This window comes from Poromitra crassiceps (genome assembly GCF_964638095.1).
Source record: "Poromitra crassiceps genome assembly, chromosome: 5".
Lineage (NCBI taxonomy): Eukaryota > Metazoa > Chordata > Actinopteri > Beryciformes > Melamphaidae > Poromitra > Poromitra crassiceps.
In genome coordinates this window covers 5,575,435-5,647,523 of record NC_139642.1, presented here as the reverse complement: position 1 = coordinate 5,647,523, position 72,089 = coordinate 5,575,435, and the positions used below count along the sequence as shown (strand labels likewise).

The window sequence follows — 72,089 nt, the reverse complement described above, 5'->3', positions numbered from 1 at the left end:
CTTCCCCATGGTCTGGCCTCAGCTGCACCAGCAGGGCTATGAGCAGTCCGTAGCAAACAGGCGTTTGTTGGGGGAAAAAGATGGTCGCTATCTGATGACATCATCACCGGCCGTCACTGTATCTTTTTCATGCAAATAGCTACTAATAATGCTTGCACTCACATGAATTATCGGCATGTAATCTTGAAATAGTTTGTCCTTGAAAGGGCTGAAAAGTGTTGTGAAGCTATTCTGATAAGAATTCCGCATTGGGTGAATTCTGTCTGCCTTGCCACCTAGCGATCCTGTCCATGTGTCATATTGTTTATTTTCAGCTAATCAATCTCATCATGTGATGACTGCTAACCCATACAGCATTGCTGGTTAAGCCCAAAACCATCATTATTCCCATCACCAGTCATGGTTTGGCTAAGCTGGAAATCTTAAAAAGCTTCTGATTAAGCTGTATTCAGTTTGTTGATGTTGACTATGCCAAAATCAAGTCCTTGTGTTGTCTAAACTGAATCAAATTCATTGTGACCAATCAGCTGAATTCAAAGGCGTGGTTGATTATCCCCTGCATTCCTTTAAGCCATTGCTGGCTATGCTCATGCAGGTCATTGTGACCTTTTATCCAATACCGTCCAAAGCCCCGATTATGCAGGTCGTTGCTGATCTGGGTCAACTCAGTACTGACCTTAAATACAGGTCTTTGTTGACCTTCTATCCATTGCTGTCCAAAGCCCCAACAGCTGTTAAAAAAAAAAAAAAAAAAAAAAATGGACCGGGGGTCGTACCCGGGACCTTCTGTCATGAGGCGGCACGGCTCACCACTTATCCACTGTGCTATCCGTGTTGTGCATTTTATTTTTGCCTATTTGTTCAGGTATAGTTTTCTTGTTTTATGAAAGTTCATTGCATTGGATAGACTTGGCTGTCTCTCTTGCTAGTGATCCAGTCCAGGCATCATAACATTGTTGTTTCAGCTCATCAACTCATCTGATCAATGCGGTCACTCCGGACCCATACAGCATTGCTGGCTAAGCTCAATATCATTGCCATAGTCATGGTTGGTGGGCTAAGCTGGAAATCATCATATAGCCATTGTTGGTGGCTAAAGTGGGTATCAATTTATTTGTCACTGTTTAAGCTGAAATAAGTCATTGTTGTTGACTAATCCAATGTCCAGTATCCTCGTTCTAAGCTAAAAATCATCACACATTGCAATCAAGATGAATTAAAAACCACTGCTGGAATCATTGTTGGCTAAGCTGAATATCAATCTCAGTCATTGTCTGAGTTGGGGGAAGAAAAGCGCAGCTGGTTGGCGAGGTAAAATCGGTGAGTTAGTAAGTCGCTGATAAAAAGAAAAGAAAGGATCTATGTTCAATAGATCATCACCAATAATCATGAGGAATCTTCAATGGACATGCTTATTCTCAGCTATCGTCATTATGGACATTGTCAGTGATCTGCCTCTGAGAGGTGGTATCTGGGACAGAATCCTTCAGAAGCGTTGGATACAGTCCCTGGGACCCTCATTCCTATGGGCTATGTCTTTGTTTATTTTTGGTCATTTTTTTGTTTTGTTTTTTGTTTTTTGTTTTTTGTGTGTGATCATCCATTATAATTGCTCCATGTCTTAGATCTTATAGTAGGCGGCTTTACATTATGGCTCCCCTACCCAGGTTAGACCCGTGTGCCAGGTGCATTCATCTATACTATAATTATCATGGTCATTGCTTGAGGAATTGCCAACCCCGATGAAGAGGGTGTTTGGTGCAAATCGCACACCATGTGTCAATTTTAAAGTAATTGAGAGCACTGTCCTGATCTTTTTGTCTTAAGATCAAACTGATCCTGATCCTTCGCCCATTTATTGCAAGCCGATGCTGATGCCAACCATTGCTGGCTAAGCCCAAATATATCGGATTATTGCCATTAACTCATTCAGGGCCAAAGACGTCTTTGACGTGTTATCAGGAATAGCCCAGAGGGCCAATGACGTGTTTGACGTGTTTTTGTTTTTATTAGTACAGCGCGTAGTTCAAACACTTCCCCAGCCTGTGACATAGTATCAGGTCCATGGCATCTAAGGCAAGCCGACAACACGTGAACAAACACATACCGCAGCTGTTGTTTTGAAATTGAGAAGGAAGAAAAACAGAAAACGGATAAACGCTTCCTTGTGCAGACAGGAGAAACGCCATTGAAATGCCCCTCGGCGCGCTGCACGAGCTGGTCGCCTTCCTGTGTGCCAGCCGGGAGAAAACGGGAGAAAGTAATCCAGAGATGTGTTTGATCATCGGAGGAATGAGGAAATGATCGATCAGTTTGACGGGTAATCCAGAGGGCGGTGAGGACGTGTTGAATAGCCGAGGGGAAAACGGGAACGATCAAATAGCAGGGAGGATAGGACAGGGAGACATGGACGAGGACGGGTGGACCAGAACAAAACAAAATAAACACACGAACAGCTAACAAGGCAGAAGCGGCAGTCACAGCAGCCCGCTGTCCGTTTTCAAGAGCTATTCAGTTGGTTCATGAAATCGCTGGGCTGCGTGCCCTCCAGTGTTGCTCCTGGCCAATCCCGGCGCCACAGGGCGTGGTTATTGCTTATCCTATGTGGGGTTAGAAATCACGCAACGAAGATAAAAGGGGGATCGTGTGTGTGTGTGTGTCTGTCTGTCTGTCTGTCGGTGTGTCTGTCTGTCTGTCTGTCTGTCTGTCTGTGTGTCTGTCTGCACACTCACTCACACTGAGTAAACTGTATTGTTGAATGTAAAAAAAAGCACTTCATGTGTATATATATATATATATATATTTTTTTTTTTTGTCATTTGTGTCATAACGAATAATATTTACATGTCTGATGTCAATACAGTTCAAAATAAAAGAATTGAGAGCGAGTTCTGCCTGAGATTGTGTATTTTACACAAATGGCCTTTTCTCCTATTTGTCTTCTCAAGAGAGACCTTTTTGGTGAAAACAGGGTGTATATAAATGGCTATAAGTAGAGTACAGAACATGCTAAAAGCTCACTTTTTTTTCCTGGTGAACCCAGAGACGTACATCTTAATTTTAAGGTATTGCAAATCACTTTGGTGCTAATAGATAATTTACTGTGGGTCTTGAAAGATGACCAACAATTATGAAAATCTTTGGCCTGTGCTAAATATTGGCAGTCCTAAACTGGCCCTGAATGAGTTAACCATTGCTCACTAAAGCTCATAAATCATGTCGATTTATATACTCTGTATGTATTTTTATTTTTTCTTTGCCCTGCCTTCCAGCACCCTAGACATTGTCACGGTTTGTTTTGTTCAGTTTGAACGATTAACTATTATTCTGCTGGGTCATTATTATTATCATCATTTAATGTCATAATTTCTAGGAACTGTTTCAATTTCGTTATTTGTCTATATCATTTTATTTATTTTTATAATATTGTCTCTTCTCTCCTTTATGTAATTCTAGATTTCTTTGTTATATCATTGATGGCAGTATATATCTGCGTAAGTCTCAGGTTTCATGTTTTAAATTAATTTTTCTTTTGGGGGAGTGTATTTCTCTATCTGTATGGAATATCAGTTCATATCCCATATCTTACTGGCCTTCATCTACCAGTGTTATCTGAAACGATCAAGTGGCTTCACTATCGGCCCAATGTTCTCTCCATTCATGAAACCTATTAACTGTAATTGTCCCGCAGAGTCTGAGGTCCTCCAAAATGTTGTTTACCCCTTGACCGTGAATCGGTAAGTCAATGCATATATGATGGTGGTGGTTCTTAATCTCGATCCCGCATTACAAATTCATGTCCCACGTTTAAGTATTCACCTGGTTTCACCTGTTCACCATGTCTGTTGCTGGCTCGCTTTATGCCTTATTAATAGCCTGTCCATTCCTTCACCCGCATAGTTGGCCTACATCTCCCAGCATGCTTGCATAGCTGGCCTACATCTTCCAGCATGCATTTCGCCCCTCATGGTAAATAACCCGCATAACCAGCCTACATCTCCCGGCATTTGTAAATAAACCCGCATAGCTGGCCTACATCTTCCAGCACGCATAGCTGGCCTACATCTTCCAGCATGCATATCTGGCCTACATCTTCTAGCATGCATTTTGCCCCTTATAGTAAATAACCCGCATAGCTGGCCTACATCTTCCAGCATGCATAGCTGGCCTACATCTTCCAGCATGCATAGCTGGCCTACATCTTCCAGCATGCATTTTGCCCCTTATAGTAAATAACCCGCATAGCTGGCCTACATCTTCCAGCATGCATAGCTGGCCTACATCTTCCAGCATGCATTTTGCCCCTTATAGTAAATAACCCGCATAGCTGGCCTACATCTTCCAGCATGCATAGCCGGCCTACATCTCCCGGCATTTGTAAATAAACCCGCATAGCTGGCCTACATCTTCCAGCACGCATAGCCGGCCTACATCTCCCGGCATTTGTAAATAAACCCACATAGCTGGCCTACATCTTCCAGCATGCATATCTGGCCTACATCTTCCAGCATGCATTTTGCCCCTTATAGTAAATAACCCGCATAGCTGGCCTACATCTTCCAGCATGCATAGCTGGCCTACATCTTCCAGCATGCATTTTGCCCCTTATAGCTGGCCTACATCTTCCAGCATGCATAGCTGGCCTACATCCTCCACCATGCATTTTGCCCCTTATAGTAAATAACCCGCATAGCTGGCCTACATCTTCCAGCATGCATAGCTGGCCTACATCTTCCAGCATGTATTTTGCCCCTTATAGTAAATAACCCGCATAGCTGGCCTACATCTTCCAGCATGCATAACTGGACTACATCTTCCAGCACGCATTTTGCCCCTTATAGTAAATAACCCGCATAGCTGGCCTACATCTTCCAGCATGCATAGCTGGCCTACATCTCCCAGCATGCATTTTGTCCATAGTAAATTTCCCCCCATAGTAAATAACCCCGCATAGCTGGCCCATGTCCTAGCATGCATTTTGCCTCTCATAGTGAATAACCCGCATAGCTGGCCTTAATCTACCAGCATGCATTTTGCCCTCATAGTCTACATTTATTTATATGTTTGGTGAGCTCCATGATCCCCTTTATGCATTCCATTTATTCCAATTTAACTTTATTTTCTTTTGGGGGATTTCCTATCCTATTCTTCACTGACGACGCCCTCTCATCATCTCAGGAGAGCGTCATCATATCATGGAGTCATACGCCAAAATTAATTTGTTGTATCATTAAAGCTTGTTATACTTTCTATTAGTCTCTCATTATTGAAATGATGTCTTGGACTATTTTCAATAATGAAGACTACTTAACAGCCAATGCCCAGTTTGTCATATCACAGTGCACGCCCCCTTTCTTTGAGGATGTATAACCTATTCATTGTTAGGCTCGCCCCCTTTCTCTGATGCTGTCTCCTCACCCATTCACAGTTTACCACACATGTGGCAATAACCAATCAGCCCAAGGTATTCATCTCCAGCTGATCCCAATCACCTAATCAGCGTAGTATATCAGGGTCCATGTTTTACTCTGTTTGCTATGTGCTGTGTATGTGCCATGTCATTCTCAGTTGCTGATCATCATCGCTGAAGCAGTTGTTTTCGCCCCACCTCCTCCCCTGACCACCACCATCGGTCATGACTCCTGATTGAAGAATTCCCTATGGGGGATTTCCTATCCTATTCTTCACTGACGACGCCCTCTCATCATCTCAGGAGAGCGTCATCATATCATGGAGTCATACGCCAAAATTAATTTGTTGTATCATTAAAGCTTGTTATACTTTCTATTAGTCTCAAATTATTTAAATGGCTTAATGACTCCTGTCTCCACCTGAATGTGAAAAAAATTGTATGCATGTTTTTCACTAAAAGAACATCTGACCCAGATGTGTTTGTTGCAGGTGAGAGGTTCCAAGTGGTCTCTGAATTTAAGTATCTTGGAATCATTCTCGACTCAAACCTCACATTCAAAAAACAGGTAAAGAAAGTCACTCGAACAATCAAATACAACCTGGCTAACTTTAGATACACAAGAAGCTGTTTAAGCACCGAAGCAGCAAAATTATATTTAACGCAATGATCATGCCTCATTTCACCTACTGCCTCACCAGCTGGACACAGGCATGCAAAACTACACTAACTCCAATTCATTCAGTTTACAAGCAGGCACTCAATGTGCTTGACAAGAAACCCTTTCGTCATCAGCACTGCAATATTCTAGACAAGTATGGCCTGTTAAGCTGGGACAACATCACAAGGCTCCGTGATGCTTGTCTGGTATACAAGATCCTCCATGGTCTTGCTCCACCTCCACTTAATGACTTTTTCTCAGTGAGCAGCAGACACACTAGATCTGTTGCATTAGGCAACCTCACCATACCTCTCAGAAAAAAGTTCATTTGGCCAGTCAGCCTTCTCGGTGAGAGCTGTCCACCTCTGGAACTCCATACCATCACACATTCGCAATATCAACACATTCAAATCTTTCAAACACACCATGAAAACATGGTTAAAAGACAAATGGTTGTTTGGCCACATTGTCTGTCTGCTTGTGTGTCTGCCTGGCTGCATCGTCTGTCTGCCTGCATGTATGAAGCCTATGCTTGTACTTACGCTTGTGCTTACGCTAGATTGCTGTTTGTAGACTTCAGCTCTGCTTTTAACACTCTGCAGCCACACATCCTTCTCAGTAAACTCAGTCAGATGTCTGTTAACCCATATATCATCAGGTGGTATCACTCATTCTTAACCAACAGGACCCCGCAAGTCCGAGTGAACCAGGCACTGTCTGAGCCCAAGGTGATCAACACAGGTGTCCCCCAGGGATGCGTGAGTTCGCCCCCTCTTTTTACAGTGTACACAAACGATTGTAGAAGTATTCATTCAGGAATTTTCATTATTAAATTTTCAGACGATACTGCCATCTTGGGTCTTATAGACACAGACACAGACATTTCGAGTTATAGTCTGGAGGTCGAAAGGTTTGTACAGTGGTGTGAGGACCATCACCTCATTGTAAATACAAAAAAAACAGGAAATTATTTTTGATCCAGGGCACCTGGGGGATCATTCCCCAGTGTTAGTCCACAATGCCCAAATTGCCCAGGTCCATTCATACAAATACTTGGGTGTACATATTGACTGTAATCTGTCTTGGAATGTCCATGTAAATTCTGTGTGCTCTAGGATCCAGCAGCGACTGTACTTCCTGCGACGACTCAGGGTGTTTGGGGTCGGACAGAGGATTTTGTTATTATTTTATCATGCTGTTATAGAGAGCATTTTTCGTTACGGTATGTCTGCTTGGTTTGGCAACTTACCAGTTAAGCTGAAATCACAAATAAATAGACTGGCTCATACTGCAATGAAAGTGATGGGGGTGAGGGAGCACCCCTCCCTTCAAATACTCTTTGAGGAAACTGTAATCAGACAAGCTAGGAAGATCATTGCTGACCCCTCTCATGTCTTGTATTCAGAATACGAACTGCTTCCATCTGGCAGGCGTTACAGAGTCCCAATCAAGAACAAAAAAAGACACCTCAACAGATACAAATACTCTTTCATCCCCATATCAGTCAGTCTCCTAAACTCAGGTCATAGGTAATGTATTGTTGATTGTACTGTAAATTATTGATGTTTGCACTTTGGTTGTGTATTTGCACATGTCGGCACTGGTGTGCTATGCACTATTGTTTTTTTTGTTGTTGTTTTTGTTATGGCACTGTGTACCTATGTGGCAGCCTGTATGTCCAAGACAAATTTCCCTCGGGACAAATTAAAATAATCTTGAATCTTGAATCTAATGTGCCTGTGCTTTTACTATGTGCTGCTTATTATTAACTGCCTGTATTTACTGTCATCCACTTTTTTATCTGCTTGTTCGCCTGCATGCATGAAGCCTAACCTTGTGCTGTGCTGTGATGTGCTTTTATTATGTACTGCTTATTATTAATTGCTTGTCTTTTGTTGTGGTTGTTGTTTTGTTGTTGTTTTTTTACTGTTTTTATCCGGCAACCAACACCTTGCACAGGGGACTGCCGTTGAAAATTAGCTACCCAGCTAAAACTGGCACATTTGCAGCAATGTTGATTGATGTGCATTGTCCCTGTACAACTAAACTAATAAACTATTTGTCTATTGTCTTTTTTGTTTTTTTGTTGCTGATCCAAAAAATCTGTGATCCGTGGCTCAAAATCCGTCACGCGATCCGAACCCTGGGTTTTCTGATCCGTGCCAGCCCTAATTAAAATGATCTTGAATCTTGACCCTCTAACTTTTGTATCATCTTGGATCAAATCCGGCCACCCACCCTCAACATCCTGGGTTACAGGACGGAAAGCAAAGACACAAGACCCTAGGGCCCTCTGGTCGCTTCTGATTCAAGATAAAAATCAGAGAATTACTTGTTTGAGCTGTGTGTTTGTGAGCACTGGCCCTAGTCCTATTTAGTCTACTGTACTACCGGTGTATTTTTTTTAATGATTGTTAAGTCTGTTCCCTGATACGATGCAACTGATCTATTCTGTTTTTATCAGGTCGCCATTGTAAATAAGAATCTGTTCTTAATGACTTGCCTGGTTAAATAAATGGTCGGGACGGCATTAGCTCGGGAGGTAGAGCAGGTCGGCCAATGACTCAAGGGTTGGCGGTTCGAATCCCGCTCCCTCCCAGCTGTTGTCGTTGTGTCCTTGGGCAAGACACTTAACCCTCATTGCCTCGTATGAATGGGTATGAATGTCTATGAATGTTGGTGGTGGTCGGAGGGGCCGTAGGCGCGAAATGGCTGCCACGCTTCCGTCAGTCTTCCCCAGGGCAGCTGTGGCTACATCACCCGTAGCTTACCACCACTGGTACGAATGGTGTGAATGAATAATGATTCCTGTGAAGCGCTTTGGGTGTCTAGAAAAGCGCTATATAAATCCAATCATTATTATTATTATTATTATAAAGGTTAAATAAAAAATCAAATCAAATCAGAGTGAAGGTTGTTACACACCAAGAGCGATGGGAATATATGGCACAAAATTGGGATGCAAATTTTGACCCACCTGTCAATCACAGCAACAGATGTGTACACGTCGGACACGAATTTCTGAAAAATCGACAGTGGTCCAAAAAACTTAACACCGCATTGATGCTCAGTGAAGGTTCGCCGTTAGTAGGCACGGTTGCATTGACTTACATAATGTAGTAGCAGTTGTTTCAGCACCATGGACAGCGCTGTTTGTTCATGTAGGGGCCACGGCGACAGACAGACAAACAGCGACAGACTGACAGACAGTGTGAAGGTGCATGTCTACATGTCCGTGTTTTTGCACACGTCCCATTCATTATGTATTGGAGACAGTGGTGGGCTGTTATATTCTTCAAATTAGGGCTGGGCGATATGACAATATTAGATAGTTAACGATTAGAATGGCTCCACAATCTGCCTTTCCAGACAGATCGTTAGTATCGTGCTACATGCAGTGCACATTCTATCAGTTGCATTTCTATGTCTGAAAGACACCTCCAAAGTCCCCCCCTCCTTTCTAGTGATGGGAATTACGGCTCTTTGAAGGGAGCCGGATCTTATGGCTCCGTTCCTTTGTGAGAGCCGTTCAAAATAGCGGCTCCTCGTTCGTTTTTTTTAGGGGGGTGGGCACTAGACTACTGTTTATCGGCTAAATCACTAGGATAATGATATGGTACGATTTGGATCAGATTTTATCTTAGACCCACCATTATTTAATTTTGCATCTGTGGACTGCTGCAGCATTAAATTACTCATACAGTATTTCCAGACCTAATGTCAATGATCTGCATTGTAAACATTACACAAGGTGACACCATATCCATCTGCTTAGTCAGTGAATTTACTTCTTCTATGAAATGTGTTCACTTCACTGCCCAGAAAGTCGGCAGATGCAGAGTCCGCCCACCCAGGCCAGTTACAGCATGCACTGGTAGCAATTAACGAGTGCACCTATCCTCCCTGCTCAGCGGGCTAGCAGAGGGAGGGAGGGAGGTCTACCCTGTGTGTGTGGTGGGCAGCGGCATGCAGTGAAATTTAGCCACAACATTAAAATGAACGGCTCTCAAGTAGGACTCGGTTCCCTTCGTTCATAGCAAAGAGCCGTTCAATAGATTTGGATCGTTTGCGAACGTCACTCACTATTCACTTGGCAAAGTGCAAGCAGCATGTAGGACAACAACACAGAGGGGGAGTTGGTTTGACTTGTGATTGTGAACACACACACACAGGCTGGCACCTTCAAACGAGTGAAATAATAATAATAATTACCGCCATCAGCGGCCAACGTTGCGTTGCCTCCACAGTTCAGACTTAATTTTTCATTACAGCATTGGTTATCGCTGCCTGCTTGGTAGTCGACGAGAGCGAGACGTGCTGCGTTTGTCATGACCGTACGGACCCTGAAATTAGTTTGGATGCACTTGTAGTTGTACTGTTCAGTAACTTGCAAAATAGTCTTAAAAACCAATATGAAAAAGAATTGCGATAAGATCGTGGATCGTGATCCTGCCTAAAAAAAATTGTGATATGATATTTTTGCCATATCACCCACCCCTACTTCAAATAATGTAGTGGCTTTGATTTACTCGTCGTTGAGGCCAACATCACACTTGAAACGCACCTTTTTGTGTTTTTAATCCCACATAGGTCCTCCAGGTCTCTGCATCTCCCATTTGCCAGCTCACATCAACCCCAACATCGGCAGTACAAGGCTGCAAAGGTTGACAACAAACACATCATGTACAGGATAGGATATTATTGATCACATCTATATCTAACAGCTTTAAAGTTGCAAGACTTGTCTTTGATGTTAATGACATGGTTGCAAGTGAATAGTCAATGCTGTTTCATTGTATCTCCTTGCATGTCTCCATGTAGCCCTGCTCAATACAGTGCTACACAAAACAGCATGTCTCCACCAAATGCTCCTCCACACCACTCATCCTACAGCACTCTAGTGCCAATCACCCAACACCCAGACCTGGGGCCGGTTGCACCAACTGGTCTTAACTATGCCTGGTCGTAACTCCTACGTCGGTCTTAGTTAAGACCATGGACTTACGCCTGTTGCACCAACACAGCTTACGTCTGGTCTTAACTATGCTGGTCGTAGCAATGCGCGTCCATGTGAATTGCCAGGGAATGCACCCTGATTGGATGATGTTGCAAAAAATGTGCCTCGCGACCTGCTTGGAGCACTGTGCCACTACGCTCTCTCAGCCACTACTGTAAAACCCCCTCCCTCCTCTCACCCTCCCTCACTCCGGGGGAAAAATGGCGGCGATTGAGCCAGAAAGACAGTCTGAATGAAATTGAATGTAACGTTCCCAATTCTATGTATTACATTCTAAAAAATTAACGGCAACATTTTGGAAGGCTAAGCCACACAACTAGCTCGTGGTAATCTAACATCATGCTTCAAAAGATGGAGAACTGGCTGTGTTACGACGATGAGGGTAAGGACTCAAAACGGTCTCCGCTGATAAGACACAGAGATCTCTGTTACAGGCAGGCGCTACGCCTCCTCCTGACCAGGTGTAACTCTTACGCCTGGGCTTAGTGAAAAGAAGGCTTAAGCCGTCTTGGTGCAACCGGCGTAGCTGTTAGGTCGTAAAGTTACAACCAACTTAGCTTAAGACCAGTGTAAGACCAGTTGGTGCAACCGGCCCCTGGTCTACAGTCAGAGACACATGGTGGGTTGCTAGTCTTTAAATGACGCAGTGGCTTTCAAGTCTTTGAGGCCAACAACACACTTGTAACACGGGAATAACTCTGAGCTAGGGTTGACTCAGGTACGGTAGGTAGCTTTGCATTCCCCTCAGATGTCAGTTAGAACATGAATATTTGGAGCTTTTAGATGTTTACTGGGTTTTATTATTGGCAAATGGTTGGTATGGAGAAATAGAACATTATATTGCATTGCCTTTGTCATATTAAATTAACACCTTAACTGCCAGCGACGAGTGTACTCGTCAAACACAATCCAGCTGTTAACTGCCAGCGACGACTGTACTCGTCAAACTGTTTTTCCAGTGGTTTCCACTAGGTGAGGCCCTTGGGCAATAGGTGAATGTGGATCCGACCTCTCCCGCTGCCCCGGAAGTACTCTAACAAAGATTTCTATATAAGGAAGGCGGCATCCTTTGAACGGCGTGGGTTTGAAGTAGGTAAGTTGAGACAGAGAGATACAGCATTATATAGCGATTTATACATAGCGAATTTAGCAATTTAGAGTCAGATTTAGAGCGATTTTGTTAGCGTAGTTGATTTAGTTTGTTAGTTGTTAGTACAGTAGTAGTGTTTAGTATAGTCTTTATAAAGACTTTGTTTAGATAGATAGTTAGCGGTAGTTACAGTTAGTGTTCATTGTAGTTAGCTTAGCACATTTAGCCTTTAGCGTCAGTTCATTTTAGTATTTAGCCTTTATTCTAGTTCAGTTTATTCTAGTTCAGTTTGATCGAGTTGGTAGCCGGTAGATTAGCCTTATTTCAGTTCAGTTTGAGCTAGTCGTAGCAGTAGTTTTATTTCAGTTCAGTTTGAGCTAGTCGTAGCAGTAGTTTTATTTCAGTTTAGTTGGGAGCGGGTGGCGTGTTTGTGCCATGCCGGCCAAACGCAAGCGGTCTTCGGCGGCTGCACGCAAGCGATCGGCCGATCAGAGATCACTGCTTGATTTCTTTTCCGTCCGAAACGAGCTTGTGCCGGAGACCGATTCCGAGGTCTCGGATGATGAACGGGGTGAGCCTCTGGATGTCGCGGTTGCGGCTGCTGGACTGACTGAGTCCGAGTCTAGTGACATCACGTCTTCCCCAGACGTGGAGGACTCTGAAGATGAGTGGGCCCCATCCAGGAGCGAAGGTCCACAGAGCAGTGGTAAGACGATGTTTGAGATGACTTGTGTAACTTGTGTAAATGTAATTACTATGACTGTACAAAAGCCAGCAGTCAGTCAATTCATTTTACTGAATTTCAGACTCTGAAGATGAGCCTGGAGCCAGCTGTAGCGCTACAGCACCTGGTGCCACAGCCTCTAGTGCCAGGAAAATGGGTAAGAGCACACTCCAGAATCAGGTTTATTTTCACATCACAGGTTCCAGCCAGAATTCCAGAAATTCTAGAACTCCAGAATTCAGTACCACACATATAAAAAACACTATTTTATGGTAATTATGTATTTCTATAATTTGCAGATGGAGCTGGAAGTGGGACACGTCCTCGGCCTGCAGGTCCTGCTGAGTGGAGTGGTGCTGACTGGGAGCCAACCCACATCCCATTCAGAGCAGAACCGGGGCCTCATAGTGGTGGTGCTGCCTCACCAGTGGAGTTCTTCCAGCTCTTCCTGGACAATGAGCTGCTCCAGGCCATCGTAGCACAAACTAACTTGTATGCTCATCAGTGCATCAGTCAGGTGAGCGAGGCTCTGCCACATTCGAGGCTTGGGAGGTGGAAGGACACTGATGTGGCAGAACTCAAGAGCTTCTTGGGACTGTACTTCCTCACTGGGATCGTGCAGAAGCCTGAACTGTCCATGTACTGGACCACAGATGAAGTGACTGCTACCCCCCACTTCCCCAGAACCATGTCTCGCAACCGCTTTCAGCTCCTGACACGATTCCTCCATTTCTCTAACAATTTTGATGTTGATGGTGCAGACAGGTTGTACAAGGTCCGGCCAGTATTGAACGACCTGTTAGAAAAGTTCAGAGCCATGTTGACACCAAGTCAAAACATTAGTATTGATGAGGGGATGCTCCTGTGGCGTGGGCGGTTGGCCTTCAAGGTGTACAACCCCCAAAAACCCATAAAGTATGGGATCAAATCATATATCCTCTGTGACTCCCAGACAGGTTACTGCTATAGCATGAAGCCCTACTGTGGTGAGCGGTCCACCCTAGGCGAGACAGTGGAGTTCCTCCTCGGGGACTTGGCAGGGCAGGGGTACCACTTATACATGGACAACTATTACAACTCTGTTGGAATGTGTGCACAGCTGCTGGAGTGTCAGACACATGTCTGTGGCACTCTGAGGAGGAACAGGGGCGAGCCACCTGCTACAAAGGTTACCAACCACACCGTGAAGCTGGGGGAAACTGTCATGCGCCACAATGGTGGCACCATGGTTCTGGCCTGGCGAGACAAGCGCATCGTCAAAATGGTTTCCACGCTGCACGATGACACGATGGAGACGGTGCAGGTCAGGCAGAAAGGCAGCAGAGAGAGGGTCCCACATGCAAAACCCAAGTGCGTTGTCGACTACAACAAGTACATGAATGGGGTAGACAGATTGGACCAGAACATTGCCTACTATCCCTTTGCCAGGAAGACATCCAGGTGGCCATTCAAGTTTGTCATGTACATGTTTCAAATGTCTTTTTATAACGCCTTTGTGCTGTACAAAGCTAAACACCCAGCTAAACGCCAGAGAAAGTGTAAAACATTGATGGCTTTCATCCTGAGTGTTGTCACTGCATGGACCAGACCTGTGGTGGAGGAGGAGGTGGGGGCTGGGGTGGAGGAGGAGGAGGTGGGGGCTGGGGTGGAGGTGGGGGCTGGGGTGTGGGGTGGCGGGGAGGAGGTGGGGGGTGGGGGGGAGGGCAGTGACCAACCTGCAACCAGGCCGGGCCGGGCACCATACCTGGACCCTCCAAGCAGGCTGGATGTCGATCTAGCGGGCCATCACATGGCCATGTATCCAGCCACATGCAAAAAAGCTGGCCCAACGAGGAGGTGTAGAGTTTGTCTAGAGAGAGGTGTTCGAAGCGAGTCACGCTTCCGTTGTGTCATGTGTAATGTCCCATTACACAGGGCTGAGTGCTATGACGTGTACCACTCAGAGAGGAACCGTGCTCGGTGGCACAAGTAGGCATGGGTCATAAAAAAAAAAAAAAAACTGCCTGTTTTTGATGCTCTTTGTTTGATTGTTTGCTAGCTAGCAGGAATACATAAAAAGCACCTGCCGATTTTCATGTAACTTTGTGGATGGGTGTAACATGGGCCAAGGAAGTACCCATTACATTTTGGAGCAGTTCTGGATTCGGTGTACGAGCCCAAACCGGTTTGATCACGAACCGAAAAAACCAATAAAAAAAAAAAACATGTAAAAAAAAAAAAAAAGCTGAGTGACCTGTGGTCTGCTGTTGTTTTGTATTTATTTTGACATTTATTTATTTTATTATGGTATTATTCCTCCATTATTGAAAACAACTATTGTTCAGATGTCTGATGTCTCACTGATGGCAAAAATAAATGGTTAAAGTGACTTTTCTGCCTGTTTGATTGAATTTCACAAAACTGTGATTATCTCAGCTTCCTGCCTCAGACCCTGAAACCATGCTGTACTCAACGGCTAATATCTACATAACTACTAACTCTACAAACTAACTCTTTTAGACAGAGAAAGTACACATTGCCAGTTTAATCACAAGAACATCACTGACGTATCTACACTGCAACTAACAGCCTTGTGCACATATTTCAAAACAATCACAAAAATCAAATTTCTTTAGTTTTTCACACTTTTTCACATCAAAAGTGGGGTTCATGTGGTCTTTAATTAGCAAGTTAGCATGCTGTAGCAATGTTAGCTAATGAACTTGCCCCACCTGATAAAATGGGTCGATTGTAGACATGGACTATAACTAAGATATGACCTAACTTCACACACAATACGACATGTAGGTAGACTACAAGGCATGTAAAGGCACTAACGTGAATTTGGATAAACCACCTGCATGAATGAACTACAAATATACCTGCAGAGCTACTTTCCCTGCTGAAAAAACCCGCTTGCACCAGCATAGCTTTTTATGCTGGTGTACCAGCATCCCAGCATCGCATGCTGGGATGCTGGTACATTTGTTGTGTTTTGAAAACACAACAAGTTATGCTGGTGACCAGCATGGGAAGCATACACCAGTACACCTATGCTGGTGTAGATGCTGGTGTGACCAGCATACACCAGCTATGCTGGTCTTGCTGGTGTCAAAACAACATGCTGGTCTATGGTTGAATGCTTGTTAACCAGCACCCCATGCTGAGAGTAGTCAGACCTGATAAACATCACAAAAGTAATCTTTCTTGAACTAGTTAAATGAAGACTATTTCAGGTTTACATAACAATATAATTATTTATTAAATAAAAGCAACACAGAGAGGGAGTGGGAGAGAGAACCGCACATACAGCAGTGCACCTGAACAGTCAGCCTGTACCTGTCTTTATGTCAAAAGTATTAAAAGTCCTCTCTTACACTCAACCACTCAAACAGAGTGTGCGTTCTACACAGAACAAAGTCATTTCAGTAGTTCTGCTTTATATTTGCTCACAGAGGCAGAGGCGCTCCTGTCTTTGTGAGACGTAAGGATAACCCTCTGCTGGAGAAGAAGCCAATGATGAGGCCCATTTGGAGGAACACTGCCAGCGAGGCCCTGAGAAGGCGTCAAGACGAAGCCCACGTCTTGACTGCCGCCATCATCAGACGCTATGGCCCCACAGCCTTCCTCCTCCAAGACCAGGGACAGGACAGGACCTTCAGGGTGTCTCTGGGCGACCGGCACACCTGTACCTGTCCTGTGTTCCGCCGGGAGCTTGAGCTGTGCAAGCACATCTGCTGGGTTCTGATGTCGGAATTCCTAATCCCGACAGAAGACAGATATGCTTTTCAGCTGGGGCTTGTGGGAAGCCAAATGGCAGAGGTCATTAGGAGACGTGGCAACATGGCCCTGGCAGGTCGTGTTGCTCCTCCAGCGCAGCAAGGCCCCGCAGCACCAGCTCAGACACCACAGAGCCCAGACCGGCGACCACGGAGCCCGAGACCGCCTCTGGCACTCCCACTTGAGGAGGTGCGGAACGCCAGACTGGTCGCCCGTCAGCTGGTCCCCAGCCCCACAGCTGAGGCCCTTGCACTGGTGGCCCGTCAGCCTGCCCCCAGCCCCACAGCAGAGGCCCTTCTGGCAGTGGTCGCCCGTCGGCTGCCCCCCAGCCCCACAGCAGAGGCCCTCCCGGCACATGGTGCTGCAGGGGGACGAGAAGCTGCAGCCACGGTCTGGACAAACCGCCTGAGGCCTGGAGACCATCCCACCCCAACCAGGCAGTGACGACTGCAGTACTTTTAAGTTTGTTTTAACTTGTTTTAATAAAAGTTGTGTTTTTTGTATAAAAAAAAAAAAAAAAAGTATTAAAAGTAAAAGTGTGACTCAACTCAATTAACGTGCTGAAGGCAATTAAAGACTCATTACAATTAAACTCAATTAAATAATAAAACTACTGACTAATTAACAATAACACAACAAACAGGCAACATCACCCGACAAGAAAAGAGGTCACCCCAGGAACAGCTGGAGAAGAGGTGTGCAGGCAGAAATGTCTGGGAGCAGGCTCAACTGGGGAGATCAGGGAAGAACCGCCAACCACCGACATTTTGTCAATGGCCTATGCTCGCTTGAGGAGCAAAGGCCTTAAGTCAAATCAGAAGTAGAGAATTCCACTGAAAAACAATGCAGATTTATTTTGCACAAAATCTCACAATCCTAAAAACTTTCTGGAAAAAAACAAAATGTTTTGCAGGCATTCATTTACCGTAATTAATTAATTTCAGTTATTGAGAGTTGATTTGAGTTCAGTCGTGGACCAGTGATGTCATTCACAAATAACAACTTAAATCAACTCTCAATAACTGTCAAACTAAATGAATGCCTGCAAAACGGTTTACAGTTTTTGGATATGTGTGAGATTATGTGCAAAATAAATCAGCATTGTTTTTCGGTGGAGTGTCCCTTCAAGTGCTATTCTTTGCTTGTTTGTTTATGTCCATTATTTTCTCTGTGATGTTGCATCCAGGCTTCCCCACTCGAGCTTCCACATCTGCTTCACCCAGGTTTTGGTTCTGGAGCCACTCTTTGTATCAAACTGAAAAGCAAACAGAGATAAATTAGTGGCAGAGTAACACTGTTCTTTGGTCAATATTTCAACTGCCATTTGAAAAAGTGCTACACAAAAGTGACGCATGACGCATGAGCTACTTTAAAAATAATTTCACTGTACTGTCTACCCAGGGTCTAGCTGTACAAATACCTTTCTGGCTCACAGCCCGATTGGTGCCACTGACCTCCTCGTTCTCATCTCCTCCCGTATCGTCCTGCACTCGGCTCCCAGGAGCTTCCTGAGGTTGACGGCGTGGATGACAGCACCCACCTTCTTGTCCAGCATGGCCTCCTGGCCAATGCCATAGTAATGCTGGCAGTTCAGCGTTCCGTTATCATCTACAATGGGAGAGAGAACAATGAGAGAGAAAAATGGAGGGATAGAGAGGGGAGTGGAATGGTGTAGTGGTAGGAGACAGTATTAGTAGGAGAAAGATAGTGGATAAAGTCTTGTAGTTAACATACAGACATGCGGCAGTGGGTGAGGCCACAATCAGCTGCAGCTGGTTCTGTATAGAGAAGTTGATGTTGTAGCACTCTGTCCAATCTGCTTTAGGAGGCATCACCAGGCTTCTCATGCACATCCAAGATCTACAGAGCATTACAGGGAAACAGTTTAGTGAGTGTAATATTTGCACAATTGAAAAGTGAAAACCAACGAAAAAGGTCTGGAGTCAGTTTCTCTAGCTTTACTTTATACATCACAAATACCAGGTACCAGCTTTCCCCCTGTTTTCATATTTATACAGTAATTAAATCAGCTCCACCATTAAAGTCGAAGTGAACCGGAACGGAATGCACCAGCGTGAGCGTCAGACACTGAAAACGAATTGAGAGGCGGACCATATACGTGTCGATGATTTGATTTGACAATTCTGAGGACTGGCTTTGGCATTGGCCAATCCTGCCGTGTTCCACCCCCAAATCGAGTGGGATTCAGCCTGTTGTCATGCTACACGAGTGGGATCCGCAGAGTACCAGGGAGCCAGCTGCTTCGTGCGGAGCGAGCGGACAATCCGATCCATAGGTGCTGCCCGCCCGCCTGGAATCTCCGAGAGACGACCCCTGACAGTCAGGCTCGGAGGCGCGCGCCATTATCGTTATAAATGTAAATAATATTCCTGGAATGCGTGTTTTAACGAGCCAGTTACATTTCTTTGCATTCTTAGACAGTACCGTTTGATTTAGTTTGCATAATTGCTCAAGTTAGTAGTTAGTTTATGGGCTAGAAACTCTGCCAGATGACAGGCACTAGGTGCCATTTTCCCCTTCATTTGGAAGAGAAAATGATCCTGTAATGAAGATTTGATTGACAGCTGGATGTCGTGAAATGATTGGTTGAAATGGGGTAGAAATTTGATAGTAGCTACTAGGTGACGTCAGCAAACTGTAAATTACTGTTATCAATGAAATCTTGAAAAACGAACTTTTGATGTGAAAAAGTGTGAAAAACTAAAGAAATTAGATTGTTGTGATTTGTTTTGCATACATTATTAAATAGGTGCACTGCATACCCAGGTATTTGAACTAAGAAAAGAAAAGTCATTCTTGGGTTCAGCTCGACTTTAACTAGGGCTATATGTTTTAAATCAATATCATAAAGATAATCAAGGATTTTTCTCAATATCAATAGATATGGTCCATACATGCAAAATCATGTTAAATAATCACATTAATGTTCATCTGATTGAACTGAATGATAATAAACATTCCTACCATACCTCATTTGACATTTTATCAGTTTTAAAGTAAAATTAGCTTGGCATCAATTAGCAGAAATGTGCCACAGACTGTAGCACATTGAAGATATACTGTGGCCCACAGTATATCTTCATATCATCACGATATGATTCCACTGAAAAACAATAATATTGTAACGTGTCAGGATTACACTCAGGCACTTCTCTTCATTAAGTTCTTTAATGATATAGCACCGAACATTTACAGAGATTGCTGTCAGCCACACTCTACGCTAAATTATCCCCGAGACAAAACCCTTCTCCTTCACAATAGACCCTTCTCACGGGGGCCATTTTGGGTCGAAAAGGCAGGGTAAACACAGGTGCAAGCAAAACACTAATGAGGGTTTCCAACTTCCATGATTGGAATTTGGAAAGCCTCATTAGTGCCCTGCCTTTTCGACCCAAAATGGCCCCCGTGAGAAGGGTCTATTAACAGTCTTTCCTTCCTCTCCCCAGCTTCCTCAAAGCCCCCTTAAGTTCCCGCTTTTTCCCTCCCACTCGCCCGGTCTCAGCCAATCCCCCGGTTGAGCTATTCAAGATCTGTTCCCCCATTGGATCTTGCTTGACTGACAGGCTAGCTGGCCAACTTATGACTCGTTAAGTTACTGACTCCAGCGCTTCCTAAACACTAAACCTCGCGTCACCAGGCTCTTCTCGGCACCTAAACACATCAGCATGCCAGCCCAGAACGCCCACAAACCAAAATACTAGCCTGTTACAATATAGAATTATCACCCAGCCATAACGCCACCACAGGCACGCGCGCACACACACACACACACACACACACACACACACACACACACACACACACACACACACACACACACACACCTGAAGGTGAGAGCAGCGCTCTATCACGGTAAAAAAAAGTGTTCCCCCCTCAGTGGCCCCTCTCCTTCTTACAAGTAATTGACGTGAATAACCTCTTTCTGTCATAGTAAATAACACACAAGTTAAGCCTACTTCACTCACCTCCACAAATAATCTGCTTCAAGCCGCCGGTTCGTTGTTTCTGGAGTTTTATTTGAGAGCAGTGAGTGCTGAGTGGTGCAGACAGGTCCAGCCGCGCGAAAGTTTGGAGATGGTCTCGCGCAGCATATCAGAGGCGTAGTGATACTAGTTCCATAAAATAGTTCCAATTGAATGGAGGGTATGCAGCACGGACGTCACTTTCCCACTGGAACACACCCCCTCAATCGACTGGCAAAACCTAAAACCTATGGGCAAAACATTCAGCAGGTTCTCTGTTGTTTGGAGCAGCAGCAGGTGTCATTCATCTAGGCTGATTACTGCATTCTAAATCAGTCTTGCTGTCACTCAGTGGGCGTGACCATGCAGTGACTTCTGCCTGTGACATCAGGTGCATACCCTCTATATGGGAAAACTAGCCTCAGAAATGAGTCTGACCCACGGCCACCTAGAGTTTAATTAAAGCCTCTTTACAGTAGAAAACATAACATAGCTTGAAAGTAATAATAATAATAATGATAATAATAATAATAATGACAACAACAACAACAACAACAACAACAACAATAATGATAACAATAATAACAATAATAATAATAATACATTCATGTGTAATGTTATTTTAAAGGACTAGCTATGCTTGAGATAGAATTGCATTAGCCTCTTGTATTGTGTTATATTAGCCTGTTACCCTGTAAGGTGTTTTGTTGGCCATGGTTAAAACTATTTTCTTGTGTGTTGCGTTATTTGTTGCTTATGTTATAACTTGGCCCTGTACCATTTATTTTATCTGGCAAGCTGTCAATGGAGGCCATGAAGACGATACAAAATATAAAAAAGAAGGCATATAACCCTAGCCTGGGTAAACCCAGCCTCCACGTGACCTGCTCTCAGACCTGCTCTGCTCTCGTAGTGACTGAGAGCAGGTCTGAGAGCAGGTCACGTGGAGGCTGGGTTTACCCAGGCTAATATAACCCACCCTATAACCCATAGGGGATGGGTGATGGGCCAGATTGTTTCCCAAACTTTTTCACATCAAGGTCCCCTAAACTAGACAGATCCCCAATTTTGTGCCAGGGTCCCCCATCCAATAAAACTTTTGCTTTTAGATGTTTTCCTCATGGTTGCCATGGCGACCATTTTACTTTCCACTATAACCTAATTATTTTTGCATCAAATCTCCTGAACCAAACATGATGACAGAAAAGGTGATGTCTACCCCTTACTGTATGTTTTCATGGTATGATCCAGGGTAGGAAATTAGCCAGGGGCAAGGCCAAATATGCTCTAATAAATCTCAGAATGCACCAAAAAAACATGATCAAGGGGCAAAAATTGTCCCCAAGATTTTGATAGGCCTAATTATATTCTCATTACATTAATTACATTTTCATTTGCTTCTCTAACACACACTAACACAATTCACTTTTGTAAAACACCCCAAAAAGGGACCTGGGCTTGGCCTGGACACGAAAGTTAAAATTAAATCCATGCCATGGACCAGCAGGGTACAGAGGAGGTCATTTCCATTGTGGAGCACTTCACAATCTCCTCAAGCAATCCCCAGCACAACCATGTTGGTCCACCAGCTTCACCATGCTGGTCCAGCAACTTCACCAGCTTCACCATGCTGGTCCACCAGCTTCATCAGCATGACCATGCTGGTCCACCAGCTTCATCAGCATGACCATGCTGGTCCACCAGCTTCACCATGCTGGTCCACCCGCTTCACCATGCTGGTCCACCAGCTTCATCAGCATGACCATGCTGGTCCACCAGCTTCACCATGCAGGTCCACCAGCTTCACCCGCTTCACCATGCTGGTCCACCAGCTTCACCCGCTTCACCATGCTGGTCCACCAGCTTCACCAGCTTCACCATCCTGGTCCACCAGCTTCACCATGCTGGTCCACCAGCTTCACCATGCTGGTCCAGCAACTTTACCAGCAAGGCCATGGTAGTTTACCAGCTTCACCAGCAAGCGTTAGCTGGTGGACCAGCAAGGTAATGCTGGTCCACCAGCATCAGACCAGCACTAACCAGCATAGACCAGCATCAGACCAGCACTAACCAGCATAAAACAGCATAGACCAGCAAGAAATTCATGCTAGTCTATGCTGGTTTTTTCAGCAGGGTGTGTGTGTGTGTGTGTGTGTGTGTGTGTGTGTGTGTGCGTGTGTGTGTGTGTGAGAGTGAGTGTGTGCGCTGCAACATCAGTGATACAACAGTGATATTTTTGTCTCACCTCTTCTGAAGAATTCATCTTGACAGCGTTCCTCTCCTCCTCTGCCAGATGTCTCTTCTTCTCTGCCAATCAGCTCTGACATCATCAAACAGAGACAGAAGGTAAGACGGGGAACACCCACAAAAACAATCATACTAATAAGAATAATGTAGCTGAAGCAGTGATTGTAGGATCCAAATAGTTCTCTGAAGACTAAAACCTACTGAAGAAATATTATTCATTTCATTCATGTGATTTGAAATACACTAAAAGTGCTGCTGTCCAACAGACATCTCATATAATTCACTTTCTTAAAATCAGCAAACTCGAACACTCAGTTTCTAGGGTGGAGACTCTGGAGACGATGCGCCATGGGCACAGCATGTTATGGCATTTATTATTGAATTTATTTATTTGTGACAGATGTTAAAAAATACACAATGAATAGATCAAACTAGGGCTGTCAAAGTTAACGCGATAATAACGCGTTAACGCAAATTCCGTTTAACACCACTATTTTTTTAAACGCGCGATTAACGCATGCACTTTCTGTGATGTTTGAGCCTTGGTCCGACCCGTACTTTGGGAAATCAGGAAGCAGTAACGTTGATAGCAAGCAGAAAGAAATCTCCGTGAGCAGAAAAGGAGGAAGAAAATGGGTATAATGGCAAGTTCAGCTTAAAATTGAGAAAGTGTTCTGCATTTTGTCACCAGCTCAGTGGCCTTGTGGTTTGAGTATCCGCCCTGAGACTGGGAGGTTGTGAGTTCGATCCCCGGCCGAGTTATACAGAAGACTATAGATATGGGACCCATTTGCCTCCCTGCTTGGCACTCAGCATCAAAGGGTTGGAATTGGGGGGTTAGATCACCAAATGATTCCCGAGCGCGGCGCACGCCGCTGCTCACCGCTCCCCCAGGGGATATAGGTCAAATGCGGAGAACAAATTTCGCACACTCAGGTGTTTGACAATCACTTTACCTTATTTTGGGTGAGGGAGAGAAAGACAGAGCGCAACACACACACACACACACACACACACACACACAGAGCGGGGAGGGGGGGAGAGAGGCAGAGAAAGCGAGCGAGACAAACAGACAGTGAGAAAGACGGGAGGGCGATCAGACCAGAGTCAGAGAGAGACCAACGGAGAGCGGGAGAGAGAGACCGAGAGAGAAAGCGAGAGGGGGAGAGAGAGCTGGCACGCAGCTGCTCCTGGATAGCACGGTTAACTTACACAGCAGCCTGAGAAATGTGTATTCCCAGTAACTAGTAGCAATAATAACAATATACCAATGGCCAAATACTTACCCATACTAATGATAATAGCTACTACCCACACTGAAAAAACTGGGAATAGCAGGTACTTCAATTTACATAAATGAGTTGGTATATGCAGCACAATAAAATCATATTTCCTTTGTGAACATGTTTTAATCATGCAAACTGCAGTTGTATATGGATAATATGGTATGTGCTAGTTTCTCTCACTTAAATTGAAAGTTATGTAAATGCGATTTTAAATACAATTGAATCACGTTTGGTAATGTGGCATGTGCCAATGTTCCTCTCACTTCGATTGAAAGTGATTTAAATGTGATTTAAAATCAAATGTAATCAGGTTTGGGAATGTTTTATCTGCCATGTTTCTCTCACTTAGATTGAAAGTGATTTTAATGGAATTTTAAATCAAATGTAATCATGTTTGGGACTGTTTTATCTGCCATGTTTCTCTCACTTCGATTGAAAGTGATTTGAATGCGATTTTAAATCAAATGTAATCATGTTTGGGACTGTTTTATCTGACATGTTTCTCTCACTTCGATTGAAAGTGATTTGAATGCGATTTTAAATCAAATGTAATCACGTTAGGCAATGTGCAATTCTGTAGTGTTTCTCTCACTGTCATTGAAAGTGATTCATGCCACTTTAAATCCAATGTAATCACGTTTGTCACCACCTGTGGCGCCAACATATTGCGGGCTGCAGGAAGTGAGGTTTACACAGAAGAAGAAGTGAAGTCCTTTTTCCTTTTCCTGTCGGAGGTTGTTGTGGGAAAATCCGCCAGGTTACAACTACTAAACCTATAACTTACACCAAACAGTAAGTTGATTAACTTGGGTTTTGTCCGTACTTTTTGACTATGTGAGATTTTCTTTTGTTGCTATATGGAGTTTACCGCGCTAGCCAGGCGCTAGTTAGTAGCTCTCCTTAGCGTTAATGGTGTTAGCTTGGCGGGCATAGCAGCTACCATTTAGTACAGCTAACGTTTAGCTGATTTCTGTGGCTTTTTATGACTAGATTTTACACGTGGCGGGTTGCAAAATAACCGTGTAAAAGTAACTGTATACCGTAAGTGACGTTAGCGCACCCTCTATAACAACACGTGTTTGCGCAAGCTGCTAGACTATGCTTAGCATGTCGCTGCTACTTGTAAGCCTCAGCAGACAGGAGTCAAACGCAGACACACATGGGGCTTCACGTTTCACAAACACCGTAAACATAACATTAATATTATCGAAGGACGCACGTGAAACGTTGCGTTTAGGACACGTTATCAAGAGCATGGGCCACCTAGCTGTACTGTCAGCAGTCCGCAAACTAGTTTAGCAGGCTAACTAAATGCTAAACGCTCGCTGTGTGTGTGTGTGCAACACACTTGGTCATCTCACTTAAATATTTTCTTTCATAGGTTAGCAGAGCTGAAACAGCACATCAGGGCTAATACTGGTAAGTGATTTTGTGTGTGTGTGTGTGTGTGTGTGTGTAAGCCAGAAAATCAGTATCAGAAAGCATTATAAAAACACATTTAGGTGTCTATTGGTTGTCATTGCATTAAGGTCTGGGCAATATACAGTAGATATTGATATTGTGATGAGACTATGCAAGGTAAGTTTATTTGTATGGCACATTTCCTACACAGAGGCATCCCCCCACCAATGCCCAGAGGGGAAAACAGTTCAGGTGAGAACACTCAACCAGACAGGTGTACAACATAATTAAAAAAAATTGCTGAATCTTGCTTTACATATACAAATAATTCAATGGCGTAAGATAATGCAAAAACAACAATTTGAATAGTAATAGTATTGATTTGAGTTTCATACCTCTGTGTAGGAAATGTAAGGGGCGAAGCTGAAAAAAACAGTAAAAGTCAAACTGCTATTCACCCCAATGCAGTGTTCTGCCAATTACTTCCTATTGTGTTTAGACTTCCTGTGGCAGTACAGTACTTGTAAGTGCCTTTTAAACATGTTATCTGGATCATGTCCTGCTAGAGAGTAGCAGGCGCGGTAGCATGTATTAAAAACAAGAAATGTGATAGGAAACAGCTTTAGCGAATTTGTAACCAAACAAATCAAGTCATATCTGACTTGTTTTAAATTTATTTCTCCCCACAAAAGTTTGATAGCCTATCAGTCAGTCAGCTCCTATCCTCTCCACAGTGTGGATGCACAGTCTGTCTGCCTGACAAATCTGGAGACTTCAAAAAACATGTTTTAACGGAGTCCATTGACAACGAGGGGTGGCAATGTGCCAAAAATGCCTTTGTTAAGCTACATAAAGCCGCGCAGTCAAAATAGTGGTCGGACTGTCGTCAATCACTGTGGGTGATTTATTTTATGACATTCAAGTCATATCTGACTAGTTTGAAATGTATTTCTCCCCACAAAACTTTGATAGCCTATCAGTCAGAGTCAGTCAGCTCCTATCCACTCCGCAGTGTGGGCGCACAGTAGCGTCAGGGACGATGAAAATTAATTTGGGGATGGAGCCATACGATAGCCTAAACACGCTCTGCTCGTTATGAACAGCGTTAAAAATGACATGCCACACACACACGCACACTAAACAGACATGCGGGCACTGGCAGAGAGACAAACAGGCAGATAGAGCGGCACGCATTGCGCAAAAAGCACATTTGTGTGCACAGAGCCTGTAGGTATGAGTTCCGGTGTTAAAAAGTTTTGGCCTGAAGGTCCCCACCCAGCCAGCAAACCAGAGATCATCTCGCAAAGCTACACCTCATGTTAGCAGGCTGAGCACCAAAACAAATCAATTTAAATTTTACCTGACTATTTTGGCACTCGCCACGTGGTGGACTGGACAGCCCTCTGATCATCAACTCACCAGAACATGAAATCTAGTCGCATTTGGCAATTGGTGACTTAATTTCAGGTGCTGTGTGTGATATGTGAGGCTCACTTATTCTAAATGTTTTCTTTCATAGGTTTGCACAGCTGGGGGGCAGGCGCATCGGGGCTCTACAGTGGTAAGTGATGTAATATTTTTGCCTTTTGTGTTGCTTTAAATCTCCCTAAATCTGCAGTTTGCTTTAGTCTGACAAACATTGCCATTCTAAACAAGCCTAACAGCATCAGCCACCCAGAGCACAATCAATAGTAACACATCCACTCAGCATTGCACGTGCAGGACAACAGACAATAACCTGCCACCCTACGAGTTCCGGTATAATGCCTTGAAACGGGTCTCCCCCCAGAGGTTCCCAGATTGCTAGAACATACTCAACCCGAGGCTCTAGAGCAGGGATGGGCAACTTTGATGATAAAAAAAAATTCATTGCTACCAGAGGGCCATATTGTGACCATGCACTTCCACCAGTAGTCTACTGTAACCCCATCACTCACAATTATAGCTACTAATTTGCATTAAAAGGATGAAATATATACTGGTAATCAAAGTTTATTTTACCAACATTTATATTTTTCATGCGTTTAGTAATGCTTCCATTCATTGAATGAACTTCTAATTATGTCTTATCACTCTACCTTTAAAACTAAGCCTGCTACAGTAATTTCATGTGGTACAGCACCCAAATATGTCGTATAAATCACATTAGTGATGTTGCCTGTGCAATGTGCATCCTGGATATAGTTTGTTACAATAGTGTTAGCTCAAATGCTGCAGTATGTGGATGGAATATGCTAGCGCCATTAGCACCATGTTCTGGGATCTACAGTGAAAAAAAAAACAGATCTGGGTGGTCTGTCCTAGTTGGTTACCTAGTGGAATATTCAAGCTTTGCCCAAAAATGTACACCTTGTACATTTACACAGGGGGCGCTCAGCCTGCGGGCCACATGTTGCCCATGTCTGCTCTAGAGCAGGGATGGGCAACTATGTGGCCCATGAGTGGCCTGCACTGGAATTGCAAAACAAACAAACAAATGTACAAGTCGGACATTTTGGGGCGAGGCTTGAGTATTCCACTAAGAAACCAACTATGACAGACCACCCAAATCTGTGTTTTTATTTCACTCTAAATCCCAGAACATGGCGCTAATAGCGTTAGCATTGTCCATCCACATATTTTGTTTAACGTTAGCATTTGAGCCAACGCTATTGTAACAAACTATATCCAGGAGGCAACATCACTAATGTGATATGACATATTTGGGTGCTGTACCACATGAAATTACTGTAGAAGGCTTAATTTTAAAGCTGGAGTGAAGACAGACATCTGAATTAGAAGTTCATTCAATGAATGGACGCATTCCTAAATGCACGAAAAATATAAATGTTTGTATAATAAACTTTGATTACCAGTATATATTTCATCCTTTTAATAAATATTAGTAGCTATAATTGGGAGTGATGGGGTTACAGTAGGCTACTGATGGAAGTGCATGGTCTCAATCTGGCCCTCTGGTAGCGCTGACATTTTTTTGTGGCCCTCTCTATCATCAAAGTTGCCCATCCCTGCTCTTCAAAATAAAAGCGCAACACTTCAAAATAAAAGCACAGCTTGGAGCTTTAATGATGATCTTCATGTGTGTTACAGGTTAGGTGGTTGGAATGTGGAGTTGTAAGGGGTGCACTGAAACTGTGTCAAGTAGGTCCAAGCTTTTGCATCACTACAAGTTAAAGCATCCACATTTTGGACGCAGTTGTCGCTTTCACTGAATTTGAAATCACAAATGTATGGATGTCGGAGGTCTAATCATTGTTTGTCTGTGCAGAATAAACTGAAGATGGGGACTCCAGTCATACTCAAGATCATCTTAACTGATGGGAGCTCTCAGAGATTGACATTCTTAGGTGGACTGCCTGCATCTGTTGGTGCCTTTAAAGCTGCAGTCACAAACGAGTGTGGACTCCTGGGTGAATTCAAACTACAATTTATGGATTCCTTGTTTGGAGGTACCTTCAATAACCTCAACAATATGTCTGAAGTTGAACATCTTGGTACTCTTAAAGTCGTGGACAAGTCCAGGCCCACCACTATCCAGCATGATGATGAGAGGTCTACGGCTCCCTATCCAGCCCTACACCCCCTGGCATCCAGTTCCTTCATATATGATTCTCCGTCCCCGTCTGCTCAATCTGTGGATACAGATGTTCTATCAACAAGTGGGTCTCTGACCTCACGGTCATCAAGTGTGTCTGTGACCTCACTGTCAAGTGAGCCTCGAAGCCCACGGTCCCCTTGGCCTGATATTTTCCATGTGCCCATGTTCTCCTACGATGCTGAGTTGCAACTTGAGCAGGCAAATGCAGCATTTGTTCAAAATGGCACTGTAATTGAGCCAGGTCTCAAATTGAGGTCTGCAATCCTTAATGGCTTAATGCAGGAAATAGTCAAGTATAAAGTCTATGTCGATGATAAGGACATGGAACAGGTAGCTCGGAGCCTTATCAAGAAGCATCCTTGTTTAACTGAGAAGGGGTGCGAGAGTGGATGTGGCGGATGGAAGGGCAGCTTAAAAAACAAAGTATCCAACTACCGCACACATCTGAGAACACTGGGCTGCCCAGAGGTGACTGTGAATTCTATCCAAAACAAACCTGCAGGAAAGCGCAAGGCAGCTGCTGGTGTGAAAAAGCCAAGGAGAGGGGAGGTGGAATATTGCCCGCCATACCCAGCAGGAGAAACAGAGGAGAGTCTGGAGGCCATGCAGGAAGCTCTACTCCTGGATGTGAAGAAGAGAGACAACAGAGAGGTTGTGAAATTCAAGATGGCAAAGACTTTCGCACACAGAAGACTTGAAGTCGTTGGGGGTCGTGAACCAATGGTGGAGGCTTTCCTGGCCCGGTGGCCTGCTCTGTCTGAAGAAAGAGAGGTAAGGCTTACCTCATGTTTGGTTTTTATGCTCTGCCGGCGTTAGCCGAGCCGGAGGCATTTTGGTTTTGTGTTGTCCGTACAATGTTTTATCTTGAATGAATGAATGAATGGTTTTATTTCGAACAATCAACAATCGTCAAATTTCACTGAAATGTCCACTTGGAACTGATTAGATTTTGGTGGTCAGAGGTCAAAGTTCAAGGCCACGGTGAACTTACAAATGCCGTTTCCTAGCTCGTAGAATTGACGATATTTCGAAATGACATCGGCAGTATGTATGAATCAAGATCACAGTTTTATTCTATTAATCGTGCAGCCCTGCTGTATGTGTGATGGCTTTCTCCAAGTTTGTTTGAACCTCAATGCTTTGTGCTTTTTTCTCCTTTGTGTGTTTGCCGTTTTCAGATCAACGCTGAATTCAAGAGAATCACCACTGTCCCACTTCAGTCAAAGTTCCTGTCACAACTGGACCTCTACTCAGACAAACTCCTGAAGCTGTTCGACAAGAGAGGAGGACAGCTTGGGAGAAAGCTCCGTGCAATTAATGCACAAATGGCTAATGTAAGTGATACAGGGGATGCACATGAAACGCCTAGAAACGTTATTCTGACTGTTGCTAAAGGATGGCTTTACCGATAATCAACCCACTTTGTATATAATCTCAGTAATATAAGCACATGGGCTTAATTTGCTCTGTTTTACTCACAGAGAAAAATATTCCTGCAGAAACTCCGCCTCTGCCAGCTGCAAGTCATTAAGTCTTGTTAAGGCTCTCACGTATGGATTCTCCCGTGCATGTGGCATACTAAGAAAAAACAATAACCAATAATCTTGAGCAGAATTTACACAGCACTTGGGCAGAGGAGGAAATGGGAGATCTCCACAAAGAAAACAGATAGAGAAGGTAAACAAACACAGGCCATGTGCTTATATTACAGAGATTAGAATAGACAAAGATTATTTCTGAGACCATAACCCTTTAATTTTTAACCCGTTGGCAGACTTAGCCTTTGTGTTCCATAGTTTTAAATACAGATGGGTTTTAGTCATGTCCAAACCTTTTCCCCCTTCAAAAACTACTGAAAATGGCCATTTGTTAAAGCAACACATTCTCACTCCCAACTCGTCAGATGTCCGACGCTATGCCCAGAGCCCCTCTCGTCACTATCGGAAGAGACGGGGGGGCAACCGCGGCACATATTGACGACTGCGGCGGGCCTCCCGCCACCATAACTGCGGCGGGAGGCTGGGGAACCGTGCCATAACCATAACCCTAACCCTAACCGGTAAAAAAACGCAAAAAAGTATTTTTAGCGTTTTTTATATACATATATATATATATAGGTTAAGGTTAGGGTTATGGTTATGGTTATCGCTATGCCTTGCGTTAGGTCTAGAAACCCGGAAAATGAACTCGCTGGTCTGCACCGCATAATCCGCGGTCCGCCTCCCGCCGCAGTCGTCAATATGTGCCGCGGTTGCCCCCCCATCTCTTCTGATAGTGACGAGAGGGGCTCTGGGCATAGCGTCGGACATCTGACGAGTTGGGAGTGAGAATGTGTTGGTTAAAGGGACAGCGCACCCTAAAATTCAAAATACATATTTTCCTCTTACCTGTAGTGCTATTTAGCCATCTAGATGCATTCATTTTGCCTGGGTTTGGGAGGTATTGTCCATAGAGATTTTTACCTTCTCTCCAATACAATGGAACTGGATGACACTCGACTTGTGGTGCTCAAAGGTATTATTTAATGTGAGGAACTTCTGCCATACATAACTGATGACATCACAATTGCTCTTAATGACATCACTCATGACATCACTGAGGCCCAACCATTTAGCCATCACAACTTTCGGACATCACAGTTGAACAAAATCTTGACCGCCCTCCGTATATAACTCCCACCCACCCTCTACTTAGCCAAATTGCTCGAGTGACATCACTGAGGCCCACCCACTTAGCCATCACAACTCTGATGACATGACATAACTAAATCTTGACCGCCCTCCGTACATACCACCCACCCTCCACTGGATTTAATCAAACCGGAGGTGCACAAATCCTTTCCTATGAAGGGCCAAAATGTATCTGGATGGATGGCTGTGGGCTAAAAATAAATGTTGATGTTATGAGAATCTACATTAAAATTGACAAAAAGTGGAGGGTACCCTGTGTCATTTATTTTCATGAGGTTGATGGCATCAACCCTGTGAAAATAAATGCACATCTTAATGTAGATTCACATAACTTCAACATTTATTTTTGGCCGATGGCCATCCACCCAGATTAATTTTGGTCCTTCATAAGAAAGGATTTGTGCAACTCTGGTTTACATGACAGTTTACACCACTAGTTAAAGCACAATGGCTGAATTTAAACACTAATCAAGAATACTTCCTTTCAGTGTGATGATGTCGATCTGGGAAGAGAGTGCGTCCTCAAGGGAGTCTGCATTTACATGGGGGAAGATCCTGAAAAACTGGTGCGGGAATATGTGGTATGTTCATGTCCCTTATCTTCCACTCTTTTACTGTTCTCCTTCTTGATCACAATTGGGCTGAAATTATTAATAGAACATGTATTGATTGTAATTTTGACCATTTTTTCATTTGTTTCTTAATATTATGAAATCTACACAATGTTTCTCGGTTGCTGGTTAAAGTTGAATTTATATTTTCTTTAATCGTTAAACTAACTTGACTAATTTGAGACATGACTTGCTTGTTGTGGTGGGTATTTTTAATTTCTATATATTTTTAACCAAATCATTGATTATTGAGTGAAATCTGACTTTGAATATTCAAAACAAGCACAAGATTAATCATAGTTGCAGCCCTATCACCATTCTTTTGGTCTCTGTTCTGGTCACTGCTATTCTATTAAGATCCATAACTATTTGGACATTGAGACAATTTTCATAATGTTGGCTCTGTACCATGTATGTATGTAATCAACAAATTAATTCTGAAGAATTTGTCATCCTACTGCTGTTGTCTGTTGCTCATCTCTACTTTAAATTTGCCTGCCCCTCAAAAGTTCAACCTATCCAAATGTGGAGTGGGTCGGATTCCAAAGTCTCAAAGCTGACCGCCCTTGTTTGATAAACTGACATGACCCTGATACCTCTGCTTCTGGGGTGTTGAGTATCTCTTTAACAACATTTGCAGTGCTTTACCTTGCCATCAGAAAGCCCTATCCTTTGGCACTACATCTTCTCACCCATATAAGTTCCATATTCCTACGCATGCAACAAACTTGCATGCATAGAAATACGGAAGTTATGTGGTTGAGATGTCCCAAAGAAAAGGTCTGTTTGGCGGGAAGGTAAAGCGCTTAAAATGCTAAATCCTTCAAGACAGGTGCTAAATCTTATTTAACTCCTCCCATCTCTCTTATCACTGTAACGCAATAGAGTTGAGAAGTGTTCACACACTCAAGCCTCTCTTTTTAATTGCTGTCTGTAGGCTTCTGTAAAGCCTCATAGTTCTCTTTATGAAAATATAATATATTTTATATTATGCTGTGTTGGGTCCTCAAATTTGAGGGAATTCGGCCTGGAAAGTCATTGAATGTCATTTCTAAAAAATGGGTGGGACCCTGATTATCCTGTAGGTCTTATTTACCTACCTTTATTTAAAAATACTTTTTTTGTTTTGTGCAGGGCCTGGATGACGGCACCACCAACACAGCAATCGAGGCCACCACAGTTGGGATCTATGTCCTCAAAGACACTCCAGATACCCGACCAGAGGACATTGGCGTTGTGCTAGAAGGAAACAAAGTGCTGCAGGACCTGGACAGCGTTGGATTGGCTGTAGCCATGCTCTTTGGTCTTTTTTACGTGATGAATATCGACTACCCTTTAGACCTCAAATACACCTTTGAGGTCGTGCAGAGGGTTCTGATGGAGCTGGAAGGAGGCTTAATTTCAAGGAAGGTACTCGCTCTCAAAAACAGGCTGTTTCTGTGACCACCATCCCCAGCGCCCCCCCCCCCAACACGACCCATATCCCGCTAGCCACTGACTACCCTCACCCGTCTCCCTTCCATCCTAGATCAATCTTTCTCTCTTCTCTGCCTTCCATCCTACTTCTACCTTTCTCTCCTCTCTCCCCTTCATGTCACCAAGTTCCCATTCATGATGAAGAGACACGTCAAGTCCTCAAAGCTTCATCAAAGCCAAGCTGAGGACAACAGAGAGGCAGAGCCTCTAGCCAGGAGCTAAACTGAACAGATGAAAACAGAATCTGATTGAGAGGACTGGAGAATCACAAGCCATGAGTTAGATCCAGTGTGGCAAGACTTGTCCTGAACCTGAGACTAGAGACTAAAAGACATTGATGATTCGATGGAAATTTGTGAACCTCAGTCAGGTTTAGGAAAACAGGAAAATGGTACTAAAGTAACTAAACTAAAGTAGTAAAGTACGTGGTGAGAAACAGTTTCGTAGCTCAGTTTTTGTTCAAAGATTTGACCGCAGACACATGGTAATCCAAACAGGATTAAAACAGTGTAATTGCTCAGTCTGTGGTAATACGTTGCAGTAGAAAAAGATTTCAAGAAACCAGAGTCTACACAGGAGAAGTACGTGGTGAGAAACACTTTCGTAGCTCAGTTTTTGGTCAAAGATTTGACCGCAGACACATGGTAATCCAAACAGGATTAAAACAATGTAATTGCTCAGTCTGTGGTAATACGTTGCAGTAAAAAAAGATTTCAAGAAACCAGAGTCCACACAGGAGAAAAAAAAATTGTCATAAAAGATTTTGTCAAAATGACACATGGAAGTCCACACAGGAGAGATGCAATTGAATTGCGCAGTCTGTGGTAAACCTTTTAGTGGAAGATTCCCTGTTTGACGATATTTAATTTTTTGAATACAGGTTTAAAAATGTAACCTATTTTTGTTTGCATTAAGGTTTACATAGCTCTTTTATTGAATTTTATTATTCATCAGTGAAATCGTGATGCAGGGTTTAATCTTTTTTTCTTGGGTCCAAAGTTCATGCGACTGTTAACATTTAGTCAAGATTATTACAGACATGGAAGTCCACACAGGAGAGACTCAATTTAATTGATCAGTCTGTGGTGTCAAAAATCCCCTGTTCTTTTATTTTTACGGTTTTAAAGAGTGTAACCTTTTAAAGAGTGTAACCATTGTTGGTTTACATCGCTCTTTTATTTAATTGGATTCCTCAGTTAAATCATTATGCAGGGTTGATTGGTTTTATTTATTTACTTGTGGGGTCCAAAGTTCATGCGACCGGTTCACTTTTAAATCCCAAAGATGCATTTGAAGTATGTATAAATGTGGTGGCCTGCAGAAACCCTTCACATGTCACTGCTACACATTGTTGTATTTTGAATTATTTTGTTACTTATATACTGTAGTGATTAATGGTCTCATGGTAATGATTTTCATAAAACAAAGGGGAAAGGGCTTTTTGGTGGAATGCCACTGTAAATACGTGAAATGTCTCACATTTTACTTGTAGACACACAACAGAGTAAAATACTCACGACTTTTGATTTCGAACTATTGCAGTCATTCATTAAGTTATATATAGGGAGAGTTTCAAAAATGTAAATGTACTGTAAATCTCCACCATGTGAAGGATTTTTGCAGGCTACCACACATGCTTCCATTGTTCCATGTTATTTAGTATGTATTGTTGCAATTTTAAATGCCTAATGTCTTATCCCTATGGCCCCTTTTCCCTCGCAACCCTGTCTGCCCCCCAACACTACCTATATCCCCCAGCCACTAACCCTACCCACCCCCCAAATCCTGACTCTCAAAACCTATGGCCCCTTTTCACTCCCCCCACAAACACCACCCATATACCCTAGCCACAAACCCTCCCCACCCCTCAAATCCCAACTCTTACCACATATGTTTTAATTCTAAATGTTTTGTTGTTAATCTGAACAGTTGTGGTTTGCACTATATCAGGGGTTTTCAAAGTCAGACAGTGGCCCTCCCCTTAGACAAAGCCTGGATAAGCCCCATCAGTGGGAGAGTGAGAGGGGGGGAGTGGTGGGAGAGAGAGGAGGAAGCGGTGGGAGAGAGGAGGAAGCGAGCGGTGGGGGAGGGAGGATGAAGAAAGTGGTGGGGGAGAGGAGGAAGCGAGCGGTGGGAGAGGGAGGATGAAGAAAGTGGTGGGGGAGAGGAGGAAGCGAGCGGTGGGAGAGGGAGGATGAAGAAAGTGGTGGGGGAGAGGAGGAAGCGAGCGGTGGGAGAGGGAGGATGAAGAAAGTGGTGGGAGAGAGGAGGAAGCGAGCGGTGGGAGAGGGAGGATGAAGAAAGTGGTGGGAGAGAGGAGGAAGCGAGCGGTGGGGGAGGGAGGATGAAGAAAGTGGTGGGAGAGAGGAGGAAGCGAGCGGTGGGGGAGAGAAAAATCTTTGAAGGCATCGATTTGTTTCTGAATCTGGGAAAGTGGGGAACAGTCAAATTACTACACTGTATGTAGTACAGTATATACAAATTTGCACTTTGTTTGCACTGTTTGCACTATTTTGAAATTGTTAATATATGAAGTTTACAGAACTTGACTCTTCGCCTTTTGTCAATGCAAATCAGTATTTTAACATGTGTGGTTTTGCTCACATCTTAATATGGAATGGATGTCTACAATACATTTGGAGAGCTAACTTTAACAAAGGAAGTTAAGATTTAAAAAACAAAATGTGTTTACCAGGGACATAATGAAATTGCTTTAAAGTTACATAATTTATAATATTAGCACTAAGAAATCAAGTTGGAGCTAGACTTGAAATTCTAGTACATTGAATATGATGAAATCACTTTAATGGCATTAAGAAATCAAGTTGGACCTACAGTTGAAAACATGATGAAATCACTTTACATAACATGAAGAAATCAAGTTGGACCTACAGTTGAAAACATGATGAAATCATTTTACATAACATGTAGAAATCAAGTTGGACCAACAGTTGAAAACATGATTATATCACTTTACACAACATGAAGAAATGAAGTTGGAGCTACAGTTGAAAACATGATGAAATCACTTTCACATTCCTTAATAAATTGGTATTGCGGTAACTGACATAACACGTTAAAGCAACATGATTATTTTAAACAGTCTGCAGAGGGAAATCATGTTAGTTGGCTGCATTAATATCATGTGGGACCGATGTACACATTATAATCACGTAGAGCCAAAGGTTTTTTTTTTTCAGTGCATATGTATACAACAGTGCATCTTTGCACAAAGCTCCCATGTAAGGTAGATTTAGAACAGATAAAAAATTTGGTGATTAATTTGCGATTAATCGCGATTAACTATGGACAATCATGCGATTAATCGCGATTAAATATTTTAATCGATTGACAGCCCTAGATAAAACCCATACACCAGTATTAAAATCGCTGAGGAATTGATACACAATAAACCAGTAATGTGGACCAGTGATTTAATTGATTGGATTTATATAGCGCAGGGGTTCCCAACCTTTTTTGGCTTAAATCTAGGGACCCGCAACATTCAAATTCATCAAAATAAAAATAATGTTGTCACAATGTTGATTGAGGCTATGGTCCATTGATTCAAGCCTTTGCAGTATATAGTGACATTATGTAACGGACGTTCTGTCTGCCTAAATAAAGTTTATGCCTGCCTAACATATACAGAGCATCCCTGGCTGCATCTGAACTGTTCAGTATGAAAGACAAAGACACACAGACAGGACTAATGCTGCATTCCAGACAACTCGGACGCTGGGATTTTCTGTTCTCCTACTAGAGAAAGTACACTGGAACACCACTCAAAGTCCTCCCGACGTGTAAATTCGGGGGAAGAAATCTACCCTGACTTCACGGAGAATCAGTTGTCTGACGTCACCCAATAGCCTACATTACAGCGTTGTGCAGCTGGAACGCTTACAGTCTGTTACAATAACATAATGGTCTCTGGTATACAGTCTGTTACAACAACATAATGGTCTCTGGTATACAATCTGTTACAATAACATAATGGTCTCTGGTATACAGTCTGTTACAATAACATAATGGTCTCTGGTATACAGTCTGTTACAATAACATAATGGTCTCTGGTATACAGTCTGTTACAATAACATAATGGTCTCTGGTATACAGTCTGTTACAATAACATAATGGTCTCTGGTATACAGTCTGTTACAATAACATAATGGTCTCTGGTATACAGTCTGTTACCATAACATAATGGTCTCTGGTATACAGTATGTTACAATAACATAATGGTCTCTGGTATACAGCCTGTTACAATAACATAATGGTCTCTGGTATACAGTATGTTACAATAACATAATGGTCTCTGGTATACAGTCTGTTACAATAACATAATGGTCTCTGGTATACAGTCTGTTACAATAACATAATGGTCTCTGGTATACAGCCTGTTACAATAACATAATGGTCTCTGGTATACAGTATGTTACAATAACATAATGGTCTCTGGTATACAGCCTGTTACAATAACATAATGGTCTCTGGTATACAGTATGTTACAATAACATAATGGTCTCTGGTATACAGTCTGTTACAATAACATAATGGTCTCTGGTATACAGTCTGTTACAATAACATAATGGTCTCTGGTATACAGTCTGTTACAATAACATAATGGTCTCTGGTATACAGTCTGTTACAATAACATAATGGTCTCTGGTATACAGTCTGTTACAATAACATAATGGTCTCTGGTATACAGTCTGTTACAATAACATAATGGTCTCTGGTATACAGTATGTTACAATAACATAATGGTCTCTGGTATACAGTCTGTTACAATAACATAATGGTCTCTGGTATACAGTCTGTTACAATAACATAATGGTCTCTGGTATACAGTCTGTTACAATAACATAATGGTCTCTGGTATACAGTCTGTTACAATAACATAATGGTCTCTGGTATACAGTATGTTACAATAACATAATGGTCTCTGGTATACAGTCTGTTACAATAACATAATGGTCTCTGGTATACAGTCTGTTACAATAACATAATGGTCTCTGGTATACAGTCTGTTACAATAACATAATGGTCTCTGGTATACAGTATGTTACAATAACATAATGGTCTCTGGTATACAGTCTGTTACAATAACATAATGGTCTCTGGTATACAGTATGTTACAATAACATAATGGTCTCTGGTATACAGCCTGTTACAATGACATAATGGTCTCTGGTATGCAGTCTGTTACAATAACATAGCATGGTTTAGATCACCTGGCACCTGCAGTTTGTCACGATGCTGTTGCTTCAGACTCAGTTCTGCATCCCGGTCAGTCTAGAATCAGTGTTGCCAGGAGGGACATCTCAAATTGTCATACCAGAGTGCCACTGTGCCTCCTGTTCTGTAAAGAGATGCAGAAATGCCTTCACATCAATATCACCTCCCTTTCAAGCTAACAAAGTATCAATATTTTCCCCAAAGATTTATATTTTCATGTCGGCAAATGGTCAAAATAAAGGCAGAAATGCTTCCTGTGAGTTTTTATTCAGATACACAGTCTAAAATATGATTTGCTAGAAATCACCATCTCATTAAGATGTTTTCATCCCAGCAAATGATAATATTAAAGTCACGCCTTGAACCGACGTCGATTGGATACGATAACAGCGACACAGATCGAGGAAATGTTTGCTGAGTAATAGTGCGTAACGTTAGAAAGTGATGCGTAGAAGATGACAATGTCAACATCAACACAAACCAGCTGCTTAACTCATTGAGTGCCAATGACGACTATAGTCGTCAATTCAAATAGTAACGTTCAGTGCCAATGACGACTAAAGTCGTCAATTGCGTTTTTTTGACGGTGGGACGTGGATTAAAGCCTGATCCATCTCCTGTGAAAGTATGGTGGATGTTGAATGTGTAAAAGCTATTTTACAGACCCATTAGGTGGCGACAGTGCTCTCCAGATTACAGAAAGGCGAGGAAAAAACAGAGAAGTAGTCATGGGGAAACGGAAATCGCATCCGTATGCATCGATATGCATGAAGCATAATGTTAGCTGTGCCTGCAGCAGCCAATCTGCTGCCAAAATTGAGCCCCTCCGTGTCCGCTGCGATAGCCCATCCATATGATTTAGTTGCCGACACCAGCGTCTTTCTGAAAAGTTACATTATTCTCAGCTGGGAGCCGGCGACACGCTGTGAAAAAGCGGGGTGCAGCGCACTTTTCAGTGCAGAGCAAACGCAGCAGAGTCACCAGAGACACTCCCACGGAGGAGGGGGGGGGGGGGGGGCACGCAGGGCAGCATACAACCATTGACAGTAAACACAGACCCAGACAGCAGGCTCGATGGACAGAGACAGGCAAACAAGCTAGAATATCTGATGCCCACCAGCAGTAAATCAAGACCAGCAAGAAGGTGTAGGGTCTGCGCACGCAGGGGCCAGCGCTGCTGGTTGCAGCTAAAAAATATTATTTGGCCAAACAAAATTCCTTTGTTTTCACTGTTTTATTGAAGGAAATTATTTTTGAGGTGTCATTACATCAGAAAATATTAGCTTCAGAGTCAGTGATGTGCTTGAAATGCTTCATTTCACGTAAGGCTCATTATCTCAGCTTCTAAATTGAAACATGTGTTTTTGCTGAAATCCACCTATCTTCTCCGGCTGATAACTAAAGAACGGAAAATGATATCAATAAACTTTTTTTTGCTGATGATACAATAGATTCTCATGGTTCTTTGGGCGTGTTCGGTGTTTACATAGTAATATCACAATATTATGGGTCTCGAGAAATCACTGAAAACGCTCTGAAACTCTGGCACTGGGAGCATTCGTTTTCCAAAAGTGGCTGGCACTCAATGAGTTAACACAACAGTATTAACCAGTACAAACCAGCTGCTTAACATAACAGTATTAACAGTAAACAACATTTATAAAGGTTACAACATTAGCTATGTCAATATTACCAGTAAACATCATTTATAAAGGTTACAACATTAACTATGTCAAAACAACACAAACCAGCTGCTTAACATAACAGCATTAACAGCAGTGTTGGGGTTACTGTAATCACATTACTTTTGTCGGTAACGAGTAGTATAAGGCACTACTGTAGCTAAGTTCAGTAATCACATTACAGTTACTAATCAAACTCATTACTTGCGTACTAGCAAGATAAGTATAGAGAGAAAAGATCTCCGTTTTAATAGCAGATCCTGTGTCCCATCAGACAGGTCACTTAACTGCACAGCAGAATCACCCATGGTGCCAATATTTCAACTTTGTATTAGCATGCAGAACAGCACTATTTAATTAGTCGACACATAACTTATCAGATAACTAACATCATGCATATAGAACAAGAAATCATTTTAACCTCCAAAACACATTGACAAACAAACAATTGACACAAAAACACAGTTCCCCAGGGCATGCTGGGAACTCCGTCCACTTTCCTCTTCCACAGGTTAAATTTCCCAGAAGGCTTTGCATAACTTTTTACACTCGGTTTTACAATTAAATCAGGCTAAAAAGTGTTAGATAGAAATAATAATATGTATTTTAACACAACATGCAATTCTGGAATATCTGAATATTGGACAAAATAAAATGAAATGAAATGTAAAAGTAAACCATAAGAGAAACCCACATACAGCGATGGGGTCTGTAAAATACCCCTCGCAAATAGAATGTCTGATAGTGAAGTGGGCGTGTTGTACCCCTGTAAAGGGGAGAATAATCACGTTTTTAAACATAAATCCTGTTTTTCAGTCAGAGCCACTCAGTTTTGGAACATCATACCAACTGATATAAGATACTGTGCTACCTACCACACCTTTACAAAAAAACTCAAGACCTGGCTATTAACAAATCAAACATGTGACCACTTGTAATCAGTTAATTGTGTATTGTATTATTGTTTTTACTATTATTTTGGATTGTGTTGTAAATATTGTGTTTTACTTTTAATGCTTCTGTTTGAGGTGTATGGTTTTATAACATCTTGCCAAAAGGACTACAGTTGCGAATTAGCCAGTTGGCTAAAACTGGCGCATTTACAGTAATGTTGATTAATGTGTACTGTCCTTTTTTTAAATAAACTGAACTTAACACATTGAGTGCCAGCCATGTTTTCATTCCTGTAGGTAAGTTGTGCCAGGGGTGTTTTTGACGATTCTGGCTCATTTTAGAACAGCCGAGGATTCTTTTCTGTTAAGAATTCATGAACACCAATCATCTAAAAATAACTAATAGAATGTGTGCTTTCTCTGTCTAAAAGAGTTAGTTTGCAGAGTTAGTAGTTATGTAGATATTAGCCGTTGAGTACAGCATGGTTTCAGCGTCTGGAAATTTATTCAGAGATAAATGGCTTTTTGTGAAACAGTCACTTTAACCATTCATTTTTGGCATCAGTAAGACCGTCAGACATTCTAAACAATAGTTTTGAACAGTAATTTCCTCCATAACAACAGGAAACACCCCTCTCATTCAAACTCCTCCCTCCGTGTGTCTTCTCCTCCTTCCTCCTGGCTCTAACAGCGGGCGTGTCAGAAGCGCGTTGCTGCTGCTGCCTGCCTGCCTGTCTGCGTGCGGCCGCTCTCGGGCAAGACGAGTCTGAAATGGATTACTGTCAAATCGCCTCGCCATTTCCTTGAATGGCTTGCTCCCGCGGTGTGTGTGTGTGTGTGTGTGTGTGTGTGTGTGTGTGTGTGTGTGTGTGTGTTCGCGCGTTGCTCCGCGCTCTGGGGGGAGGGGATCTCTGTCCGTTCTGTGTGTGTGTCTCCGGGCTTCTGACTGTAAAATCGCCAAGCCATTTCCGCGGGAGGAGGCTGCTTTTGGTCCACGGGTCCGTGGCTGTGGCTTCTCTCTGTCTCTGTCGCCACTTAGTGGTCGGTAAAATAGATTACACACATGCCCTTGCTCCAATAGTTATCTCGAAGATGTAAAAGGGGTTGATTGATGTCCCACCGTCAAAAAAAAAAAATGTTTATGTAAGACGAGTTAGCTCGTCCTTGGCACTCAAGCGCTGGATTATGTAAGACGAGTTAGGTCGTCTATGGCACTTAATGAGTTAAACTGAAACGTGAGTGATGAGAGTGTGTTTCCTCTGTGACAGCGTTTTACTGAATCAAACATCATAAATATTATACACATTTCACAAATATACATTCAACAAATTAGTTGCAATAGCAGTATCATGTTCAAGTTACAGCTTGTATTTATCAGAGACATAATTCCTATTTTTCCCCACTGTTACTGGTACATAAGATGTGCATAAATGTGGTAAATAAACTCTCAGAAAATGTACAAAAGTCACAAAATAACAATAAACAAACTACTGTGGAAAATGCATTTACACAGCTGCATCAAATTCACCAAATAAACAAATGCCATCAACTGTGCAAAATAGCCTATTTACTCCTGTGCATGCGTGAATCCACCACAGGGCGGCAACACTGGGCTGAACACAGGTTGAACTCATCGACCTATATAAAGATGGACGCCATTTCAGCTCCCGTTTAGTGAAGCCACTGCATGTTAGATCGTCGCCCTGACGGCTGAATCCAGTAATAGGTCACAAGGCCCGCCTCCCCATGTTAGTGGATGGGAAAATCACAAGCGAAATAATCACAGTATACGTCAGATAATTTTTTTCCAAAGGTGGTTTGTATCATTTTAGATAGTCATTATAATGCTAATGCCTGTGCAAGTGGTCATTTTTCTGATCAGTTTGTTTTCAATTAGTTATTTGACATATAAAAAGGGATAAAAATGGATTATTGACAGCTGTGGCAGCCAGTCTCAAGCCGTCATTGGCTGGACAGGCTCTGCACATTATAGATCTATCGTCATAGACAACACACACGGCATCATGTTATCTAACGCTCCCTGGAAGTCGGGTGGCTCATGGTTGGCTGTGCTGGCTACCAGACATCAATGGACCCCAATAAAAAGAACATTGTTTTGAGGAATGAAAAAAATGTTTTGTGCGCGAGGAATTAACGTTGGTTGGGGACTGAAGTAAGTTCAGAAAATATGTGTTTTATGAGTTACTCCAGCTACGTTATAGGTAGGCTACACAATGGTTTTAACATGCAGTGTTAGCTGCTTGCGCTAGTCGGCTATTTTTCATATTACTATAACTTAACAACCGATAACGATAGCTGGAATAACACAATAATAGACACGTTTTCAGAACTGACCAGGTTGTCCAACTGACAGGAAATGTGTTTTATAACGTTAACTCCCGTCCCGGGTATAAGATGAGATGAGGCCTAGTAGTACACAAGCACCATTAGCTCATCGCTAATGGGTTAGCATGACATACAAACAGACGTTTTATTTTTTGTAGGCTATTAAAGCAACAAACTTTTTTATATGCATATCTGGGGGAAATGCTTTGACTGTGGGGATGTTCATTCTTCACAAGCTCCTCTCTTAGTAACGATATACCAGGCAATAGACCAGGCAGCCTGTCTCACGCACTCACTGGGCTAACGTTAGGTTGGGCTGCCCACACTACCGGGGGGGTACAACAACGTAGCCTCACGGTTAAATTTGTTAAACCAACATTTGCGCCGAAAGAAATGTAATCATAAAGTTAATCAAAATGCCACGGAAACATTAGGCTAATCAACACAGAGCTGTTCATCCGATAATTTCCCCCAGTGAGAGGCTGGGCAATAAGCAGCTCTGGCTCCTCTTAGCTTAGTCAACACAGCAATCTCCCCAGCGGCCCGGGCTGAGAGCACTGAGCAGTCAGCAGCAGCCCGGAGGTCTGAAATCTCCGACAACCAAAATCAGATTTTCGTACAGGCGTCATTTTGATAAACTGATCTCACTCTTCCTGGTTACTTTTGGCGAGACAAAAAATATTACAACTTAAAGTGTTATATTTACAGAGCTAGACTGTGTATAAATACACAATGCACTGTGCGCATTCTAGAAACAGCAGCTCTACATAAGAAAGTTCAGAGGGGCGTGGAGCTCTCACAGGTTCTCAATCAAAGGCGCTATGCGCAGACTCTGGTTCAGTGATCTGGCCGGATTTTGGCTTCAATAAAACATACAGGGAAGAGATAGGAACGCTCTCTCCATTCATATTATATCTCAATGGTTGAACTCTGTAAACCAGCTGGGCCTGAAACTCCTATAGACGGTTTTCACCAGCTGCAACCCCACAGCACTTTCTCAGCTTCTTCTTCTGTGTTTTATGGCGGTTGGCATCCTTAAATGTTGCATTACCGCCACCTGAATTGTATCAGCTTCACAGTGCGAACTATTGACAGTGTCCACTTTCTCAGCTATTCAGGGGAAAACACTGACATAGCCTACTTCTATTTCTATTTTTTATTTTTGCTATGTAAACGTTTAAATGTAAAGATAGGCCTATGCGCAGTGTTCGAATTGGGGGGGAGCTAAGGGGAGCTGAGCTCCCCTAAGAAGGACATTGGCTCCCCTGAAAGACTGCTTTGTGAAATGTAGGGGGAGCTCTAAAATATTGGCTGTTTCTTTTTCAGACAGGTTATAGAGTTCGATTTTCTGTACTGAAATAAATAATACTACAAATACGTCAAAGTTGTGTCTTTATTTTGCTCTGAATCGCTTATTAACGTTCACACATCCATGCGTGGCGGCGCTGCAGTCAAATCCCTCACCTAGTTTGCACGTTTGACTTGTCTTTACTTGCCGGCTGTATTTGAAACTTTAAAAAATAAAAACAAACCGTGATGGCATCCTGGGCGATTGGCGAAAATGTCTAAACGAAATCAACCAAGCCTCGCACAATTTGGGTTTGCCAAGAAACCTAAAACGACAACTAATGTTGAACATTCTGCACCCGTGCTTCGCGTCAGCTCAGAGGGGGAGAGATCAGCTGTTTCAACCGCAGCACACAGCAACGCACCAGGGACGTCTACAGCGAGTTTGCCGAACAGGCAGCCGGTACGAGAGCCGCTGGTGGTTGATGTAAACATCAGCTCGGACTCAGGAGAAGAGAGCGAGGCTCTATGGGACGTTCACAATGACAGCTCGGAGGAGAGTTCAGGTGCTGAGCCGTCGGTTGACAATAATAATGACAGCTTGGATGAAGAGAGCGAAGCTTCAGTAGCCGCTCCTGCTGCAGCACCAGACGGCGCCGCGGACCCCGCCCCCACCACAGACACAGTGCTGTGCACAGACCCACCTTTCAACTGGACAAAGAAGCGATGGAGTGGAGTAGGTTATACAGGATTCTTGAAGGGGTGTTTTGAGCAGAAAAAACGTTGCCTGTGTGTCCCCTTGCTGCTTTTCTTTACTCTGATTAATAAATGAGTTTGATCATCCAATACGGCTAGTAGAATGTTTTTCACATGGTCTTTAACCCAGCAAGCACCGTTCTAAAAGAGGAGCAAATTATACATTTGTTTATTTATATTGAGACCCGTTATGTTGCCAAATTGCGTCAATTAATTTGCTCCAAAGTGAAAATTTCGGGGGGGGGGGGGGGGGGGGGGGGACAAGTCCCCCCCCCGTCCAACCCCTCAAAAATTTTGGCTCCCCCAGGACCCATGGTCCAATTCGAACCCTGCCTATGCGTGCAATAACGTACTGATAGTCAGCTTACTCTGTAACATGTAGCTTTTATTAGCCTCTCAGGCTAGCTCCGGGACGCAATCTTTTTTTTCCATGATGGCGAAGGCATGACCCGCCCCTCTCTGCCTCTGATTGGCTGACGGTACGTGCACACCATGAAATGCTCGGCGGCATGCCTCCTGCACTCGGCTGCTCCAGAAGTCATCTCAAACGAGCCTAATTATAGCCTATACTTTCATTCAATGTCACGATGCTGCGGGAGAGGTAGGCTACTTCATAGCTTAACTACGAAAATAGTGTCCGCTGTTTATCTCCCTTTCTGCAGCAGCATGTTGAAGAAATAAATGTTCAGTTTGAACAACACCCATTCTGGTCATTATAGAGCAAGATGATCGCTTCCACTACCAGGGCCGCCCAGAGAGATGGCAGTGCCCCTGGAAGGGTCCAGCCACTATGCCCGCCCCTCCCCCCTACGCGCTTTACTCATATCAACGCTGCAGCTTTCGGAGCTGACTGAAAAAAGTTTGTTAACACATTCACTGCCAACAACGTATGAACACGTTTTCAGAATCCAGCTGTTCCCTGCCAACAACGTGTTTACACGTTTTTGGCATCGATTTTTTTTTTTGACGGTGGGTTGTGCATCTAAGCCTTTTACATCTCTTATATAATTATTGGAGCCACCGAACGTTTACAACCCATTCCACCGACCCACTAAGTGGCAACAGTGCTCTCCTGGCTAGAGAAAGGAAAGCATTTTTTTAACTTGTCACGCCATTCTCAGCCCAGCCATTCTCCTTTTCGCGCTGATTGCTGGCGATGCGGGATTGCAAATTTACATAATAGATTCAGCCGATCTACTATGATCGGGTGATAGATTACAGGTGGAGGAACACACTTTGAAACACGCAGCATAAATATGACCAGAATCGCAAAAGCTTCTCTCAACCAAAACTCCAAACGAGCGAGTCCATCCCGACTTCCTCAAACAGCGGCCGTGCAGACATGCAGGCACAGGAGAGCAGCAAAGCACTGACTGGTGACAAGCTTGTCCGCCCACGGAGGGAGGAGTTGAAGCAACTCGAGAGGGAGGGAGAGAGAGAGAGAGAGAGAGAGAGAGAGAGAGGGAGGGAGAGCGAGAGGGAGGGAGAGAGAGAGAGAGAGCGAGAAGGGGGAGGGAGAGAGAGAGAGAGAGAGCCAAAAATGAATGGTTAAAGTGACTGTTCCATCCAATTTCACAAAAAGCCGTTTATCTCTGAATATTCTTTCTCACGCTAAAACCATGCTGTATTCAACTGCTAATGCTTACATAACTACTAACTCTACAAACTAACTCTTTTAGACAGAGAAAGTACACATTCTATTAGTACTTTTGAGATATTGTATGTTCACAAACTCCAAGCTGAAACGAATCCTCGGCTCTTATAAAATGAGCCATAATCCTCAAAAAACGGCTTGGCAGAAGCTACCTACAGCAAAAAAAAACGTCTGGCAGTCAATGTGTTAACAGACTCCCCCCCTCTCCTCTCCCTTCCCCTCCCATCCTCTCCCCTCTCCTCTCCTCTCCCCCCCTCTCCTCTCCTCCTCTCCTCCCCTCTCCCCCTCTCTCCCCTCCCATCCTCCCCCCTCTCCTCTCCTCCCCTCTCCCCCTCCCCCTCGCCTCTCCTCCCCTCGCCTCTCCCCTCCCCTCTCCTCTCCTCCCCTCTCCCCCTCTCTCCCCTCCCCTCCTCTTCTCTCCCCCTCTCCTCTCCTCCCATCTCCCCTCTCCTCTCCTCTCCTCTCCTCCCCTCTCCTCTCCTCCCCTCGCCTCTTCTCCTCTCCTCCCCTCGCCTCTTCTCCTCTCCTCTGGTTCCCCCCCGTCTGGGGTCGCCTTTTATACACGGTCGCAAACAGCGCAGGACAACGTGATTGGCTGGCTCAGATTTGAACAGATCTGAGCCAGCCAATCGCGTTATCCTGTGATGATGTAATGTCCTGTGCCCCATGACCGGATGGACCATATATGGACTTCCTCCCCACGACTTCCTCGTGCTATCATAGCTGCTGACTGTTACTGCACTATCCGTCAGATCCCTTTGCAATACATAAAGGTACATGGACTTTACTGCATGTCTGTGTTTGTCTAGTTAACACGATAACGTTAGCTAACGGCTAACATTCGCTAGTTAGCAACCAACCAGCAGCTAACATTAGCTAGCTAGCTAGCTTACAGGAAGCGATATTTTTTTCGGATGATGGCGAAGGCATAACCCACCCCTGGCCCTCTTTGCCTGTGATTAGTGGCAGCGTTATAAACCATAGATATGACTATATTAAAAACATAAACACACTGGCGTCTTTCATGCAGGCTAGCAAGCGTAACTGCTGTATGTCTGTCTGTCTGTCTGTCTGACCCACTGAGTCTGACGGTCTGACCACAGACTGTAACAGAGATGTAATGCAGGATAGCCAAGCGAATGTGTTTGGCTACCTTGTTAATGTGTCTGTCGGAGACACGGCCTAACGTTAACATTTAATATGAGCCCAATATCAGCCTGCGCTCAGCTATGTATACAGGGAGTAAACCGGATATCCAGGTGGGTTGTGATGGTTGTTATTGTTGTCAAGTTAAAACTGTCTATAACACAAGCACTTTACCATACTTGGCAAACGTTATTTTAACTCAGTCAAAACGTCACGTGCACCATCTCTTTACACTCAAAACATGTTCTGAGAGTACAACCGCTTAGCAGTATGAAAGAGCGACAACATACCTGTAAAGGAGAGAATAATCACGAGAGTGATGAGAATGTGTTTCCTCTGTGACAGCGTTTTACTGAATGAGGAAATAGACCCCTTCTCCTAGATATGTGGGCGGAGACAAAAGCAATCGATCTCAAGCTAGTTGATTAAGGGTACATTGCAGATCACTGAATAATACTCTATTTAGCTTAACTTTTAACAAAATAAATGATGAAATAAACAAATTAATTGAACGCCTTTTAGGATTTTTACCCCTGATAACAGGATATGAATTCTTACTGTTTTTAACCATTTTGACATCTTATAGTTTTTTTATGACGATATATGATCTTTTAAAACTTTATCACAGTATTTGAATCTTATTACATATCATGTATTTACTGTTTTTAAAACGTCTAACAGTCCATTAGTGTATTACTATGTATTCCTTTCAACGTGTCACAGGTGCAGTGCCGTATGCTCCGTAATAATCTGCCAGCAATCTGAGTAATAATTGGATTGCCAGCAAATCCTCTTTGCTGGAAGAGAAACAGAGTTCCCTTCTGCTACTAGCAATTAGCTAGACGGAGGAAAATGCCTAAAAGCTGTTGTGTTGCGGGTTGCATTTCAAACAAACACTCAAATCCAGATCTCCGTTTGCCCATTCTTCCTGGAAAAGAAAGAGATCCACAAAGGAGAACGTTATGGCTTCAGGCAATCAGAAGACAAGACAAGAAAGGGAAGCTTTGGGAACCAGCGTCTTCACATGTGTATGTGTGTGGTAAACACTTCATAACTGGTAGGTTAATGTCACTCAAACTAACTAACGTTATCTACCTTTTTGGTCTTGTTTATATATACCCTAATGTTCTTGTATACATTACATATCCAGATCCAGATCCTCTCTTTGTTTGATACTAACTAACGTTAGTTAGTGAAGGCTTAGTACTAAACTTTAATAGTTGTTAGTGACGATTTGTTTGTGTTTTGTTGTTATTTATTGCGTTACTTACCTAGTAGCTTAGCCTAACATTATTTAGGAGCTAAGCTAGGTATGTTACTGTTAGTTGAGTAACCAAGTTGCTTGTGACCTGTGTGGTTTTAACTATTTCCCCCCTTCATATTTTTAGGGTTCCAGGTCAATGATCCTACACACCCAGATGATGTCCCATCAATCTGTCCCCATCAACCTGCATCTGCTTCTACACTCCACAGAAAACGGAATCATTTTAAAAATGCAAGGAAGCGAGAGTTAGCCCCTCACTTTACCTCTACGAAAAGAAGCAGGCTCTCCAAGACATCCAGTGAAGTTGTGGAAGAATCTAGCACAAATAACGACCCCCCCCCCCCCCCATCAGAGCCAAGTACAAGTAAAGGTTTGTTAAGGCCTCTAGCAGAAGGTGAAAGGGCCCAGATGTTTGCCCAAATGGACAATTTGAGAAGAGAGAGGGATGCCAAGGAGCGGGTGTCTGCCAAGTCTGTGCAAGGGGACGATCTGCAATGCAAAGCCATGACTGCGCTCACATGGAATGTGTTTGTAGGATTGCATTCTTAACTGGTTCAGTTTGTAAGGCCTGATAAAAAATGTAAGCTATCCACTGAAGACCAGCTATTCATAACACTGCTGAAGTTACGACAGAATCCATCCTTTGCCTTGCTGTGCCGCATCTTGGACCTTGCTAAAAGCACTATACAAGCCATGTTCCGAAGATGGATCAACCTGATGTCCAGCAAAATGACTCATCTGATTCACTGGCGAGAGCGGAAATCCATGTCAAGCACAATACCACCAGACATGAAAGCAAAGTTCCCTCGCCTCACTTGTATAATTGACTGCTTTGAAATTCGTATTGAACATTCCAAAAAGCTGAACGCAAGGTACGTGCATAATAAAACCAGATAATGTACAAAAATTGCTGTTCTAATATATATACAAAACTGTTTACTGAGACAACATGGGTGTTTGCATTAATTTGTTCACAGGGCAAAATCATACTCCAACTACAAAAACTGGACAACTGTGAAATACTTAATTGCATCATGTCATCCAGCCGGCAGTATCACCTTCCTTTCAAAAGGCTGGGGTAGAAGGGCCTCTGATGTGAAGATTGTCAGAGAGTCAGGCTTCATCTCACCATCATACCACCATCCAGGGGATCAGGTAATGTATTGTGCATTCCAAGTCGCCTAGTTTGCAGCCCCTCCAGGTTGCAAATTAGGTGACCTGGAATGTGTACTGTGGGGCGGCTGTGGCTCAGGAGATAGAGCGGGTCGTCCACTAATCAGAAGGTCGGTGGTTCGATCACCGGTTCCTCCAGTCTGCATGTCGAAGTGTCCTTGGGCAAGACACTGGACCCCAAATTGCTCCCGATGGCTGTGCCAGCACCCTGCGTGGCAGCTTGCCACCTTCGGTGTGTGAATGTAGGCACATTGTAAAGCGCTTAAGATAAAAGCGCTATATAAATGCAGTCCATTTACCATTTACTTCATAATCCAAACACTGTTTACTTCAATATTGTATAGCATTCAGCAATATGACAAGATAGATAATTACAATAAACTAAATTCAATTCAAAAATAGTTTATTTGAGCCTCAACAGGCAATTAGAGGCCAACACAATTCATTCAGCAACTCAGCAACATAAATAACATCAATATCAGAACAAGGTGGCCGGTCTACAGCTGACCAACAATATCCATCACCACAGCACAAAGATATTGTTGGCCTTTTTGTCTTGTTCTTTAATTTGTCTAATTGTTGTTTATTTCTTCTTCCTTTGTTTCAGATCTTGGCTGACCGCGGCTTTACCTTGAAGGACGACTTTGCTTTGATTAGATGCAGCGGTGTTTCTTCACAGTATTTGAGTGTCTGAACACTTTCTTACAGCGGACACAGTAGTAGGGTTTAGCTCCAGTGTGGATGCGTTTATGTGATGTTAGGTGAGCTAACTGACTGAACCTGCTCCCACATTGGTCACAGCTGTAGGGTTTAACTCCAGTGTGGATGTGTTTATGTGATGTCAGGTGAGCTAACTGACTGAACCTGCTCCCACATTGGTCACAGCTGTAGGGTTTAACTCCAGTGTGGATGCGTTTATGTTTTGTTAGGCTACCTAACTGACTGAACCTGCTCCCACATTGGTCACAGCTGTAGGGTTTAACTCCAGTGTGGATGCGTATATATGATGTTAGGTTACTTAACCGAGTGAAACTGCTCCCACATTGGTCACAGCTGTAGGGTTTAACTCCAGTGTGAATGCGCTTATGTTTTGTTAGGCTACCTAACTTACTGAACCTGCTCCCACATTGGTCACAGCTGTAGGGTTTAACTCCAGTGTGGATGCGTTTATGTGTTGTTAGGCTACCTAACTGACTGAAACAGCTCCCACATTGGTCACAGCTGTAGGGTTTAACTCCAGTGTGGATGCGTTTATGTGTTGTTAGGCTACCTAACTGACTGAACCTGCTCCCACATTGGTCACAGCTGTAGGGTTTGACTCCAGTGTGGATGTGTTTATGTCTTCTTAGGGTACCTAACTGACTGAAACAGCTCCCACACTCCTGACAGGAGTAAGGCTTCTCTCCTGAGTGAACTCTCTGATGTTGCTTTAACAGCTGAAGTCTTGTGAATGTTTTGTCACACTGATGACAGCGGTGACGTCTGGGTCCACTGGTGTCTTTCTGTTTCCATAAAAAGATATAAAGAAAGAATCAGGATTTTGCTTTTGTGTGTGTGTGTGTGTGTGTGTGTGTGTGTGTGTGTGTGTGTGTGTGCGCGTGCGCGTGCGTGTGTATTGCAACATCAGTGATACAACAGTGATATTTTTGTCTCACCTCTTCTGAAGAATTCATCTTGACAGCGTTCCTCTCCTCCTCTGCCAGATGTCGCTTGTTCTCTGCCAATCAGCTCTGACATCATCAAACAGAGACAGAAGGTAAGACGGGGAACACCCACAAAAACAATCCTACTAATAAGAATAATGTAGCTGAAGCAGTGATTGTAGGATCTTAGCAGTTCTCTGAAGACTAAAACCTACTGAAGAAATATTAACGTTTCATTTATGTGAATTGAAATACAGTAAAAGTGCTGCTGTCCAACAGACATCTCATATAATTCACTTTCTTAAAATCAGCAAACTCGTGCGCTGCTAACACTCGGTTTCTAGGGTGGAGACTGTGGAGATGATGCACCATGGGCGCAGCATGTTATGGCATTTATGAATTTATTTATTTATTTGTGACAGATGTAAAAAAATACACAATGAATAGATCAAACTAGGGCTGTCAAAGTTAACGTGATAATAACGCGTTAACGCAAATTCCGTTTAACACCACTATTTTTTTAAACGCGCGATTAACGCATGCACTTTCTGTGATGTTTGAGCCTTGGTCCGACCCGTACTTTGGGAAATCAGGAAGCAGTAACGTTGATAGCAAGCAGAAAGAAATCTCCGTGAGCAGAAAAGGAGGAAGAAAATGGGTATAATGGCAAGTTCAGCTTAAAATTTAGAAAGTGTCCCACATTTTGTCACGAGCTCAGTGGCCTTGTGGTTTGAGTGTCCGCCCTGAGACTGAGAGGTTGTGAGTTCGATCCCCGGCCGAGTTATACAGAAGACTATAAAAATGGGACCCATTTGCCTCCCTGCTTGGCACTCAGCATCAAAGGGTTGGAATTGGGGGGTTAGATCACCATATGATTCCCGAGCGCGGCACTGCTGCTGCTCACCGCTCCCCCAGGGGATGGGTCAAATGCAAAGAACAAATTTCGCACACTCAGGTGTTTGACAATCGTTGGAACTTTACTTTACCTTTACCTTATTTTGGGTGAGGGAGAGAAAGACAGAGTGCCTCAGCGCGATCAGACCGTTGCAGAGACACACACGCGCACGCGCACACGCACACGCACACGCACACACACACACACAGACGGAGAGCGGGGGGGGGGGGGGAGACTAGAGAGAGAGGCAGAGAAAGCGAGACAGACAGACAGACAGTGAGAAAGACGGGAGGGCGATCAGACCAGAGTCAGAGAGAGACCAACGGAGAGCGGGAAAGAGAGACCTAGAGAGAAAGCGAGAGGGGGAGAGAGAGCTGGCACGCAGCTGCTCCTGGATAGCACAGTTAACTTACACAGTGCAGCCTTAGAGATGTGTATTCCCAGTAACTAGTAGCAATAATAACAATATACCAATGGCCAAATACTTACCCATACTAATGATAATAGCTACTACCCATATTAATACAACAGTGCATCTTTACACAAAGATCCCATGTTTAAGGTACCTCGGTTTAAGGTAGATTTAGAACAGATAAAAAATGATGTGATTAATTTGCAATAATGGTCTCTGGTATACAGTCTGTTACCATAACATAATGGTCTTTGGTATACAGTCTGTTACAATAACATAATGGTCTCTGGTATACAGTCTGTTACAATAACATAATGGTCTCTGGTATACAGTCTGTTACCATAACATAATGGTATCTGGTATACAGTCTGTTACAATAACATAATGGTCTCTGGTATACAGTATGTTACAATAACATAATGGTCTCTGGTATACAGTCTGATACAAATAACATAATGGTCTCTGGTATACAGTCTGTTACAATAACATAATGGTCTCTGGTATACAGTCTGTTACAATAACATAATGGTCTCTGGTATACAGTATGTTACAATAACATAATGGTCTCTGGTATACAGTCTGATACAAATAACATAATGGTCTCTGGTATACAGTCTGTTACAATAACATAATGGTCTCTGGTATACAGTCTGTTACAATAACATAATGGTCTCTGGTATACAGTCTGTTACAATAACATAATGGTCTCTGGTATACAGTCTGTTACAATAACATAATGGTCTCTGGTATACAGCCTGTTACAATAACATAATGGTCTCTGGTATACAGTCTGTTACCATAACATAATGGTCTTTGGTATACAGTCTGTTACAATAACATAATGGTCTCTGGTATACAGTCTGTTACAATAACATAATGGTCTCTGGTATACAGTCTGTTACCATAACATAATGGTATCTGGTATACAGTCTGTTACAATAACATAATGGTCTCTGGTATACAGTATGTTACAATAACATAATGGTCTCTGGTATACAGTCTGATACAAATAACATAATGGTCTCTGGTATACAGTCTGTTACAATAACATAATGGTCTCTGGTATACAGTCTGTTACAATAACATAATGGTCTCTGGTATACAGTATGTTACAATAACATAATGGTCTCTGGTATACAGTCTGATACAAATAACATAATGGTCTCTGGTATACAGTCTGTTACAATAACATAATGGTATCTGGTATACAGTCTGTTACAATAACATAATGGTCTCTGGTATACAGTCTGTTACAATAACATAATGGTCTCTGGTATACAGTCTGTTACAATAACATAATGGTCTCTGGTATACAGCCTGTTACAATAACATAATGGTCTCTGATATACAGTATGTTACCATAACATAATGGTCTCTGGTATACAGTCTGTTACAATAACATAATGGTCTCTGGTATACAGTCTGTTACAATAACATAATGGTCTCTGGTATACAGTCTGTTACAATAACATAATGGTCTCTGGTATACAGCCTGTTACAATAACATAATGGTCTCTGATATACAGTATGTTACCATAACATAATGGTCTCTGGTATACAGTCTGTTACAATAACATAATGGTCTCTGATATACAGTATGTTACCATAACATAATGGTCTCTGGTATACAGTCTGTTAAAACAACATAATGGTCTCTGGTATACAGTCTGTTACAATAACATAATGGTCTCTGGTATACAGTCTGTTACAACAACATAATGGTCTCTGGTATACAGTCTGTTACAATAACATAATGGTCTCTGGTATACAGTCTGTTACAACAACATAATGGTCTCTGGTATACAGTCTGTTACAATAACATAATGGTCTCTGGTATACAGTCTGTTACCATAACATAATGGTCTCTGGTATACAGTCTTGTTACAATAACATAATGGTCTCTGGTATACAGTCTGTTACCATAACATAATGGTCTCTGGTATACAGTCTGTTACCATAACATAATGGTCTCTGGTATACAGTCTGTTACAATAACATAATGGTCTCTGGTATACAGTCTGTTACAATAACATAATGGTCTCTGGTATACAGTCTGTTACAATAACATAATGGTCTCTGGTATACAGTCTGTTACAATAACATAATGGTCTCTGGTATGCAGTCTGTTACAACAACATAATGGTCTCTGGTATAGAGGCTGTTACAATAACATAATGGTCTCTGGTATAGAGGCTGTTACAATAACATAATGGTCTCTGGTATACAGTCTGTTACAATAACATAATGGTCTCTGGTATACAGTCTGTTACAATAACATAATGGTCTCTGGTATACAGTCTGTTACAATAACATAATGGTCTCTGGTATACAGTCTGTTACAACAACATAATGGTCTCTGGTATACAGTCTGTTACAATAACATAATGCTCTCTGGTATACAGTCTGTTACCATAACATAATGGTCTCTGGTATACAGTCTTGTTACAATAACATAATGGTCTCTGGTATACAGTCTGTTACCATAACATAATGGTCTCTGGTATACAGTCTGTTACCATAACATAATGGTCTCTGGTATACAGTCTGTTACAATAACATAATGGTCTCTGGTATACAGTCTGTTACAATAACATAATGGTCTCTGGTATACAGTCTGTTACAATAACATAATGGTCTCTGGTATACAGTCTGTTACAATAACATAATGGTCTCTGGTATACAGTCTGTTACAACAACATAATGGTCTCTGGTATAGAGTCTGTTACAATAACATAATGGTGTCTGGTATAGAGTCTGTTACAATAACATAATGGTCTCTGGTATACAGTCTGTTACAAAAACATAATGGTCTCTGGTATACAGTTTGTTACAATAACATAATGGCCTCTGGTATACAGTCTGTTACAACAACATAATGGTATCTGGTATACAGTCTGTTACAATAACATAATGGTCTCTGGTATACAGTCTGTTACAATAACATAATGGTCTCTGGTATACAGTCTGTTACCATAACATAATGGTCTCTGGTATACAGTCTGTTACAATAACATAATGGTCTCTGGTATACAGTCTGTTACAATAACATAATGGTCTCTGGTATACAGTCTGTTACAATAACATAATGGTCTCTGGTATACAGTCTGTTACAATAACATAATGGTCTCTGGTATACAGTCTGTTACCATAACATAATGGTATCTGGTATACAGTCTGTTACAATAACATAATAGTCTCTGGTATACAGTCTGTTACAATAACATAATGGTCTCTGGTATACAGTCTGTTACCATAACATAATGGTATCTGGTATACAGTCTGTTACAATAACACAATGGTCTCTGGTATACAGTCTGTTACAATAACATAATGGTATCTGGTATACAGTCTGTTACAATATCATAATGGTCTCTGGTATACAGTCTGTTACCATAACATAATGGTATCTGGTATACAGTCTGTTACAATAACATAATAGTCTCTGGTATACAGTCTGTTACCATAACATAATGGTCTCTGGTATACAGTCTGTTACAATAACATAATGGTCTCGGGTATACAGTCTGTTACAATAACATAATGGTCTCTGGTATACAGTCTGTTACAATAACATAATGGTCTCTGGTATACAGTCTGTTACAACAACATAATGGTCTCTGGTATACAGTCTGTTACTATAACATAGCGTGGTTTAGATCACCTGGCACCTGCAATTTGTCACGATGCTGTTGCTTCAGACTCAGTTCTGCATCCCGGTCAGTCTAGAATCAGTGTTGCCAGGAGGGACATCTCAAATTGTCATACCAGAGTGCCACTGTGCCTCCTGTTCTGTAAAGAGATGCAGAAATGCCTTCACATCAATATCGCCTCCCTTTCAAGCTAACAAACACTGCATGAAATTCCTACTTTCCGGGACTTTGTAAAATCGGAAAAATCTCTTCTTTGTGGGTCTTTGTAGCACTTTGGCGCCATCACAGAAAAACTCCACATTTTTACCACAAATAGGTCGGCAGTTGACCCCCCCAGCCCCTAGCCTGTGGGAGGCTTTCACATGCAAATGACAATCCTGGTCCTGGATGGGGGGGGGGGGGGGGGGGGGGCGCTATTGACTTAATAGGTAACACCTCAGGACAATGGCTGGTGTGTGAGTGCCTCTGTGATTGTGAGTCCCTCAGCCAGAGACATTGCCCTGGAGAAGAGATTGCTATTGCAATTCAGTGAACTTTCACGCAAAGTTACACTTCAGTCTGAAGAGCTAACCAGCAAGAACAACAAGCCTTGCGTCGGTTGCGATTCTCTGGAGGAGAGAGTAAAGGCGCTGGAAGCCAGTTGCATTGTCCGTGGGGATAAGGAGAATCCAAGGAAAAGACGACGTCCTCACAACACCAAACTTTCGATAAGAATATAATATAATAATGATGATTAAGTAAAATAAATTAAGTAATGGTTGTACATTCAAATAGGCTACGGCATGGCTTCACAGCACCCCATGTTGCTTGTGGTAATGCATTCTCTCTCTCTCTCTCTCTCTCTCTCTCTCTCTAGGCAAGAGTGCGCTTGTTGCACAACACAGAAGCAAACTGCAAGAAGTATGATGCACAGCATGGGTACGATTTCAATCCACTCTCTCTCTCTATGTTCTTCATAACAAAAGTGTGCTATACATTGGGCTGTATAAAAGTAAATAAATCTGTTCTGTTCTCTATTTCATTTGTGTTCACAGATTGAGCCATCCACACAATGTGGCGGTGACCTCATATTTGATGGGAGCCCTGGCTGCGAGTGCAGACTTCTACACTTTGGACCACGATGTCCTTCTGAGTAAGTAACTCGGGATCAGTGGTCTAATTTGTGTCAGTTTAGGGAACCACTGCTCTAGTGTGTGTGTCTATACATATCAGTAGCCTATATTTTATATACTTATATGGAAATGTAGAGAGACAAAGACATGGCGCAGTTCTGAAAGACAATTTTGTATTTGTAACATATTAATTTAATTTTTTTTTCCAGCTGCCTGTAAGACCTGGTTTGAGAGTGTTAGGAGAAGATTCCGGTACACCCAACCTGGGCTCGAGGAGAAGGCGAACGCTGTAGCGGAGTCGAGCCAGAAGATTGAGGGTAAGATCCAAAATACCTATTAGCAACAAAAAAATACATTTGAAAAACTTAACAGCAATGTCTCTTTCCCAGAAGTCATGACCTGGTTATTCAAGATCATCCACAAACCTTGTTATGAGCCGTTACATGTAGGAACTATTTACTTTAGACCGAACTACACCCACTAGCTGCTAGCTAATTGCTACATGGCAGCTAGCTAGCAGCTGTGGGAGTAGTTTAGTTAAAAGAAAATAGTTCCTACATGAAGCTGCTCATAACTAGGTCTGTAGATTATCTTGAGTATCCGGGCCATTATTTCTGGAAAGAGGCATTGCTGTTGAGTTTTTATAATGTATGTTTTTGCCATTTTGAGCACCACAAGCCAAGTGCCATCCAGTTACATTGTATTGGAGAGAAGGCAGACATCTCTGCGGCAGATATCTCCAAAACTCAGGCAACTAACACAAAACAATGTAGATGATAAATAGCACTACAGGTAAGACGAAAAATATGTAATTTTAGGGTTTTTAGGGTGAGCTGTTCCTTTAACTTGAAGGCATTTGTTTTGTTACTGCAACGCGTAACAAACTACTTATTTGCAGTTTCTGACTGTGTGCGTTTCTGTTTACAGCTCTACACACTGAGGACAAAGGTGCTGACAGCCTTGGAAAAGGATATGTGGAGGGGCGTCTCTCACGATTTTATGTCCGATGAAGAGGATGGCAGTGCAGATGGTGTGATGGTGTGGATTGTGCGGCGTCCGTATTTTCGCAGTCAGGAGCTGGGTAACTTGTGTGCTGTGCTACAGGAGAGACTGGACGCAGCCTCCCACATGACACCCCGCCCACCGCGTCTACAGGGACCATCTTCAGAGAGATGCCCACCCCAAAAAATAAAACCAGATGCCAAAAGACATTTAAACCAGTAAACCGTTCACGAGCATCGGCACTGGACATTGGCGCTGGCCAAAAAGCACTGTGTGGTGTGTGTGTGTGTGTGTGTTTTTGAGTGTTTGCATGTAACACAGCACTGACAAACGCTTCTCTCTGGGAGTGACGAGGCTGGACAAGATAAAGAACGATTACATCCGAGGAACCGCCCATGTTGAGCAGTTTGGACAGAAAGTGAGAGAGGCAAGACTGAGATGGTATGGACATGTGCGGAGGAGGGAGGTGGGGTACATCGGGAGGAGGATGCTGGAGATGGAGCTGCCAGGAAAGAGGAGGAGGGGAAGGCCCAAGAGGAGGTTCATGGACGCAGTGAAAGAGGACATGCAGGCAGTGGGCGTGACGGAGGACGATGCAGAGGACAGAAACCGATGGAAACAGATGATCCGCTGTGGCGACCCCTGACGGGAATAGCTTAAAGAAGAAGAAGAAGAAGCATGTAACACTCATCTTAAGCATTTATTGAATTTGGGCAAGGACCCCTGTGTGCAGTGTTTTTTTTTCTCATTTTCTGTGTGGTGTTTTATATTAAAGCATAAGCTTTTCTACCTATTTCTCGAATTATGTATTTTTCCTCTCTCCCAATACATTGATCTCAATATTGCAGTGTGGAAAATACCAACATTACTGTCTTTCAGAGGCTATGGCAGGCTCATTTTTAAAGCAAGCTTGAATACATGACAATAGAAGACCTATTTTAGATTTAGAATGTAAATGGTCTATGAAATAAATTAATGTAATTTCACATAACTTGAACACATCCATCCAGATTCATTTGGGTCCTTCATAGGAAATAATTTGAGCACCTCTGCCTTATAGGGTAACAACAATAACATGAAAGTATTTCCAGTAAGTGCAGTTTTTTATGTAGGCTTATGTACACACAATTTATTATTATGAAAATCATTTTATTAATAATAAGGGGGGGTTCACTGTCCTATATAGCCATGGCTGATCTATCGGACCAATCGGTTGATTGTGTTTGCAGTTTTCATCCAATGAATGGCTTCCCATGGCCAGGGGCTGTCCCAATGGATGTCGCCCCTGGTCATTCATCGGATGAAAACTACACAAACAGCTACAAATACAATCAACCGATTGGTTCTATAGATCAGGCCTGAGCCAATGGCTATGAGCCTGGCTGTCTCCAAACTGATAATTGGAGTCATCACATTAAAATGCACCTCTTAATGCCCCCCTCAGAGGTGTTAAGTGCCCTCTGCCACGGTCCCATTCATATGAATGGCCCATGCAGGGTGTGAATGCCTGGTATGGTTCCTGGTTTTTACTGGACTGGAAAAGTGGGGGGAAAGTACAACCAAAGTGTCCGCAAATTGAGCACTTTGTGGTAATTTACTTGCCTGAAAAGCAAGTATTTCATGCAGTGAGGAGGCTGATGAACCTGAGTGCGGGGAGGTGAAGGAGGTCAGCGGACGAGGTCAAAGGGGTTAAGATCTCTGACAGAGTGCCGGAGAGGCTGAGGTGGAGAGTGGGGGCGGCACTAGGTGCGATCACCGGCTTCCTTGAGGACCAGAAAGTGGACTTCCCGAGGGACGGGGGGCTTCGTGCAGTCGTCCCTGAGGACAAGTACCATATGGTCATCCACCTAGAGTGGTCAGCCCTATTCCTTAACTCATTGAGTGCCAGCCACTTTTGGAGAACGGACGCTCCCAGTGCCAGAGTTTCAGAGCGTTTTCAGTGATTTCTCGAGGCCCACAGAATATTGTGTGATATTACTATGTAAACACCGAACACGCAAAAAGAACAAGGAGACTATTGTATCATCAGCAAAAAAAAGTTTATTGATACCATTTTCCGTTCTTTAGTTATCAGCCGGAGAAGATAGGTCAAAAACAGCAAAAACATGCATTTCTATCTAGAAGCTGAGATATTCCGCCTTTTGTGAAATGCAGCATTTCAAGCACATTCACTGACTCTAGCTAATATTTTCTGATGTAGTGACCTGGTGTAGTTCTGTGGAGCCTGCGTGCCCCACCCCCCTCTCCCCCACTCAGCTGCAAACTCCTCCCCACACGCACCCAGTCTATTTTCGGAGCCTCCGTTTTTGCGGGCGGTGCGGCTCACAGCGGCTCACAGCGCGACAGCGCTGCGACAGCTCACAGCGCGACAAGGAAATGCCAAACGGGACTGCAGGTAAAGGTTTGGCCCTTCGGGGTCGGGTGCTGCCTTTCTGGTGGGTAATCGTGTGGAGAAACTATATGCAGACAGACAGACAGAGGCAGAGGAGCTCAGTTGTGTGCGCGGATTGATTGCTGTTGGCAGGCACCGTCAAGCAGCAGCCAGAGCAATCTACATGGCTCTGGGCTGCAGCATGAGCGGTTTCGCTTTGATCACGGCTTTTTCAGGCTGTATTCCTGACATTTCTGTAATCTGGAGAGCACTGTCGCCACCTAAGGGTTCTGTAAAATAGGTTAGACACATTCAATAGCTCCCATATTGTAAGACGCGATGTAAGAGGCTTAGATCGACATCCCCCCGTCAAAAAACGCAATTGACGACTTTAGTCGTCAATGGCACTCTACGTCACTAAATGAATTGACGACTAAAGTCGTCATTGGCACTCAATGAGTTAAGTAGCCTATAATTTTGCATGCTATTGGTATTGTTATTTTTTTACTGGGGAGTCTCTCAGGCTGCAGTAGTGTCATTAAGTGAAGTTAACAAGCAGCTGGGTGCGAGCCATGGCTCTCTCTCTGTTAGGCGTGGGCATTTGGGACTCTAGAGCAAAGACAGACAGAGGCTAGATGGTAAGTTCAGAATTGTCAATTTATTGCATGGAGTTTGGTCCAGCCGGCAGAATGAACATGGAGAGCTGACAGGCAGGTGAAAGCAGGGGACTGACAGGCAGCAGGAGCAGATCAGAGTAGGCAGCAGGAGGAATCTGCACAGAAGACAAAAGTCAGGTTTTTGTCTTCAACAAAGAAAAAGGTTAGGCTTGGCGGGGTCAGGCCTATGTTCCCCGGGTTCTATGTTCCCAGCTCCTGCTAAAAAGGGTTCTATGTTCCCCGGGTCCTATGTTCCCCGCTCCCGAATAAGCGTCCCATGTTCCCCGGGTCCTATGTTCCCCGCTCTCGAAAAAGGGTCCTATGTTCCCCGCTCGTATCTCGAGGTTGTGAGACTTCATTGACAGACTGCATGAGGGAAAGCTCGAGTCTATAGGCTCAGATATATGCACACATTCGAGTCCGACAGTAAAAATAAATGATAAGTTGGTGACTGCGCGGCAGCAGCAGCAGCAACATGCTATCCATAATATTACATTTTTCAGAGAGAGAGAGATCAATATTTGCAACATTCATGCAGCACAAATCGCCTCTGCCTATATAACCCACAGACATGCACAAGTTCTTTAAAGCCACGCCTCCACAACCATCCTTTACTTCACCCCCAGCACCCAACACCCACTGCCCAGAGACAGCGCACCTTTTTCAGCGTGACTCCATACTACAGTGCCCTGCCTCGGGTAGGCAGAGGCGATTTGTGCTGCGTGAATGTTGCATTGATCTCTCTCTCTCTGAAAAATGTAATATTATGGATAGCATGTTGCTGCTGCTGCCGCCGCGCAGTCACCAACTTGTAATTTATTTTTACTGTCAGACTCGAATGTGTGCATATATCTGAGCCTATATAGACTCGAGCTTTCCCTCATGCAGTCTGTCAATGAAGTCTCACAACCTCGAGACATTGCGGTCTGCATTCGCCGAATTTACGCATACGAGCAGGGAACATAGGACCCGGGAAACATAGGACCCTTTTTCGGGAGAGGGGAACATAGGACCCGGGAAACATAGGGGGACCGCCTTCCATTCCGAAACACCACCGTTCCGACACACCCCCACTCAGAAACCCCCCCATTCCGACACCCCCCCACTCAGAAACCCCCCCATTCCGAAATAGATTTTCAAGTCCATATTTCTCAGTTTCCTGCATTCCTGCAGCTTGAAATAAACGTTTCAACTCATTGTTTTTTTTATTGTCACTGTCTTCATATAATTTCGCTATAGCAGTAAACACGAGCCATGCTGCATTCAGATAGATACAGGAATGTGAACGTTGGATACATCCTAAAATCAGCTGTGGATCACAGACATGTTCGCACTCTGTGTTGTTCAGAATCGCGCGAGCCGCTGCTCAGGGACTGGGCACAGCTGATCCCGCTTGCTTTCTCCCCCACTCCGCAAAGAAATAGGCTACACCTTGACAACGCACACTCTACTTAAGCGCGTATCTGTCAGGGTTGGTGTCGGAAGACATGTGGATCTATTCGCGGGTAGTTGATGGCCGAGGCAAACTTGGTAAGTCTTGAGTAGTAGGGAGGCTGTGGAACTTGATAGCTAGGTCTGCACTTGTTCGAGGTTGGGAACGGTTGCAGAGATTGACGTGATATAAGTTTAGCTTATGAATCACTAGAGAGGACCTGCCGGAACGGGCCTTTATAGATCCGAACATGACATCACCTGTGCTATGACATCACTACCGTTTGCGACATCATCAGAGATCGATGACATCATAGTAGGAATGACGACATCAAAGTAGGAATGATGACGTCATCCTAACATTACCCTCCCCTCAACGGACGCCACCTGGCGTCCAATGAGGCCATCAAGGATGGCATATGGAGAACAGAAAATCCTAAGGTTCTGGTGGAGGGGCTCCTCAGCAGGAGATCAGACGCAGGTGGCCAGACCCCCAAAGGGGGGACCAGACAGTGGAGGTGCTCTTCAGCAGGTGGTTAGATGCAGGTGGTTAGACCCCAAAGGGGGTGTGGGAGAGTGAGGTGCTCTTCAGCAGGTGGTTAGATGCAGGTGGTCAGACCCCAAAGGGGGTGTAGGACAGTGGAGGTGCTCCCCCCTAATACTGGATATCGAAGCCATAGATAGACCGATACGTAGACAGAACTTCTACCGGCTCCGGTGGATCCTCTGGAGCCGGCCATCCCCCGGGGCACGATCCAAACATGGGAGGCTGGAGACCATCAAAAGGGTCAAATGCCGCCGTCTCCGAAGGCAGAACCACAGGGGGATCTGACTCAGCGAGGCCTGCCCTCCCGACCTGTAGTTTGGGGAGGACACCCACCGTCTCCTCCTTTAAACGCCTCTTATTTCTTCTTGCTCTTGACCGAGGGCTGACGACACTACGGGGACCTCCCAGCGTCAAGCTGGAACCTACGTGTGGGTCAAGAACTGGAATTGGCTGCTGCTGAGGTACTGGTTCAGACTCGGTGAGGGGAAGGTCCACAGGTTGTGCCTCAGGGCCAGCAGACTTGGGGGCCCCCTGCGGGGGGACGGAGCTGATCTGCAGGCAGTGATTGAACTTCCCAATGAGACGATCGACAGTCCTCTCCAACTCCTTAACCCTCTTGGAGACACACTGCCACTCCTGGGTCCTGCAGGGAACGCTGCCCAACCGTACAGATTTCGGGGCTGGACACGTAGAGTCTTGATCCACTGAGAGTATCACGGGCCGGCGAGCGGTGGGACCACTTACTGGACGCCGGGAGCAGGAGGAGAGGTAATGCCCGGCTCGACCACAGTACAGGCAGCTCCGGGTGTCCAAACGGCGCTGCCTCTCCTCTGGTGTGATGCGAACCCTGCCGGTCAGATCACGGTACAGATGGCTGCTGGGACTCAAATGTGGCTGCCCCTGCTCTGGGATGACGCAAACTCCCCCCCAGAATATGCGCTTAGCAGCTGGAGGTGGCCGAGAGGCAGGGCTAGAAGCAACGGTCGCTGTAGCTGGGGGGGTAGCAGGTCTGGAAACCTCCGGGACGACAGTGCCCTCGGAAGCTGGGGCAGGAGGAGCGGAAGGCTCCAGAATGACACCCTCAGGAGGGTTTAGTCCGTCGAGACGATCTAGCCGGTTAACCCATTTCAGACGGGATGACGTTCGCGTCATTCTCCCTTTAAAGACGGGATGCCGTTCGCGTCAATATACCTTTGAAGACGGGATGACGTCTACGTCAATTTGTAGTTTAGCTGTAGTTTTTCGCCTATTTCCGGTCTCTAGGCAAATTAAATCATTCAGAAAACACACGTGGGGTCTCGCAATGCATTCTGGGATTGTTTTGGGGAGGAAAAGTTTTTTCTTTCTTCACTTTGAGCGGACCTGTAGAGCGATGGAGGAGGAAAATAATATTAGCGAAGGAAGCGATTTTGAAGACGCGGAATATTCCGAACATTCCACCGTTGATGAAGAGTTAAATGATGACCCAGTTACAGACCCAGATTGGCAGCCCTTGGACAGAGATCAGTGGGTCAGAACTATGTTTCAGGATGACGATGATGATGAGTCTGACGAAGATGACCAATTCGAAGGCTTCCATGGAAACTGGGTAACGGAGCAGCGCTATTACCGTCCTGTGCCGGTCAAAGCGTTCAAAAGGGTGCCCGGGGTGAAAAGCGGTGTTGGCTTACAAGCCGATTCCACACCTCTATTTTCTTTCGAGAAAATTTACACGGAGGAGATGTGGGACCGTCTTGTCACGGAGACGAACCGATATGCCGACCAGAGACGCACAATTCCTCCAGGCGGAAAAGCAGCCAAGTGGACGCCGGTAACAGTGAAAGAAATGAAAACATTCATTGGGCTGTGTCTCGCCATGGGGATAATGAAACTTCCCGTGCGAAGAGAGTACTGGCGGCTATCCAAAAACATCTTCAGAACCAACTTCGGCCAGAATATGTCCCGGGACCGATTTGACGCCATTTGGAGGTAGGCTAAGAACAATAATATTATCCTTGTTATTATAACCATTGCGTGATATAGATGCGCCCCATTGAATAGGATGGGCTATATAAATAATAGTAGTTTGATAGATAAAATGTAACATTAGTACCATTGTTATGATGCCCTAAGGGAAATGAAATATATTGCAAATGTATTAGAAGTGTAGTGGGAGTATTGCCATTGTAGCGAGCTTATACACTGGGGTAAGAAACCCCTGCTGGGCTCGGCTGCTACACCTATTGTGTGTGGGCAAACACCTAGTAGGCCTATTGTTATTCAATTGTCAGGAATGTGGAGAGAATGCGTTTCACTCTTTGCACCAAGACAGACACTGCACTTAGACAGACCCTGTAACCCTCAAGTGTAACTAACCTATATAATGATATAGCCTACAATTTTTCATTTCATCCAAGATGTGTCTACTTGTATATAATATACAATACAATATACAATATTGTATACAATATACAAGACATTATATTGTTTATAATATATTGTAATATGTGTCTAATTACCCCCCCCCTCCCCTACCCCCCCTCTTCCATCCTCCCCTCTCTCACCTCTTCAGATACCATCACCTCCAAGATAACAACGCACGAGGCGACCCAGCTGATAAGCTCTGGAAACTGCGCTGGTACCTGGACTTCCTGAACCAGCGCTTCCAGGACCTCTATGAGGTCAACGGCACAGTCAGCATTGACGAATCAATGATCAAGTTCAAAGGCAGGCTTGGCTTCCGGCAATACCTGCCAATGAAGGTACTGCTGATTGATTGATCAAATTGTCTCACCTCTATTTTGCCTATGTAACCTGCATCTTTTGGTAATGTGTGAAATAAACATTCATTCATTCATTCATTCCAGCCAACCAAATGGGGCGTGAAGGTTTGGGTGATGGCGGAGAGCTCAACAGGCTACGTTCCGCACTTCAAAGTAAGGAAAAAAATCAGCACACCAAGAATATGCAAATATGTATTCTGTAATGTGTTGTTATTTGAGTGACCTTTCAAGCACCCAAGGCCCTTCCTCAGACTTGTGTTTCTTCTTGCAAACTCCCCAGGTGTACACAGGACGTGAAGCGGCGCCGCAGACGGGCCTGGCACAGCGCGTGGTGCTGGACCTCGCCAAGCCATACAATGGCACCTTCCTGTCCATTTATATGGACAACTTCTACACCAGTGTAGAACTCCTCCAGGAGATGAACGGCCTTTTCCTGTACGGCTGTGGCACCCTTCGGGCCAATAGGAAGGGGCTGCCGAAGGACCACAGGCTGACAAAGAGGGCTGCGCTGGGGAAGCACGAGTTCCGGGTGGCACAGCAGGATGACCTCACCTTCTGCGTGTGGCAAGACACAAAGACGGTGATGGTCTTGTCCAATCACCATGACCCCAGCGCAACAGGGACTGTAAGGCGGAGGAGAGATGAGACCCACCGGGCTGATGTGGTAGTGCCAGCTTGCCTGGCGGACTACCAGAGCCACATGAAAGGTTTGTTTTACAGATTTATGTTTTATAAACAAAAATTAAAATACTGTAAGCTTATATTCACTGAGGTCATTTGAGTGAAAACGTATGTATGTAAACAGAGTTCCATGTGTGTTCCAGGTGTGGATCTCCTCGACCAGATGATTGGATACTATGGTTTCGATCATCGGTCGAAGAAATGGTGGCGGCGTGTGTTCTTCTGGGGCCTGTCTGTGTCGTGCTACAACGCCTACGTTGCAGCCAGGTCTGTTGGAGGAAGGCACAAACACTACAAGGACTGGCTGGAGACCTTGCTGGAGGAGGAGGGCGCCTCCTGTGATCCCTCCTCCTTCTCCTCCTCCTCCTCTGTCCCCAGCTTCCAGACCAGCCTCTCCATTTGGCTCTCCTTCCACTCCAGAGAGCAGGGGAGCCTCCCCAGCACCAAGCACATCGAGCAGGGCAGCCTCCCCAGCACCCAGCACGTCAGGAGAAGCCACAGGTCCCCCAATGCACGACTTCGGGAAGGTGTTTGAGAAGCGGAAGCTCTGCAGGGAGTGCCAGTTGTTGCTGGACAAAAAAGATGTAGTAGGCAGTGGGCTAACTGTGTATGGCTGCATACAGTGTAACCTGCCTGTCCACATTGAGTGTTTTGGAAAACACTACAGACATTTTTTGTAAGTGTTTGCTAAACACTAGCTGACACTTTAGACACTTGCCCCTTTGATGGTAAATGGACTGCATTTTTTTTTATGGTTGCAAGGGGACACAAGGGGGCAGTGTGGAGCACATTTTTGATTTTATTTGAGTGGTTTGGAGTGATTTGTTGCTTGTTTTTTCATACGTTTTTTAGTTTTTTAACATTTTTCTGTGTTTACAGCAATATTTGACAATGCTATTGAATTGTCATACCAATAAACACCTTTTACAAGGAAAGCCACATGTGTCAGCTCTCAAATGCCTTTTAAAGTGTGTTTTTATCTTCTACAGAGGCTGAGATATCACTATTTTAGTAGGCGTTGACATTTCTATGAAAAGTTCAGGATTTGGGGGTCTATTATCAAATCGGACTTAGGTTTTAGAGGCTATTTTTTAGGTGAAAATAGGCTGAAATGGGTTAACCAGGAGGGCGTACCGATCCTCGGCCTTGGAAGCCAGAGCCTGGATTGCTTCTTCCTGGTGGGCAATCAGGTCAAGTATTCTGCTCAAGACCCCCTGTTGCAGATCTTGCCAATCTTGCAGATTTGGCGCCTCATGGTCCTCCTCCTTGATCGATGGAACCTTATCCGCTAAATCCGTTTCGGAGTGATTCATACTGTCAGGGTTGGTGTCGGAAGACATGTGGATCTATTCGTGGGTAGTTGATGGCCGAGGCAAACTTGGTAAGTCTTGAGAAGTAGGGAGGCTGTGGAACTTGATAGCTAGGTCTGCACTTGTTCGAGGTTGGGAACGGTTGCAGAGATTGACGTGATATAAGTTTAGCTTATGAATCACTAGAGAGGACCTGCCGGAACAAGCCTTTATAGATGCGAACATGACATCACCTGTGCTATGACATCACTACCGTTTGCGACATCATCAGAGATCGTTGACATCATAGTAGGAATGACGACATCAAAGTAGGAATGATGACGTCATCCTAACAGTATCGGGCCGGAGCAGTGTTTTTATTTTTATTTTTTGGCACACCGACTTTCCATTCTGCTGGTCTAAATACCAGGTGTGGTTTTGTGCATTCCTGGCTCGCAGTTTTCTGTAGGCGCACAGAGATATCTCTCTACAATCACTAAACATTGTTAATTTATGTTGTATTGCCATACAGTTTGTTAAATTTGTCAAATGCGTAATCCGAGAGCGCAAGGATCTGTTCCACAGCAGCATATTCAACTGATTATTTTTACGCCGACAGGATCTAATCATAAATGATGTTTTCTACACATCTAAAGGTGAGCTGTTACACACGCCCACATTCATACCGTGAAAAGTGTTTGAAAAAAATGTATTGTAACTTTGAGTCAAATGCTCACAGTTGAATAAGGTTCATTGAGTCATATTAGCAAGATGAGGACGTTCTTATTTGTGAATGCCAGTTGGGTTGAACTGATTTTGTTTTATGAAAATCTGAGGAAATTTAGCTTCCCCATTCCCGATGGTCTAGCGCCGCCTATGCATATTTTCAATAAAAAACAATGAGTTGCAGTGTTTGATGCAGGAAACTCTGAGAAATATGGACTTGAAAATCAATTTCGGAGTGGGGGGGTTTCGAAATGGAGGGGATGTCCCCATTCGGAATAGCGGTGCCTTTAAAAAAAATGGGAAAACCCCTCCATTACGAAGAATGGAGGTCGATCTTCGGAGTGGGGGGGTTTCGAAAAGGCAGGGTGTAACCGAAACATAGGACCCTTTTTCGGGAGCGGGGAACATAGGACCCGGGGAACATAGAACCCTTTTTAGCAGGAGCAGGGAACATAGAACCCGGGGAACATAGGTACGCTCCCGGCTTGGCTGGAGAGTTATCAAGACATTGACATTAACTGACATGCTGAATCTACAATCTGGTGCTGGCTTGTAGTCTGGGCCGGGTATATGAAGAGCAGACAATTAGTGATGAGTGGTAGCTGGGGCCCAGCTCCCACAAACCTGGCTCCAATCCTGTAATCAAAACACAAAGGGAGCGGGGAGAGAAACTAGGAGGCAGAGGATGTTGAGGGCATGACACTCTCCCTCCCCCGCTCTCATGTCTTGTCTCTCTCTCTCTCCCTTTCTGTCTCTCACTCTCCTTATCTCTCTCTCCCTCTCTACCTGCCTCGGTCTCTCGCGCTCTATCTCGCGCAAATGCGGGACATCTAAATAGTTTATTATGTAGAAATAAAATAAAAAAATAATCATAGAGCTGTTGAGCTGTTGATTGGGCCTCAAGGGTGAGGCCTACCTAGCTAGCCAGCCTGGCTAGCCAGGTAGGCCTCGAGAGACCTGGCTCCATCTATAGCAATCTATAGCAGCCTGGCTATAGCAGATGCTGGCTATAGCAGCAGCTGGACCTGGGGCTGGGACTGGGCTTACAAAGTTACCCTAACCCTACTGTTTGTGTGAGAGAGTGTGTGTGTGTGTGTGTTACTCTGTCCATTTCTGTGGATTTCACTCTGTTTTTCCTGTCTTCTTACATGTGACATTACTGAGTTTTGGATAACGCCTAACTTGAAACTTGTCTGTAATTGCAGTGCTGCACACCGTCACTTCCTGCTCTGTCCTGTATGCCACAAGACACAGCAAGCCCTTGGAGTCCATCTACGCCGTACCTGCATGAAGGATGCAGGAAAGGAAACCATTGATGTGGCCGTTTTAAAGGCAAAAGACGATGTGCATGAATTGCTGCGCTCTGGCCGGGTTTTCGCATATGATGAGCTCACTGGAATACTTGATTCCAGGGACCCGCTCCCCAGGTATGTGGCAAAAATCTTTACATTTTTCAATATTTTCCTATTTCAATGTATGAACACCACTAACTGTTGTGTTGTTGTTTCATTAAAGACTGA

The 72,089-nt window shown here is 43.8% G+C and overlaps 1 protein-coding gene and 1 long non-coding RNA gene across 2 annotated transcripts; both read left to right on the top strand.

The window, feature by feature from the left end:
- Positions 1–27,034: 27,034 nt before the first annotated feature.
- LOC310777557 lies at positions 27,035–29,326 on the top strand. The gene is made up of 3 exons (XR_014552745.1): positions 27,035–27,139; positions 28,669–28,719; positions 28,847–29,326. It is a non-coding gene; the product is annotated as an uncharacterized lncRNA (long non-coding RNA).
- Positions 29,327–29,497: 171 nt separating this feature from the next.
- On the top strand, positions 29,498–33,920 carry LOC310776270 (uncharacterized protein; the record flags this gene model as incomplete). Its single annotated transcript, XM_083636479.1, has 4 exons — positions 29,498–29,947; positions 30,355–30,510; positions 32,355–32,447; positions 33,612–33,920. 4 exons carry the CDS (start codon positions 29,498–29,500, stop codon positions 33,918–33,920), a joined length of 1,008 nt encoding a protein of 335 aa, XP_083492605.1.
- Between the last annotated feature and the right edge of the window lie 38,169 nt (positions 33,921–72,089).